The sequence below is a fragment of the Sinohyriopsis cumingii genome, chromosome 14 (genome assembly GCF_028554795.1).
Source record: "Sinohyriopsis cumingii isolate HCF-2022 chromosome 14, ASM2855479v2, whole genome shotgun sequence".
NCBI classification, from domain to species: domain Eukaryota; kingdom Metazoa; phylum Mollusca; class Bivalvia; order Unionida; family Unionidae; genus Sinohyriopsis; species Sinohyriopsis cumingii.
Window position 1 is genome coordinate 96,039,968 of NC_142974.1, and position 72,089 is coordinate 96,112,056.

Here is a 72,089-nt window from a genome sequence, read left to right on the forward strand (position 1 = left end):
TATATATATATATATATATATATATATATATATATATATATATATATATATAATGCGGAATAAAGAATCATGCAAACAAACCAAAGAAAACACAGTTTCTCTTATAATGTACGGTGGTAAAAGTATCGATTGTAGAATATCATGTGAAGTCTTTGACAGTACTATATATTAAATTTCAATACATGGTTCTTTAAGGACAAAAATATTCGTACATGCTCCCATTTATTTGCAAACCTCCCAACACACACACACACACACACACACCTTTTACTTAAATAATGCATTTTATTATTTCATATAAAGTCTATAATCTTCCACTCTATGACCTTCATCATTGCTTCAGTTAGGGCACTATTCATAACATAGTTGAGTTGACTAGACATGTAGGTTTTAGCAATCTAAATACGCTCCATTACACTGAGTGTTGTGTGTGACCAAATTTCAACCTGCTCTTATATCTTGGTTAGTAACTCACGGTAGTTGAGATGAGTTGAGTTCTTCCCGTATCATATTATTAAGCTCTTACATGCTTTTTAATTAAGTTACATAGTTACCTATCAGTAATATTTCTGTCTTATCATGATTAATTGCTGACCCATAGGCTTTTCCAACGTGTGTGAATTCATATTGTAGATGCTTAAAAGAGAATTCGTCTCTGGTGCAGTTTGTGTAGTCGTCCGCATGTAGCATAGTTTGAAATTACCCTTTCAAATTAGGTATTTTAATTCCAAGAATATTACCATTTTTATTAATGTTAATGTTTAAAGATTCTACTGCTATAAGGTAGAGTATCATTGACAGGGGCAACCCTGTCTTACTGCTCTCTGTATCATAAATTATTCTGTTATTGCACCATTTATTATTATTTTAGATGTTATATTTTTGTACATGGCTTTTATCCAATTAATGATATTTATGCCAAATCCACATGATTCCAGTGCTTTAATGATGAAGTCATGCTCTATTCGATCAAAAGCTGCCTCTTGACCGAATAGAAACAGACTCCCTTTTCTCCCCATCTATTTAAAAAGTCAATTATTGATCCAATCGATAGTGTGTTATTTAAATTATTTCTACCCATCCCCCCAGCTTTGGTTTACATTAATTATTGTATCTGGACAGGTTTTTATTCTGTTGGTGATAATTTTGCTTAGTATTTTCTAGTCAGTATTTTTAGTGTAATAGGTCTCCAGTTTTCAATTTCGTTCCTGGGGCCCTGTGTGGCCGAGTGGTCTAAAGCGCTCTCCGTTACGGATCAGTGCCATCTCACCCTTGTCTGCGTGGGTTCGAGTCTCAGATTCAGCCATTGTGGGTATGTGAGAAAGCTTGCCAGTAGCTTCTCGTGGGTCGGTGGTTCTTTCCGAGGGTTCCCCCTGGTTCTTCCTCCACCATTAATACTGGCTGCCATGTATAGCCTATCGTGTGATGAAAAATGGCGTTAAACCCCACAACAACAAAACATTTCGTTACTATCTCCCTTCCCTTTAAGCAGCAGGGAGGGCGAACAGACCAATGGTCGAAAAACGTCCAAACGTCGAAAATAAGCCTTCCTACAAATGATCGAGAAAAAAAAGCGTCGACAGATTTAAAAAAGCGTCGACACTTTACTGACAGAATCTCTATGGAATTTTTCTAATTGTCGTTGGTGATTTTTTCTAGTTTATTATGCACGAGCTTTACGCAATTACGTCTTAATTGAGGTCGCACCCTCCCTGCTGCTATTCATCCAAATATTTTATCGAGACCCACACGATATCTTGTTCTAGGATCATGTAAATATATCGTTATAAATCCGTGTGGAGTAGCTTGCGCTCGTGAAAAGAAATTTCTAAACTTATTTATATCCGTATCTCCGCTACACCAAGTCTGATGAATATTGCGCAACGTATGTGTGTCTACGCCATTAAACACAACTAAAATATTAAAGTTATCCCTGATCACTTTTGGTATTTGTGTATACCGTTGTGTCACATATATCACATCAGTGCTTTTATGTCTTCCTCGAGAAAATATTCTAGCTGGATTTGATTGTTTGTCCAGCATCACATCGTCGTATACAACTAAATTATTAACAAATCCATCTAGATCATCTACAGATAGTGCTTCATCAATATCGGTTATAAATTGAATGACATCGTCATCCAGTAATCGCGCGTTTTCATTAAAATCTTTAAGCACATCGTAGTATCTCTGATCATCAACTGATGGTGCTACCAAATACAACTTATCCCATTTTAGCCATCTCATTATAAGATTAAGTAACAATTGTGTCTTACCCGATCCAGATGGACCTATTATAATCATTCTGATGAAATTCGTAACGCCGGATGATGCTTGACCGGTTCTCATTTCTTTGTCGCTGAGAACTCAATTATATCCATATTATATAAATACATGAATCTATATTGTTTACGCTGTAGAACTAAAACCCCAACTAATGATCTATCCACGGTTACAACAAAAAATGCGAGAATAGCATATGGTGGAAGATGTGCAGTATGTAACAGAAAAAAGTTTTCTTTTTTACCTATAAAAGATGGTGGTGATATTGCTAAATTAATGTCAAAGTTCCCAGGAACTCCGTGGGCTAAATACCAAGGAGAAAAAATCTACCAGGATATAATTATTGTGGTCCTGGTACTCGACTTGATATCAGACTTGACAATCAGGATCAACCAAAACCAGGCGAGGATCCAATAAACGCTATTGATAAAGCATGTCATGTTCATCATGTAGCGTATAAAAGTGAAAATCTACAAGACAGACATATCGCAAATGTGAAATTAATTCATGCGTTAAATTCTATAAAAAAATAAAAATATCAGAGAATCGTTAGCTAATTGGTTAGTAAGATCCGCGATGAAAGGTAAATTAGCGCTAGGTGCTGGTAATTAATTATAAATGGAAACAATTTATTATTCCCCAACAGCATACTGGAAAGGTAACGCAGCAATTAGTAAACTCGCTGATGCAGCAAAAGTTACACGTGTTACTGCTAAGAAATGGTTATCCAAACAGGCAATATGGCAAATTTACCTACCACCACCGAAACAAATTCAGTACGCGTATTTCGATGTTAGTGTTCCTGATGAAGTTCATCAAGCAGATATCTTATTTTTACCACACGATACTGTACGTCGTAAAACGTACAAATACGCGTTAACTGTCGTTGATGTTGCAAGTAGATATAAAGAAGCAGAACCATTATTGACAAAGACAGCTGCTGAAGTAGCTTCTACGCTTAAACGAATTTATCAACGAGGATCCGGACCACAAGGTGGTCTACAATGGCCACAGCTGCTACAGGTTGATCCTGGCAAAGAATTCTTTGGTCCAGTATCATCGTTGATGAAGCAACATAATGTCACCATCAGACGAGGACACACTGCAATTCATCGTGATCAGGCAATTGTTGAACGGTTTAATCGAACACTTGCTGAGCGGTTATTTGGATATCAATACGCGAAGGAATTTATTCAAGACAAGAGATCTCGTGAATGGGTTGCAAGACTACCAAGTGTGATAACTGCGTTAAATAATGAAGTAACTCGAACGACCAATATGAAACCTATTAATGCAATTACAAAAAAAAAATATACCTACACAACAGCGTGATTTTTCAACGCAACCAGTATTAGGTAATGTTACTGTAAGGTATTTATATCAACCCGGTGAACTCGAAGGTGGTAAAAAAGAGCGACTGATCCTATTTGGAGTGTTACCACACATAAGATATCCACCGTGACAAGATCCTCAGGTAGACCCGCAATCTACAGATTAGATTCAACTGCTCCTCAACGTGGATTTACACGTGAACAATTACAGGTGATTCCTGAGGATACGCAATTACCACCGCGATCACTTAACTAGCACCCCTACGTCGATTACACTCAAGACAGGTCAACATTACATTTTCTCGTGTATGACCGCGACTGTTATCTTTTCTATCCACGGTAAATTGTCTTGGATTATTATTTGAATATCTCCATAACATCACACAATTACAACTTGTACAATGATTATTCTGTTGTTGTTTCAACATGCTGATAAAGTCAACATCGAGATCAAAATCGTGTTTATCTTTTTCATCAGATTGTTTATAACCAGCTAATTTTTTTCTTATTATATCATTGTCAATATCATCACTAGTCACTGACTCGTCCAAGACAATTCTCCGCAACTGAGATATTCTTCTGACTCGAGACACTGCGAGATAAACTAGGTTTTGACCACTCGATACGATCATCTATAATCCAAACAACTGTATCAAAAATAGTTACTCCCTGAGATGAGTGAATCGTCATTGCATATCCTAGTGTCCACGGAGATTTGTTCAACGATAATGCATCTTCAACAGCGTTGATATCAACTGTGATAATATCATTTAATACTAAATTCTGTTTCTCGGTCTGTCCCGGTATATCAACATCAATATTCTGCCGCCGTGTATCAGCTGGTCGATAACATAACGGAACTGGCAATGTTGGAAATTTTTCTTTATGTAACTGAAACAATTCCCGTTGAAGTGTATCACGAACTATTTTTCTACTTGCAACTATCAGATCATTCGGTTTCCACGCCTGCAGAAAGTCATTCATGGGTGTTTCTGAAATTATTCCACACATTACTTCACATTGAATTTTATTCGGCTGTAGTCTGATTACTTTTTTAAACTGTTTTAATTCTGCATCAAGCGCTCTATGGTCATCATTTATTTCTTAGTAATAATCAACGAAATTTTTTAACCAATTATGTGGAGATAGTCCAACAAACGGTGGTGGTTAACCGTGATCGCCACACATTATTACAGCAGTATTTCTTGTTAATAACCAATCAAGAAATGTTTTTAATGTTTCTGATGATACTGGACATATTTCATCCCATATTATAATCCTCGGAATATATTTTTCTCCCATTCGATCAGGAGTCCATGCATCACCCTTCCATCGGAAGAAGCTATGATAAGTACATGATTGTACTCCTCGTTGTTTCATCTCTCGCTAGAGTCAGTGTGTAGGTGTTAACACGATCATATCTGAGCTCTGAAACAGTTCGATCGCTCGAGTGGTTTTACCAGAACCACTAGGTCCGTTTAAATAAATCGTTTCATTTCTAGTTATTGGATCGTACACCGATGGTGCAGATGATAATTGTAGTTTTCGATGTTTTTTTACAATAAATATCTTTAACCGCAACATCAGCTGATTCGTAATAATCGAATATATTTTCCTTTTTTATTCTCCACGAACCCCATGATGCACAAGTACCGATATGTAGTTGTTCTAGTAATCCTGAATATTTTTTATTGATATAAAACGAATCTGTAGCGACTCTGACAGCGAGTGTAGAAACTTTATTTATCATCGATAATAGATTTATCGAAACGTACGCGAACATCGATGAGCTAAAATGAGTATACTGAAGTGATTCACCGTCCATATAACTTACAATTGTACCTAATTTAGTTCCATTTGACAAGAAAGCAATTTCTCGACTTATAAATGTATTTCTGTTCGTTGTATCAGCGATTATAAAATCTATTTCAGCATCATCCATAATCAATCTTGTACAATGTCTGTGATCATATACTCCTCTTTGAGTGAACTTGCCGATTATTTTTCTACCGAGATCTTTTGTAATTTTATTTTCGTAATCGGTTATATCAAGATTTTCATCATCAGAATATTTCCTTTGTTGTGGTAACCAAACTTTGGTTTGTTTCCGATATGATATAATTGCTTCACTTACAATCAACGATATTAACATCGCACAATCAAGCATATACCGTAATAGCACTATTGGTACCCACATTTTTTCTGAAAAATGTTTTCCAAACCAGGTATAACAAATCGCATGGAGATCTTTAGACATTTCAAATGACTCGATACAAGCAAATCCAGTTAAGTCAAAATCCGGTAATGGTCCATTTATCGATATTCGTGTCATCTCGTGTGTCGGATGACCGAATCGCTCAAAGTACACAGAACAATCTCCGTATCCAAGAAAACTTCCCGGATAACATGCAACCATATCAACCGAAATAATATCTTTATGATCGTATTTAGTATTCCACAATCCACCGTGTCCGTATTCGACACAACTCAGTATTATATCATTAAGAAAATGATACCGAGTTGGTTTCCATGAATTTTTCTTTCTAGCAAAATGAGCCGCAACTGACGGAACAGTAAAACAGTTCCTCAATAGTTCGTCATTATCATCAGGATATTGCAGCGCAAGATTTTTCATTTTTTCGTGGAGAAAATCTGTTCGATAAATAACACCATTTGGTCGTAGAAACTGATCGAACTTGATTTTTTCTTCCATATCTGATTCGTCGTTAGAACTCTGAAACAGCCATACTGACACAGGATAGCTTTTACTTATCTCGTTAATAAAATCAAACATATCTCTGCGATAGTATTTAACAGTTCGATTTCGTGGAAACACTGTTGCAGCGCTAGTCCACGCGTGCGCATTATGATCAATAATTTCGATCGAAGCTCCTTTTTATTTATATTTTGATTCATATAATATTTCTCCTGTTATTGTTCTTACGGTTATTGGGAATTTTAATTTTTTTCCTAACTCAGTGACATCTTTGATAGACGCCCCGGTATCTTTAACCATCTTGCCCAACTCGTTTATTATTTTACGTCTTTTATCTGTTAAACCGTTTCCACGGGCCGCGTTTGTAAAATGTTCTATTACTCGTTCAGCCACACAGTTTATTTTTGAAAATCTCATCGGCGCCAGTTTACTAATGCTGGGTTTTTCATTTATCACATAGATTCCATAAATAACTGCTGTTACAGGATACGCTCGCTCATAATACGGTTTGTCAATACCAGTCAGCGCTCCTGGTTTGGAATTTTTACTTAATATAATGATTTTTTAATTACCAATGACAGGATCATATTTGTCACGGATAAGCCAGTTATCTGTTTCTGTTAACACGACAAATTTTATTCTGAAAAAATAACTTCTATCATCGAGCTGTTCAATAATAGCTGCCGCTCGTTTGTCATTCATTGTAGCGTCGATGATATCTTTGTCGCGTATAATTTTGAACGTTGACCATACATGAGATGCACCATCTGCGTGAGATTCTTTCTTGGCGTCGTGAATTTTATTGATCAAACTTTTATTTTTCTTATCAACTAGATGTTTTATTGGTAAATCAGAAGATATCCTGTCGAGGTTGAATTTACTTGTTGTCCAAGGCTTGATTCTGGATAATCTCTCAAACTCATCCATATTACATTTCAGACAAGTATTTAAATAAAAAATAGTATATATACAATGTCTCAACAGAACAAGTGCAAATGGTTGACGATCGGATCATTAACTCCCCGCAATAAACCCTGCAGGAAGGAATTTTGTGGACAACACTTGCAGCTCGTTCGTAGAGGTTGTTTAGGACCGATACCGCGTCTGCGATGTGGTGTTGGAATACGAGGTAAAACAGAGTCATGTGCACGTTGTGGTGGAAAAAATATCGAGAACTTAAGAGATATTATGATAAAAAATAATGTCAGTGACGGAGCTATAAAATCCGTAGAGGATTATCTAAATAAGTTTTCAGATAAATTATGATTTAAACAAATAATATTATTATATAAATGAGCCAAGAATTTGTCCTACATCCTATAATAACAAACTACGAATCAAATCTTGATGGTGTGATCAGAAATTGTCAGAGGAAAGTACAAGTTAGTTATATTACTAATGCTGATTATCTGATGTTTACTGTTGGGAAGAAACCTTATCTCTGTCATCGATTTGTGTATGGGTGTCACAAGGGGTTGATCAAAGGCGGTTTTATGATTGATCATATTGACGGGAATCCTCAAAATAATTATTTATCCAACCTTCAAGCTATTACACAGAGTGACAACTTAACACGGGGAGGGGCGGGTAAATACTCAGAAATCCCTAGAGCAGTTAAGTCCTTTAATACAGAGACTAGCGAAGAAATTATATTTCAGTCAATGAATTCAGCTGCGAAATACTTTGATATTAACTCGCGTTCGGTACAAAAAGTCGCGAAAATATATATAAATCCGCGTTCTCAAAAAAATATAAACAGAAAATTATGTTCCAATATCAATAATGGAGACAAACTATCATCACTATCAAGTAATTACGTAGAATTATATTTATTAACCATTTATTTAATTTTTTTGGGTCCCAACATTCTCCACTCGTATACTACTTAATTTTTCGACTTGAGCGAAAGGGAGATAATTCTGTAAATATATTTCTCCGTAGATTTCTGATTTTTATGGTCGTAATTAGTCAATTAACCATCTACGTCGTAATTAATACCAGTAATTATACTCGTAGATTGATATTTATGGTTTTTAACCTTGCAAAATAGAAGAATGAACGTATTTTACATCGTACAATATAGCGAGTTATTTTTAAATCTGTTACGAGAAATCGAGGCAGAACACGCTGTTAGTGCAGATATTTACAATCTGTTCAGAAACCGCTGTTATAAAACAGAAATATTTAAACCGATCTGTAGGTAATAAAACATTCGATGGTGCAGTGGTAGGAGATGTACATATATTTTATCAAGGCAGAACACGCTGTTTGAGTGCAGATATTTACGATCTGTTACGAGAAATCGAGACTGAACACGCTGTTAGATTTATATACTTACAGTCTGTTCAGAAACTGATCTGTAGGTAACTATAAAATATTTGATGGTGCAGTGGGTGAAAAATATTCAATTTTAGGATACTTTCGCTATTACGATAAAAGACTAATTTTTCAAGGCCGAAATCGCTGTTTTGATGCAGAAATATTTACAATCTATTCAGAAACCGCCGTTTTAATGCAGAAATATACACAATCTATTAAGAAACCGCTGTTTTATTATATCCATACAGAAATATACACAATCTATTAAGAAACCGCTGTTTTATTATATCCATACAGAAATATACACAATCTATACAGAAACCGATATAATAATTTCTGAAACATATATTTGTCAGATGATTCCGTGGCCTATTGCATGCGTATAGAATTACTGAACTCGAGGCCCGGCGATCGAGTCCCATGACTGACAACTGTCGTTGGTTACGCTTATTAGCGAATTTTATAATTAATTGGGGCCCCGCCAGCCCTCAGAACTCAACAGAAAAAAGATACCCAATCACACCATGTCACCGGTGGTGGATACATGTTTTGTATCACCCACGGGCTGATTATGTGTGGGGGTGTCAAAATCTGTTCAGCGTAGAGAATGACCCCATATATGTTTGTGCCGTCCTTAATTAAGATTTATGTTTGTACTGTCATGCATTCATTGTATATATTTCATATATGTTTGTACTGTCATTCATTCATTGTATATATTTCATGTACCCACTGAACTTGCTAAAACACTCGAATAGAGGTTCATGTGGGATTGTCATTCATTGTATGCATTTGTGCCGTCCTTAATTAAGATTTATGTTTGTACTGTCATTCATTCATTGTATATATTCCATATACCCCCTGAACTTGCTAAAACACTCGAATATAGGTTCATGTGGGGATTGTCATTGTCATTCATTGTATATGTTGTGCTGTCCTTGAAACATCCTCCTGAACTCTCTAAAACACTCGATTTAAGGGTTCACGTGGATATATATATATATATATATATATATATATATATATATATATATATATATATATATATATATATATATATATATATATATACCGTATAATAGTGAACTGCGAAAATATTAATGATATTATTTCTGCTATTAAAAAATTGGAAAAAATGGAATTAATATATCTGATGAACTATATCCTGAAAAAATAATTTCTGATTTTGAAATTTTACAAGAACGTAAGAACCAAGGAATACACACACTATCATCCGAATACAGGTTCATAAAACGAATTCAGGCAGCGATGTTTCAGTCGCTAGCTACTATAGAAGATGATCAAGTGAAGGAATTCGTTCCCCTCTCTGCTGCAGTAGAAAAAATTCGATCGGAATTATCCCGCGAGTACGAAGCAAAAAAAAATAATTAGTACTCGCATAAGACAATTAAGAAAAATTATGTCAGATCATGAAACGACCGAGCACGTGTAATATTTTATCAGAATTATTTATTTTATCATAAATATTTTATTTTATTTTATCAGAAATATTTTATTTTATTTTTTCTGAAATATATTATTTCATTTTATATTATTCAGAAACATTTTATTTTTTCTGAAATATTTATTTTTTTCTGAAATATTTTTTTATCAGAAACTTTTTTATTTTATCAGAAATATTTTATTTTATTTTATCAGAAACATATTATTCAGAAACATTTTTATTTTATTTTATCAGAAACATTTTTGTTTTTTTCTGAAATATTTTATTTTATTAGAAATATTTTTATTTCTTCTGAAAATTTGATCATTTTACATAATTCTGAGTATCAACCACCCCATCAAAATTACGAAATTGATTGGGTTGGACGATTCTGAGTACCAACTACCCCATCAATTTCAGAAAAATAAAATATTTCAGAAAAAATAAAAATATTTCTGATAAAATAAAATATTTCTGATAAAATAAAATATTTCAGAAAAAATAAAATGTTTCTGAATAATATAAAAAAAATAAAATATTTCTGATAAAATAAAAATATTTCTGATCAAAGATCTATGATCAAAAATCATTGCGATAAAAGTCTTTAAGACGGAAATCATTACGATAAAAGTCTTTAAGACTTTTACATGTAGGTTCACAATCAATTCCTCTCCACGCAGGTCAATTAATGTCCTATGTGGTTGGTGAGTTTGAAATTGATTCGTAACAAATACTGATTATGTGTACGTAGATAAACAGGATTGGTTGGCTCTTGCACGATCAAACTTGTGGTGTGAACGTGTATAAAATATATCCTTGCTGAGCCTGATTTGACTTTCCAAGATCGATTTGATAGCTGCCATCGATTACGTCACAAACAAGATTGACTGTGATCGTTGATGTTATATTAACGATTCCTGGTGAGACGTGACGTCCGTCATTTTGTTGACTGTTGTTATATCTAAGGATAGGCTCGAGTGGAGCTATTTTTTTTCCACGCATCGGGTATTTTAGGAAAGAACTCATCAATGATTTCACTGAGTGATTTTTTTAGTTCATCCACGTTATATCCGGGGAATTTATAATTCGGTAGATCAGATTCTTTTACTCTATTTCTATCTAACCATTTTTTGTTGAAGATCCTTCAGAAATTTTTGAATTAACCATCGCCTGAACCATTCTGTTGTTAAAATATTCCATGTCTCATATAAGCTGATTTAATATTTCCACACGCGTGACGATTTTTTCACGCGATGACGCTGATATGTCAAAAATATGTTCGTTAAAATATTGATTTAGTTGATTTACTTGTTTTTCACATTCTTTATTGATTTCCTGAAAATATTCAATAATATCAAATCGATCAATAGGTGAATATTGTCCTTCTGATTCAAACCAAATTTCAGTATTATTATTGATTATAATATCAACAAATATTTATTTTTTTAACACGCTTAAACCTCTCAGATATGATGATGATGGTTTAAATTCATGATATGATTGCCTATCAGTGGCATAATCAGACTTTTTCGGTTCTGGTGGTCCACGATGCTCTGGAGGGATTTCAGGCCAACCTAGTACGGATCTTATCGATGATTGATAAATATCAACGGCGTAATCAGGTGAATGTATTTCAATCGTTGCTGATAAAGTTGGCTCATGAACGTTAATTGATATTTTTGCTTCTTTTCCTGTTATTGATTTTATTCTACGTTGAAATTCTTCATTAATTTCCTCGACCTCATAACTGCCAGTTGGTATTCCAACAACGACCCAATCAGGTGTTCCATCTGGTTTGTTCTTGTTAGCAAATACAAGCGAATTATTTGCTGGTATTCCATTAAATGATTTCGATCTGATGTTTGGCCAGCTGTAATATACTCGTAATTGTGCTAACGCGATTTCATTTGCGCGAATCGCAGTTGGAAAATTAACACTAAATTCAGGATTAGTCGAGCTTACCGAGATCATTGTTGTTTTTGGTGGAGCTGTGTTTGTCACGATCTGCTGGAGTAGCTCTACTGATGTCATTATTAATACTCGTACGTTTAACAGCACTGTTATATACTTTAATCATTTCTGAAAACTCGAAATCAGAAATTATTCCATCGCTGAGGCTTGCTGATAACAATGAAGATAACTTTGAGTATGCGACCGTCGCTGTGTGTAATTTTATTATGTAATCGGATAATTTTTCATTCATGCAGGTGCATATATTTTTTGCAACGATACTAAGAACACCTGCAATAGTTGTTGCTGCTGAAATACAGTTTGTTACGGCTACTGGTGCCATCATCGTCATTGTTGACAATATAACACCTGTTTCAGCAACAACAGCGAATACTGAATAAACAATCACGTCGACGATAATCAGTCGTCGTCGACATTTTTTTTACTTTTACTATATATTGTTCGATGATATCTTTTAATTTTACTTGCCATTCACGCGCTTGATTATACCTGTATTGAGATGCATCGTCGATTGAGGTACTCATTATATTTTATGCAGTAAATAATTGAGGTGTTTCAGCTACAAATTCCAAACACCACCAGTAAGATGTTGCGGTTAATTTCTTATCAGCTGCTTCCAGAATAAATATTTCTTTGTTTCCTTTATTTAATACAACAGACACAACCCCGGAAAACCTATCGGTGGAATGATGCCATGGATACGTTGTAAACATTTCAAATTTGCAGCACTGAACACAGATAGCCTGTACACACCAGTGACTATTGCGGTATATTTAATAGTTTTATTCTGCGTTGACCATGTTGCAAATCCCGATGATACCGTGTATACGATGTTGGTTATATGCCCGGGAGTTACTCCCGCTGAAATTTTAATCAAACTAATTTTGTTAACGATCTCAGGTATCCCCGTTACGATGTCTTCAAGTGTTCGTTTGATCGTGTCGATGTTAGTTTTGATATCAGATAGTTTTATATCAGCGGTGGGCGGAGTGCCAAAAAATTCCTCTGCGGTTTCGTTAATTTTTCTAAAATTTCTACGGAGATTTGTAAACGCGTTTACGTGAACGTCATACTCGGTCCGCAACGTGGATAATTTACCATCTACGGTGTTATAGTTGGTGTCGACGTATTTTTTCGTTGCTACATCTTTGTCGGATGTTGGATCGCTCAACACTACTATCTTATTCCCGTTCATGCTGAGTTCTCCCGTCACTGTGTCACCGGTATTTTTCACGCGATTAGCAACGCTTCTTGCAATTTCATCTCTGATGGTTGTAAACGATATACTTGAGTCTCTGATTTTTTCTGCTGTCAGTAAACACAGGAATGTTATCCGTGACCGCACCAAGTACTCGTCGAACTATGTCGTTCCATTTGATGTTACTCGTTTTTAAAACACCATATCGGTCCTGAAAAACAACAACTTCATCTCGGTCAACTCCAGCCAGGTTCATAATATCAGCGAGTTCATCTTTAGTTGCGTACTTTGACAAATCGATGTCATCGGATTTTTTCTTACTTTTTTTACTTGTAGAGGAGGATCTTCCGTAAATATCAACCATTATATAAGATCCTTGATCTGTTTAAAACACCTTGCGCGCAACGAAGCGGTTACTTGTATAATCATGCACAACTTCATGTGGCGGTTGGATGATTTTGATATGGCGTTAAGTACATTAATTGCTTCACGGCCGCATATTGGCGAATCTGTCATTGTTTGTGTTGGTAGTGTTGAATACCAAACTTTTTTATGAAGTGGCTGGACATACTTGATAAATTCAACAGGTGGAGCTAACCCGTACGAATCAAAATAAATGATTCCACGTGGATCAATTGCGTATGATACCCAATGAGTACCGGGTCCTGAATTTGAGTCAAGATTAATAATACCTGTTTCGAGTTCAGTCGGTTGTTTCGGTAATTGATCTCGCATAAAAACACCTCTAAAGGCAGATATTTTTAGTTGTTTAGCAGCATTAAGTAAATCAAAATTTGATGCTGGAACGTCTAACGAAGTGAGCCTGGAAGCCTCAGACCTCTTCCCCAACGAGATCCTGGTAATCTTAGGCCGCGTCCCTTTTTTTTTTGTATCCCTTTCCTGTTGCTTTCTTCAGCGCCATTCAAGCAGCGGTTCCAACAGCACCTAACGCGGCTGATTTTGCTACGGCTGGAGCATCAGCAGCTATTAATGCCGGAATGGCCGTAAGAAGTGGAATTATACCACCTGTTTTAAGCATGTCCTTGTAGGCGCTCGGAGAAAGATGAAATTGAACTCCGGTTTTTGATTCTAGGGCTTTATTGAGATGTTCAATCTGATTATTTGTCAACGATAATTTGTTTGGACCGCCACTAGAAATCTGATCTCGCTTTAGTGATATTTTTGTTCCGCATTTGTTGGCGTGTTTTGATTGTAATTTTTTTATCTGACCAGGAGTCAGAGCAAAATTAACATGACTGTACGACATTTTATGATAAATACTTATCACGCTCCAAATAATGATTAAAGATTTTCCACTGATGCATCAATGACTCTATTTCGACCGCTACCACCTTCAAGTAACATGGCTTTATCGCTGAATATGACCGCGATTGCTCTATAATCAACACCACCTGTATCTAATGTTGCTTTGAGATGTATATCAGCAACAGATTGTTTAGATAGATCAAGATGCTCCAGCGAAAAATAATAGATAGGATACAAAGTTCTGAAATCATGTTGTGATATTTGCAAACCGGTATCCACATTTTGATCACGTCCCATGAATGACATCAAACGATGATATACACGTTCTATATGATTTTGTTCATAATTAAGTTGTATATTCTCTGTTGGTTCTTATTGTCCATTTATCCGTAAAGAAATATCTGTTATACTTAGTTTGTCAAATATCATATGAATATGTTCTTGATTATTTAAACGATCATAGTTCTGAAACGCAATAAAAATATGCTGCGGTGAAGAAACACCTTGTTGTGATGCTATATGCCATGTAAACTGACCGTTAGTGTTACTTTGTGTACTATCTGTGCTTGTTGTTAACCATGACAACAGGGATTTACCACCTGTGTCCATGAAAGAAAGAAATCGCTGTTCTTCTGCGATTGTTGGAGTCATTACCAGCATCCACAAGGAAAATTTTGTTAATACTACTTTACCAGCATCACCAGCGGGTCTCCACAGAGCATCGTTATCATCACCCTTTCTTACAAAAACAACCGTGTGTCTAGCTCCAAAAATAACTTTTCTAACATTCCTACAAAATCCAAAAATATGCGATAGTGGAATTGTACATGAAAAACTTCTATTGGCTCCTAGCAATATATTTTTACGCGTTGCAAATCCCAAGTTGAAATCTGGGTTAGCACCATGAACTACTGGCGTCACGTCAGCATCAGCGTTTCCGGCAAAATTTCTTGGTCTTATATTATACGGATCGCTTTCAGGGTGACCAGTATTATCTTTTACAAACATCATCGTGGGACCTGTTGATCTTGTATAATCATCAGAATATCTTGCTAATCCTATTATTGTTGTAGCAACGTCGACATCTTTCTGAATCGATTCAATATTTTTTCCATCAATCATATATGTGGCGCTTCAAACAGTGCCATAATACCATTGTTGACAAAACCAACTTTTACTGCATCTCCGTAATCAGTATCATCCGTTTTTACAACTGTACCTTCTACCTCAATAAAAGCCTCTGGGGGTAAAAAGTATCTACTTGTATCATGAACTTGTAGTTCAATTCCTCCACGTTGATCTGGTAATCGTGCGTCATAAGAATAAAACTGATAATCACGTACAGACTCATCTTTAAGGACAGGTGCTTCAGTGTCAAATGCTGTGTCGGACATGCGCTTGAACATTTTATTGTAATTATTTTCGTCTAACACGTTGATTACCGCGTTCGGGAAATTCCACTTCGGGAAGTTCCACTTCCGGATATTAAACTTGAGATATTATTTCCCGATTCACCGAGTCCTTGATCTGCTAATGCTACCAATTTTTGATTTGCAGCTTGATTTATTATTTTACTTACGTCTGCGGGCATAATTTCAGTACTTGGTAATTTTACTGGTTGTCGTTTTCGTCGTATTAATCGTGCTAGTCTAACTTTGATCGCCGAGAACGCCTTACCAGCAACATTGATAATTGCACCAGGAGCTATTTCACGAACAACATCGAAATCTTTCATCGATAATTGTTTTGCAACAGGTGCTATTTTTGGGGCTAATCTTCTAAATAATCCCTGAATAACATCACCAAGTCCATCTCCGTAAATTGCTCCGTAGACTGGTAGTCGCGAGTTCACTACTCTGACCGGTACAAGTCAACGATAATTATTGTGTATGATCATCTTATCTTATTTATCATTTATCTAATCGCGGTGACTAATCATCAACGAGCTCATCGATAAGTTCCCGGTAAACACCGACATCCATGATGCCGCCGCGAAATAATCGCTGGCAAATATCAGCTGCTTCATTAATTATTTCTGGTGAATTATTTCCGGCTCGTTTTCCTCCTATAAGAACTTCTAACCGTGACATGTCATTGAGAATATTATCGGGACAAATAATATTACCTCCGAAACCACTACCAGTAGCACCTGGTGCATCGTGAAATTCTTCTTCTGGAGATTGTGGTCGAGGAGGTTGTTGTTTTTTCTGTCGTTGAGGAATTTGTGATTTTTTTCTGTTGCTGCGGTGGATATTGTTTTGTTTGTTGTAGAGGTGGAGGAAGTTGATATGGATCTTGCTCAGGTGGAAGAGGTTGTTTCTGTGGTTGTTTTGACTTTTCTGATAACATCAGATAATAATTATTTATTCATCCTGAAAATCAACATATCTAGGATCTTCGGTTCTAGCCTGATTAACATCAAAATATAAACGAAAGATCCATCCGGACCATTTATTAAAACTTATATCATCAATAAACTCGGGTTTTAAAATATTATTTTTTCGTTCACTATAACCCTGTACTGTATAAGCTGCTAAATCCCTTAGATTTTTAGATGACTTGATGAATCTGATAAATTGCTTGTTAAATCTATCTTTTAAATTGACTCTTTCCCTGGCTGATTCTTTTACAGCACCTGTTTCAGATACAGATTGAACTGCAGCTATTTCAGCTGGAAGATCTCGTAAAATCTTTTTTGTTTTTTTAGCTCTCGCTGCTATTTTTTCAGTTTGTTCTGCTGTTTGTTTTGATACCGGAAGATCTTCCTTGATGACGGTTGCAACTTTCTCAGTAGCTGCAGTGACGGGTTTAAATAATTTTTTAGTGTCTTCTTCATATTCAATTTGTGCTTCCTGCTGCGCTCGTAAGTTTTCTCTGAATGAATCTCTGACAGGAAGAAATTTCTTAATTGCTTCTTGTCGCTCTCGGGCTAATCTAGCTGTGTGAGATTCTGGATGAACCATTAATTTGATATAACAATTTTTTAATTAATAGCAGCAGGGAGGGCGCGACCTCAAGTTGAGTCGATTTTTTGTAATATGATCGCTATCAACACGGATAAAATGTTATTTAACCAATTCGAGGCTTCCTCGAGTTGGTTAATATTTTTTGTTTCAAATATATTTGCTTAAGAATATAATATAAAAGATAAAAGGGTTTATTTTCGGTTTTGGACGCTCCTACAAAGTGGTCTGTTCGCCTTTCCTGCTGCTCTTTATATATTAATATAATTATCCCTTCCCTCAAAGTTTATGGCGCTTCCCCCTTAAAAATATATTATATAGCAAAATTCTAGTACGTTGATTAATTCGTTTTAAAATTTAATATGAAAGTCAGATGCAATCCCATCTGACCCTGGCGATTTCCCTTTATCCAAACTGAATTAAAGAGCTTTACGAATTTCATTTTCAGTAATAAGTTTGTCAGTGTTCTCAGTGTTCTTTCTTTATCTTGTTCTGTTAATTTTTGGTAATTAGTTTTCCCTATGTAGTTGTTTATAATGTTTATATCTACATTTTGGGTCTTGTACACTTATCCATATTTTCGCGACCTTATTTGGATACCTTGACTGGTATTTTGTTCTAATTTGTTCCACTGTTTGAGAAGTTTTTCCTCTTCTGTTTTAGGACAAGTTTTCCACTGTATTTCATGATATTTATCATTTACCCATTTTTCTGTATTTTCATAGTTTTACTGTAATATTTTGACATTTGTTTTATTCTCTTTATAATTTCCCAATTATCCATTATATCCTCATAACATTTTGAAGTGAGTTCTTTCAAGCGTAGATGAAAAATGTCCACATACTCATCGTCGAGCATTGTACTTCTTCCACAGTCCTTGTCCCCATTTGATTGTATCAATGATTCATTAATTCTAGTATCACTGGTTTATGGTCTGATATTGTTAAAATCAAGCATTTTGTTACTACATCGACATGTCCTTCTGATATATAAAAAGTGTCTAAACGGCTCCCTTTATCGTGAGCATAATTGTATGTATATTCCTGTTTATTTCCATTATGGTATCTAAAAACATCTAGTAAAATTGTTTTTTAAAAGGATTTTTAATTTATGTAAACTTTTTTTAATCAGAATTCAATAATCCCTCACTTTTTCCTAGGTCAGACAATACCCAATTAAAATCCCCATCCTATGATGCATGCTTCTAGTGCATAGCGCTGTAATATTCACATTAGTTATGTAGTTAATTTTCCTGGGACTTGTTCCCCCAGTTGGAACATACTTCCTTGAAGTTCGTTTGGCGTTTTACAAAATTCTAGGTTCAATCCCTTAGCGGTGCATCGCACAATTATTGCCACCCAAGATTTATTCTTTTGGATGGTTACTGGTGAAAACTTTGACGTCTAAATCCTAAGTTTTTTTTCACTACTTGCGTTGTGTGTCTCATGTAATAACATTATATCAGTCAAGATAGGTTTAATCATGTCCATCTTGGATACGTCAATGGTTATTGTTTATGGTGGGTTTTCTTTTAGGTTAAAAATATATTTAAAAATGTAATAATCAATTTTAAAGAATACTATTCCATTTTAATTGGTATTAAGTTTCTTTGTTCTATGTTTCTCTAAACGTATGATGCGTTTCTTGTCATCCCTTGTTTAGGGATACAGTGCGTCTTATTTCTACTATTTCGTTTGTTCCATGAGATCTTGCTTCAGTTATTTCTGCCACTTATTTTATCCGGAGACCCGTGGTTTCCGATTAAGTCAATGACTCCTACCTCAATTGGTGCTCTAGGAGTGGAAGCTGTTTTCCTCTTTTGTGTTTTTGGTGTCGATGCATTAATTTTGTATGTTTTAGTGAGGAGTTCATTCTCAATTCTCCCCTCTTTAGTTTGGATAGGGGATTCTGAGGTATTCTCCAGTATTAATGTTTCTTCCATCATTTGTCTCCCTTGTGTTTTTATTTTAACTAGGGGATTGCAGAAGCGCTCTCACAAACCAGAATTTCATCTGCTTTTTGTGTAGGTGCCTCTATCAATGCAAAGTACAGAGCCGTCTTTCTCTCCACTAGTTTCATTTCCTTTTGCTTTTTTTTTTTTTTGATGTTCTTGTTGTAATTATTTTAGCTTTTTCATAGATTTCCTTTTGTCCTCAGAAAAAACACTTAGTGATTCCAACGACGAATCAGTTAACTGGGAATCTTTAGTCTTTTCTGCAGATTCCCAGTTAACTGATTCGTCGTTAGAATCATTTTCAGTGTTTTCTGTCTCCTTTGCTATATGTTGTTCTGCTTTGTCTACTTGTATATCAATGGTCTTTTCTACCCTAGTACATAACAAAAGGGTGGGATCTTTTTTGCGTCTTCCTCAGTGACGCTGAGGATTCGCACTCCCGTATACACGGAAGTAAATCCCGAGTAAGTAGCCATATGGCTTTTAAGCACTTTCACTCCATATTTTCTTTCGATTTTGATCTGTATTTCATTGGTCAAGACCTCCAAAGGTAGCCCAGAGAAATAAATTTCTGTCGTCTTTTCCTAGAGGTTTGGCGAATGAAGGTGGTGCATATACCATTATTTTTTCCCTCTTAGTTTCTATTTCCAAATCATCGGGGTATAGAGGAACATCTCCCTTTGTGAAAAGTAGGATCCTCTACCCCCCATTTTGTAGACCTAGCATGTCTTGTATTTGTCCCTCTCGCTATTAGTTGCTGTAATACTTCAGCTGGTCTAGGTCTTTCATTTTCTGCAAATGATGTTAAGTCTAGAACCTGACAGCCCTTAGTCCTGTACGCGTACAGGATTCTCTCTTGATTTGTTTCAGCTAGGGATGTAGGGAAGTAAGCTTTAACCTTACCCTATGCTCATCTTTCACCATATTTGAATTTGCCATACTATTGCAAAATGTCTAAACTAGCAAGAGCAAAATGGCTATGAAATGTGAAAATATGTAAATAGTACTTGTTAGTAGATAAATTGCAATTACATAATGGAAATAATGGAAATATAAAATGTGATACCTTTCCCATACACAAAGAATACTCTAAACACAGAGTGTGGACCGCTCACTGACAAGTGGTTCCGTAATGTGAAAATTTAATCTTACCGTGAGGCATTTATACACAGACGAAATCGTAATACATTGTCTGTGCGCTGGAAGCATTCGGTTTTTCCCATTGAATGCACTTCGCACGTGCGGCATAGGATGAACCGAACTCACTATTTCGAAATATTCTACAATATACATAAATCACCCTCGTATATCGTTGTACACAAAAAACGAAACCCGAGTATGTGTATTTAATAAATAAAAGGTTTTACACAACTCCGTGACAATGTAATCATAATTAATACAAACGGGCACTGATTCTTGGAGGGTAAATAGTATACACAGCAATAACGTGCTTTAATAATACCTTTGTTACCCATGCTAGCGAAAAGATTATCATTTGCACTCATAGTGAATGTATTTTCAAATAATGATTTTTATTTGCAAGATACCGTCGTATAGTCAACCTGGATACAATATAATCTTGGTCAGTTTGCACCTTATAACATATCATGCGTGAATGGCAGGTGCCTTCAAGCAATCGGGTGATATTCTCTTTTCTTTTGCTATTTTCTTATCTGACATAAGAGATACACACTACAGTAAAGATGCATACACCAGCCAGCATCCGCTATATATGAGTTCGTGGATATATACTTTTTTCAAAACTAAATTTTGCATGATGCAAAAAGGAATAAATGATAACAATGCAGGGTTAGTTTATTTCATTTTCTTTTAAAATAAGTTTTTTGCTGATCTATTTTATTGTACCGTGCAGTGTGTGGGGTGGGTGGGTGCACAAATTCAACACAAAATTATTTTGTTTCTTATTTGTATGGAATAATGGAGCAAATATGATTGACGACATTGACTAGTAATAAAAAAGCTTTCAGTTTACGCAAGCACACTCTAAGATATCAACTTGGAAAATAAAAACAAAAAATAAAATTAAAAATAAAATTTGCTGGCAAGAGCTTCATATTGCAGTAACTGAACACTGACTACTAAACATTGAGAATATCGTTGTGAGATGCATATATTTTTTAGCATAAAAAATTACGGTATATAAATATTTTACTTATAAGCAACTAGATATGTCATTTTCTCTCATATATATGTACATTACGAAGTATGATTGTTTTCTATTAAAGAATATCAAGATAGTTTAATTTGTTTAAATTTTTTCAATTTCTTCCTAAAACCTATTCTATTTTACAACCTTTAAAAATTGTCAAAAACGTTTTGTCCTACTTCAATTATATATATATATATATATATATATATATATATATATATATATATATATAAAGAACCATTTTGTCCCATCATTACTCTTTTGGTTACATCCATAAGCAACACGTTGCATTATAGTTTATGTACAAAAGCATGATCGTAAGATATATCACATAGACAGTTACGTGGGGAAATTAAACACTCGGACACAGGACACAATTAATTTTACTATATGTTATCTACATTGGTTTCTCAGTACTGACCTTTCCACTGTGTGACAATCAATACAAATCATATGCTAATCTAAAATACCTTCAAAGATGACTTCACGGTGAAGTTCTCGTCAAAGGTTGACCTGCTCTTTTTTTAGATGCTGAACTGTCAACACATCACCATGTAAACAGAACACAGATTTCACTTCCGGAGCATCACCAAGGCCTTATTACTCACTGTGCACTGTCGCCAAAATACACACATACAACAACACCCTGAGCTCATATTATCAAGAATAAACAGTTACCTTTAAATCCCTACCAAAAATGCATAAATAAAACTCTTCTATCACCACCAAAATGAGAGAGGAAAAAATGTTCTAAAAATAGACTAGAACTACATTCGTGGGTACTGAACTAGAAGTATTAATTGTGAACCGATTCCTGACAGGGTTAGACAATTTCACCTCCATCGATAAAACTTCCATCCGTGATCAAATCAATGTCTCTTAAATGCTGCTGCAAAGTTTTAAGGACTTTCATCCATGAATAGGACAGATACAGGCTTTTAGCTGACACCACTGTAACACAGACACAACTCAATTCCAAATGGCCGAATTTCAAAAATGCACAAAACTTAAAGTTTAATTGTGATTTTGCTAATCAAGATAAACACTTCAAATAAACTGTAATTAGTTTTTAGTTCTAACACCAATCTGGAAATTACTAGAAATTAAACTAGACTGTTTAACTTTCTTAGAAAATTCAATTTTAAAAAATCATACATATTTTAATATGAAAATTTAAATTTAACTTAAATTTTAATGACATTTTAAAACCTGAAGTTGACAAATTTTGTTCTGTGGCAAAGTCTCTCCATTCCTTTGTCATAAACATCAATGGTTTTCCTTATCAGGTGTGAAGCAATTAAACCAAAGCTTGTCAATGAAAGGTAACACCTGAAATCTGGTAGCATCTAAATACGCAAGCTAGGTCTAACCAAGTACATGACATCATTTCCACCCATGAAGGGGAGGAGTCTCCAGATGTCAGGCTTCCAGTTGTATTGAAGAGTTGGTGAAGTTCTCTGAAACCAAGCTAGCATGCCTTCTCCTAACTATATAAGTGAGAGAGAGAGGATGATTCTTGTATTTTACATGCAGTTATCGTAACTGAACCCATGAAAGGGTACAAGAAGAGGAAGACAACTTTTTTTAAACCTGGATATATTCCACATAACAAAGGAGTCACATATCTGACTGATGATACTCTACCAAGTTCCAGTGCTGCATCTGTTCCAGTGACCAGAAGAATGGATGCAGACAAGTTCTCTCTCATAGCAGTGACAAAGCCAACAAATGGGGGTCTCAAGTCAGTTGAGGCACCAGACTGTAATGGCACACCTGGGTCTGCAAACATTCTACAACCATCATCCAAAGCAAAACTGGACCTGAAAGAGACAAATTTGAATGAGCATGATGGGACACGTATGATCTGTATGAAACAAAATGTTGAAATGTGGAATGATATCATTCATCGCCATGGCAATCAAGTCAACATATGTGGTAGACCAGAGTTCCAAATTGCTAATGAAATAAAATGGGGACTTGCTTGGAAGCATACCATGATGTGTAAAAACTGCAGCTTTAAGTCACCAGAGTATAAGTTGTATGATGAGATAAAAACAAATAAACCTGGGCCAAATCCTGCTGCTGTAAATATGATGTTTCAAGCTGGACTACAAGATACACCAATGGGCAACACCAGGGCTAGATACTTGCTTGCAGCCACTGACATTCCGCCACCTAGCTGAACATCTATGCAAAGGGCCTCCAACCTTGTAGGCAAAGCAACTGTGGAGCTGAATGAAATGGACATGACAGAGAAGCTGAAACTAGTCAGACAAGTTAATGTCATGCGTGGTGTTCAGCATCCTGAGCAAATAAATGTTGCTTTTGATGCGAGATACAATGCCATTAGCTTTGGACATGAAAAGAAACCTGGTCAAAGTTCATCACAAGCTGTTGGAATTGCCTGCGAAACTGTTACAGAGAAGCAATACATTGTGGGAACTACAATAGAAAACAAGCTGTGTTGGACTGGAGCATGGCTGAAGGGAAAAGGTTTTGATGTGAAATGTCCAGGAGGCCATGTTGACTGCACAGCAAATCTGTCACCAGTTGCACCACATTCAGAGTATGAAATGGCAAGAGAAATGGGACAAAAGTTTGTTCTGCAAGAGATTCTCATTAGACATGCAACAACAGATGGAGATGCACAGGCTGCTGCTGGCTTCCAAAATGCTTATACCATTCTGCATCCAATGTGGAAAGTAGAAAGACTGTCGGATCCCATCCATTTGGGTTGTTTACAGTTCAAACGGTGTAATTCTGCAATATTTAGTGAAAACATGTTTCCAGGAATAAGAACAAGAGAAGGAAAAAGGCTCAAACAGAAAATTGTCAACCAACACATTAAAGCACGTTGCGGTTTAATCTTCAAGCAAATGATGGAGGACAATAGTGGTGATGTTACAAAAATTAAATGTCAACTTCCCCAAGTATTGGATGCCACTCTGCGCTGTTATTCAGGGGACTGCTCCAAATGCCGGCATTATTCAAAGGTCTGTGGGGGAGGAAGTACTAACAGCTGGTGGATGCGATCAGCATACCTGGGCCCTCATCAAATGACTCATCTCAACATGACAGAAAATGATAAGAACATCCTGCTAGAAGTTCTGAAAATGAAACTCTCCTGTGATGTTGTAGAAAGATTGCGACTGAACACAAACACACAGAAATGTGAGGCAGTGAACAGATCAATCAGTGTTTCATTACCTAAGAATGTGAACTATTCCAGAAACTTTGAGGCAAGAGTGCATTCAACAATACACAGACTCAATAACAGCCTGGCATCATCACTGAAAAAAAAAGTGACACACTTGGGAGGTAAACTTTCAACAAGGACTCTGAGATCACTGGAGACAATGGATAAAGACTGCACTTACCATCAGTTGTATCAAAAGCATCCCCAAACCAGGAAACGTATTCTAGCAAGACGAGGAAATATGATACAGGCCCATCTGAGGTACAGGACACAGCAAGGCAATAGGAAGTCTGACTACTGCAAAGGACTGCTAGATACCAAGGGCGATCACTCCTATGCAAAGGTTTAGCAGGAGCCAATGGACACTGCAGACAGAAAAAGTTATCTTAATTCCATGTGCAAAATGAAAGCGCTCAAATACACCATGAATAACACATTGTACAGAAGGGAAAACTGTAGTGGGGAAATCCGTAGGTAACACAACGCATGTTATGTGCAGTTGTGTTACTTACTACCACCTGATGAGACCTATGGAGAGGTCGAAACAGTTTTCTCTGAATATGAAGACACAAATAAAGAAATTAAAAAGCAAAATAAATAAAGATTAAAAAAAATCAAAATTAAAATAACATGACATGACAAGACATGACTTACTAGACTAGCTGAATGAATGAATGAATGAAAGAATGAATGATTGAAAGGAAGGAAAGAAGGAAGGAATGTATTTAAGAAAGCACCAGCATGGTCTACTAAAATAAAGACCACACTCTTTCCTTTCTCCTTGTTACTCAACACATACATCCATCCATCCATCCATCCTTCCTTCCATGCCAGACATACATTGATATGGATGTGGGTGGGTGTAAAGGATATATCATGATACCTGAATTTATTCCATATTACAATTTCAACTTTAACATGCAGTCTGGATAGTCACCATGGCCAATGCAATGACCATAACCTTTGCAATACTGTCTATTATTATTAATGGAATGACGCTCTAGAACCAGATGATCCACATTCACACACAAACTATTATGGCATAAATGGGATGCATCTAGCTCCTTTGGTATAGTCAGACTTCTCAACTTCACCATCAGTGCCAGTCTGTGAACATGTTTTTTCTGCCACGTGTTTGTTGTGGGATCCTTATATGACAATAGGCCATATAATCCATTGGCTGTTACATTTCCTGTCCATATTTTACAAACACTATTATGTGCTATTACAGAATTCAATGAAATTTTTGCTGACAGGCTTTCAAAAAAATCCTCCATTGCAACTTCAATATGGTGTAGGAATACATTGCTGCTAATAATAATGAGTGTCATCTCCAACAGATACCATTTCTGTGAATTTATAGGGAATTTTTTTTTTAAATTTTTAAATTTTTTAAAATTAATTTTTAAAAAAATCAATTAATTTTTTAAAATTTTAATTATATTTTCGGATTGCTACAGACAATATACACAAGGTGTGAAAATCTCATGTGTCTATCATTAATAATAAAAATATTATAGCAATTTAAAGTTGAATCAATGCTTCCCTGACAGGACATAGGACACAATTAATTTTACTATATGTTATCTACATTGGTTTCTCAGTACTGACCTTTCCACTGTGTGACAATCAATACAAATCATATGCTAATCTAAAATACCTTCAAAGATGACTTCACGGTGAAGTTCTCGTCAAAGGTTGACCTGCTCATTTTTTAGATGCTGAACTGTCAACACATCACCATGTAAACAGAACACAGATTTCACTTCCGGAGCATCACCAAGGCCTTATTACTCACTGTGCACTGTCGCCAAAATACACACATACAACAACACCCTGAGCTCATATTATCAAGAATAAACAGTTACCTTTAAATCCCTACCAAAAATGCATAAATAAAACTCTTCTATCACCACCAAAATGAGAGAGGAAAAAATGTTCTAAAAATAGACTAGAACTACATTCGTGGGTACTGAACTGGAAGTATTAATTGTGAACCGATTCCTGACAGGGTTAGACAATTTCACCTCCATCGATAAAACTTCCATCCGTGATCAAATCAATGTCTCTTAAATGCTGCTGCAAAGTTTTAAGGACTTTCATCCATGAATAGGACAGATACAGGCTTTTAGCTGACACCACTGTAACACAGACACAACTCAATTCCAAATGGCCGAATTTCAAAAATGCACAAAACTTAAAGTTTAATTGTGATTTTGCTAATCAAGATAAACACTTCAAATAAACTGTAATTAGTTTTTAGTTCTAACACCAATCTGGAAATTACTAGAAATTAAACTAGACTGTTTAACTTTCTTAGAAAATTCAATTTTAAAAAATCATACATATTTTAATATGAAAATTTAAATTTAACTTAAATTTTAATGAAATTTTAAAACCTGAAGTTGACAAATTTTGTTCTGTGGCAAAGTCTCTCCATTCCTTTGTCATAAACATCAATGGTTTTCCTTATCAGGTGTGAAGCAATTAAACCAAAGCTTGTCAATGAAAGGTAACACCTGAAATCTGGTAGCATCTAAATACGCAAGCTAGGTCTAACCAAGTACATGACATCATTTCCACCCATGAAGGGGAGGAGTCTTCAGATGTCAGGCTTCCAGTAGTATTGAAGAGTTGGTGAAGTTCTCTGAAACCAAGCTAGCATGCCTTCTCCTAACTATATAAGTGAGAGAGAGAGGATGATTCTTGTATTTTACATGCAGTTATCGTAACTGAACCCATGAAAGGGTACAAGAAGAGGAAGACAACTTTTTTTAAACCTGGATATATTCCACATAACAAAGGAGTCACATATCTGACTGATGATACTCTACCAAGTTCCAGTGCTGCATCTGTTCCAGTGACCAGAAGAATGGATGCAGACAAGTTCTCTCTCATAGCAGTGACAAAGCCAACAAATGGGGGTCTCAAGTCAGTTCAGGCACCAGACTGTAATGGCACACCTGGGTCTGCAAACATTCTACAACCATCATCCAAAGCAAAACTGGACCTGAAAGAGACAAATTTGAATGAGCATGATGGGACACGTATGATCTGTATGAAACAAAATGTTGAAATGTGGAATGATATCATTCATCGCCATGGCAATCAAGTCAACATATGTGGTAGACCAGAGTTCCAAATTGCTAATGAAATAAAATGGGGACTTGCTTGGAAGCATACCATGATGTGTAAAAACTGCAGCTTTAAGTCACCAGAGTATAAGTTGTATGATGAGATAAAAACAAATAAACCTGGGCCAAATCCTGCTGCTGTAAATATGATGTTTCAAGCTGGACTACAAGATACACCAATGGGCAACACCAGGGCTAGATACTTGCTTGCAGCCACTGACATTCCGCCACCTAGCAGAACATCTATGCAAAGGGCCTCCAACCTTGTAGGCAAAGCAACTGTGGAGCTGAATGAAATGGACATGACAGAGAAGCTGAAACTAGTCAGACAAGTTAATGTCATGCGTGGTGTTCAGCATCCTGAGCAAATAAATGTTGCTTTTGATGCGAGATACAATGCCATTAGCTTTGGACATGAAAAGAAACCTGGTCAAAGTTCATCACAAGCTGTTGGAATTGCCTGCGAAACTGTTACAGAGAAGCAATACATTGTGGGAACTACAATAGAAAACAAGCTGTGTTGGACTGGAGCATGGCTGAAGGGAAAAGGTTTTGATGTGAAATGTCCAGGAGGCCATGTTGACTGCACAGCAAATCTGTCACCAGTTGCACCACATTCAGAGTATGAAATGGCAAGAGAAATGGGACAAAAGTTTGTTCTGCAAGAGATTCTCATTAGACATGCAACAACAGATGGAGATGCACAGGCTGCTGCTGGCTTCCAAAATGCTTATACCATTCTGCATCCAATGTGGAAAGTAGAAAGACTGTCGGATCCCATCCATTTGGGTTGTTTACAGTTCAAACGGTGTAATTCTGCAATATTTAGTGAAAACATGTTTCCAGGAATAAGAACAAGAGAAGGAAAAAGGCTCAAACAGAAAATTGTCAGCCAAGACATTAAAGCACGTTGCGGTTTAATCTTCAAGCAAATGATGGAGGACAATAGTGGTGATGTTACAAAAATTAAATGTCAACTTCCCCAAGTATTGGATGCCACTCTGCGCTGTTATTCAGGGGACTGCTCCAAATGCCAGCATTATTCAAAGGTCTGTGGGGGAGGAAGTACTAACAGCTGGTGGATGCGATCAGCATACCTGGGCCCTCATCAAATGACTCATCTCAACATGACAGAAAATGATAAGAACATCCTGCTAGAAGTTCTGAGAATGAAACTCTCCTGTGATGTTGTAGAAAGATTGCGACTGAACACAAACACACAGAAATGTGAGGCAGTGAACAGATCAATCAGTGTTTCATTACCTAAGAATGTGAACTATTCCAGAAACTTTGAGGCAAGAGTGCATTCAACAATACACAGACTCAATAACAGCCTGGCATCATCACTGAAAAAAAAAGTGACACACTTGGGAGGTAAACTTTCAACAAGGACTCTGAGATCACTGGAGACAATGGATAAAGACTGCACTTACCATCAGTTGTATCAAAAGCATCCCCAAACCAGGAAACGTATTCTAGCAAGACGAGGAAATATGATACAGGCCCATCTGAGGTACAGGACACAGCAAGGCAATAGGAAGTCTGACTACTGCAAAGGACTGCTAGATACCAAGGGCGATCACTCCTATGCAAAGGTTTAGCAGGAGCCAATGGACACTGCAGACAGAAAAAGTTATCTTAATTCCATGTGCAAAATGAAAGCGCTCAAATACACCATGAATAACACATTGTACAGAAGGGAAAACTGTAGTGGGGAAATCCGTAGGTAACACAACGCATGTTATGTGCAGTTGTGTTACTTACTACCACCTGATGAGACCTATGGAGAGGTTGAAACAGTTTTCTCTGAATATAAAGACACAAATAAAGAAATTAAAAAGCAAAATAAATAAAGATTAAAAAAAAATCAAAATTAAAATAACATGACATGACAAGACATGACTTACTAGACTAGCTGAATGAATGAATGAATGAATGAATGAATGAATGAATGAATGATTGAAAGGAAGGAAAGAAGGAAGGAAGGAAGGAAGGAATGTATTTAAGAAAGCACCAGCATGGTCTACTAAAATAAAGACCACACTCTTTCCTTTCTCCTTGTTACTCAACACATACATCCATCCATCCATCCATCCTTCCTTCCATGCCAGACATACATTGATATGGATGTGGGTGGGTGTAAAGGATATATCATGATACCTGAATTTATTCCATATTACAATTTCAACTTTAACATGCAGTCTGGATAGTCACCATGGCCAATGCAATGACCATAACCTTTGCAATACTGTCTATTATTATTAATGGAATGACGCTCTAGAACCAGATGATCCACATTCACACACAAACTATTATGGCATAAATGGGATGCATCTAGCTCCTTTGGTATAGTCAGACTTCTCAACTTCACCATCAGTGCCAGTCTGTGAACATGTTTTTTCTGCCACGTGTTTGTTGTGGGATCCTTATATGACAATAGGCCATATAATCCATTGGCTGTTACATTTCCTGTCCATATTTTACAAACACTATTATGTGCTATTACAGAATTCAATGAAACTTTTGCTGACAGGCTTTCAAAAAAATCCTCCATTGCAACTTCAATATGGTGTAGGAATACATTGCTGCTAATAATAATGAGTGTCATCTCCAACAGATACCATTTCTGTGAATTTATAGGGAATTTTTTTTTTAAATTTTTAAATTTTTTAAAATTAATTTTAAAAAAAATCAATTAATTTTTTAAAATTTTAATTATATTTTCGGATTGCTACAGACAATATACACAAGGTGTGAAAATCTCATGTGTCTATCATTAATAATAAAAATATTATAGCAATTTAAAGTTGAATCAATGCTTCCCTGACAGGGTTAGACAATTTCACCTCCATCGATAAAACTTCCATCCGTGATCAAATCAATGTCTCTTAAATGCTGCTGCAAAGTTTTAAGGACTTTCATCCATGAATAGGACAGATACAGGCTTTTAGCTGACACCACTGTAACACAGACACAACTCAATTCCAAATGGCCGAATTTCAAAAATGCACAAAACTTAAAGTTTAATTGTGATTTTGCTAATCAAGATAAACACTTCAAATAAACTGTAATTAGTTTTTAGTTCTAACACCAATCTGGAAATTACTAGAAATTAAACTAGACTGTTTAACTTTCTTAGAAAATTCAATTTTAAAAAATCATACATATTTTAATATGAAAATTTAAATTTAACTTAAATTTTAATGACATTTTAAAACCTGAAGTTGACAAATTTTGTTCTGTGGCAAAGTCTCTCCATTCCTTTGTCATAAACATCAATGGTTTTCCTTATCAGGTGTGAAGCAATTAAACCAAAGCTTGTCAATGAAAGGTAACACCTGAAATCTGGTAGCATCTAAATACGCAAGCTAGGTCTAACCAAGTACATGACATCATTTCCACCCATGAAGGGGAGGAGTCTTCAGATGTCAGGCTTCCAGTAGTATTGAAGAGTTGGTGAAGTTCTCTGAAACCAAGCTAGCATGCCTTCTCCTAACTATATAAGTGAGAGAGAGAGGATGATTCTTGTATTTTACATGCAGTTATCGTAACTGAACCCATGAAAGGGTACAAGAAGAGGAAGACAACTTTTTTTAAACCTGGATATATTCCACATAACAAAGGAGTCACATATCTGACTGATGATACTCTACCAAGTTCCAGTGCTGCATCTGTTCCAGTGACCAGAAGAATGGATGCAGACAAGTTCTCTCTCATAGCAGTGACAAAGCCAACAAATGGGGGTCTCAAGTCAGTTCAGGCACCAGACTGTAATGGCACACCTGGGTCTGCAAACATTCTACAACCATCATCCAAAGCAAAACTGGACCTGAAAGAGACAAATTTGAATGAGCATGATGGGACACGTATGATCTGTATGAAACAAAATGTTGAAATGTGGAATGATATCATTCATCGCCATGGCAATCAAGTCAACATATGTGGTAGACCAGAGTTCCAAATTGCTAATGAAATAAAATGGGGACTTGCTTGGAAGCATACCATGATGTGTAAAAACTGCAGCTTTAAGTCACCAGAGTATAAGTTGTATGATGAGATAAAAACAAATAAACCTGGGCCAAATCCTGCTGCTGTAAATATGATGTTTCAAGCTGGACTACAAGATACACCAATGGGCAACACCAGGGCTAGATACTTGCTTGCAGCCACTGACATTCCGCCACCTAGCAGAACATCTATGCAAAGGGCCTCCAACCTTGTAGGCAAAGCAACTGTGGAGCTGAATGAAATGGACATGACAGAGAAGCTGAAACTAGTCAGACAAGTTAATGTCATGCGTGGTGTTCAGCATCCTGAGCAAATAAATGTTGCTTTTGATGCGAGATACAATGCCATTAGCTTTGGACATGAAAAGAAACCTGGTCAAAGTTCATCACAAGCTGTTGGAATTGCCTGCGAAACTGTTACAGAGAAGCAATACATTGTGGGAACTACAATAGAAAACAAGCTGTGTTGGACTGGAGCATGGCTGAAGGGAAAAGGTTTTGATGTGAAATGTCCAGGAGGCCATGTTGACTGCACAGCAAATCTGTCACCAGTTGCACCACATTCAGAGTATGAAATGGCAAGAGAAATGGGACAAAAGTTTGTTCTGCAAGAGATTCTCATTAGACATGCAACAACAGATGGAGATGCACAGGCTGCTGCTGGCTTCCAAAATGCTTATACCATTCTGCATCCAATGTGGAAAGTAGAAAGACTGTCGGATCCCATCCATTTGGGTTGTTTACAGTTCAAACGGTGTAATTCTGCAATATTTAGTGAAAACATGTTTCCAGGAATAAGAACAAGAGAAGGAAAAAGGCTCAAACAGAAAATTGTCAGCCAAGACATTAAAGCACGTTGCGGTTTAATCTTCAAGCAAATGATGGAGGACAATAGTGGTGATGTTACAAAAATTAAATGTCAACTTCCCCAAGTATTGGATGCCACTCTGCGCTGTTATTCAGGGGACTGCTCCAAATGCCAGCATTATTCAAAGGTCTGTGGGGGAGGAAGTACTAACAGCTGGTGGATGCGATCAGCATACCTGGGCCCTCATCAAATGACTCATCTCAACATGACAGAAAATGATAAGAACATCCTGCTAGAAGTTCTGAGAATGAAACTCTCCTGTGATGTTGTAGAAAGATTGCGACTGAACACAAACACACAGAAATGTGAGGCAGTGAACAGATCAATCAGTGTTTCATTACCTAAGAATGTGAACTATTCCAGAAACTTTGAGGCAAGAGTGCATTCAACAATACACAGACTCAATAACAGCCTGGCATCATCACTGAAAAAAAAAGTGACACACTTGGGAGGTAAACTTTCAACAAGGACTCTGAGATCACTGGAGACAATGGATAAAGACTGCACTTACCATCAGTTGTATCAAAAGCATCCCCAAACCAGGAAACGTATTCTAGCAAGACGAGGAAATATGATACAGGCCCATCTGAGGTACAGGACACAGCAAGGCAATAGGAAGTCTGACTACTGCAAAGGACTGCTAGATACCAAGGGCGATCACTCCTATGCAAAGGTTTAGCAGGAGCCAATGGACACTGCAGACAGAAAAAGTTATCTTAATTCCATGTGCAAAATGAAAGCGCTCAAATACACCATGAATAACACATTGTACAGAAGGGAAAACTGTAGTGGGGAAATCCGTAGGTAACACAACGCATGTTATGTGCAGTTGTGTTACTTACTACCACCTGATGAGACCTATGGAGAGGTTGAAACAGTTTTCTCTGAATATGAAGACACAAATAAAGAAATTAAAAAGCAAAATAAATAAAGATTAAAAAAAAATCAAAATTAAAATAACATGACATGACAAGACATGACTTACTAGACTAGATGAATGAATGAATGAATGAATGAATGAATGAATGATTGAAAGGAAGGAAAGAAGGAAGGAAGGAAGGAAGGAATGTATTTAAGAAAGCACCAGCATGGTCTACTAAAATAAAGACCACACTCTTTCCTTTCTCCTTGTTACTCAACACATACATCCATCCATCCATCCATCCTTCCTTCCATGCCAGACATACATTGATATGGATGTGGGTGGGTGTAAAGGATATATCATGATACCTGAATTTATTCCATATTACAATTTCAACTTTAACATGCAGTCTGGATAGTCACCATGGCCAATGCAATGACCATAACCTTTGCAATACTGTCTATTATTATTAATGGAATGACGCTCTAGAACCAGATGATCCACATTCACACACAAACTATTATGGCATAAATGGGATGCATCTAGCTCCTTTGGTATAGTCAGACTTCTCAACTTCACCATCAGTGCCAGTCTGTGAACATGTTTTTTCTGCCACATGTTTGTTGTGGGATCCTTATATGACAATAGGCCATATAATCCATTGGCTGTTACATTTCCTGTCCATATTTTACAAACACTATTATGTGCTATTACAGAATTCAATGAAATTTTTGCTGACAGGCTTTCAAAAAAATCCTCCATTGCAACTTCAATATGGTGTAGGAATACATTGCTGCTAATAATAATGAGTGTCATCTCCAACAGATACCATTTCTGTGAATTTATAGGGAATTTTTTTTTTAAATTTTTAAATTTTTTAAAATTAATTTTTAAAAAAATCAATTAATTTTTTAAAATTTTAATTATATTTTCGGATTGCTACAGACAATATACACAAGGTGTGAAAATCTCATGTGTCTATCATTAATAATAAAAATATTATAGCAATTTAAAGTTGAATCAATGCTTCCCTGACAGGACATAGGACACAATTAATTTTACTATATGTTATCTACATTGGTTTCTCAGTACTGACCTTTCCACTGTGTGACAATCAATACAAATCATATGCTAATCTAAAATACCTTCAAAGATGACTTCACGGTGAAGTTCTCGTCAAAGGTTGACCTGCTCATTTTTTAGATGCTGAACTGTCAACACATCACCATGTAAACAGAACACAGATTTCACTTCCGGAGCATCACCAAGGCCTTATTACTCACTGTGCACTGTCGCCAAAATACACACATACAACAACACCCTGAGCTCATATTATCAAGAATAAACAGTTACCTTTAAATCCCTACCAAAAATGCATAAATAAAACTCTTCTATCACCACCAAAATGAGAGAGGAAAAAATGTTCTAAAAATAGACTAGAACTACATTCGTGGGTACTGAACTGGAAGTATTAATTGTGAACCGATTCCTGACAGGGTTAGACAATTTCACCTCCATCGATAAAACTTCCATCCGTGATCAAATCAATGTCTCTTAAATGCTGCTGCAAAGTTTTAAGGACTTTCATCCATGAATAGGACAGATACAGGCTTTTAGCTGACACCACTGTAACACAGACACAACTCAATTCCAAATGGCCGAATTTCAAAAATGCACAAAACTTAAAGTTTAATTGTGATTTTGCTAATCAAGATAAACACTTCAAATAAACTGTAATTAGTTTTTAGTTCTAACACCAATCTGGAAATTACTAGAAATTAAACTAGACTGTTTAACTTTCTTAGAAAATTCAATTTTAAAAAATCATACATATTTTAATATGAAAATTTAAATTTAACTTAAATTTTAATGAAATTTTAAAACCTGAAGTTGACAAATTTTGTTCTGTGGCAAAGTCTCTCCATTCCTTTGTCATAAACATCAATGGTTTTCCTTATCAGGTGTGAAGCAATTAAACCAAAGCTTGTCAATGAAAGGTAACACCTGAAATCTGGTAGCATCTAAATACGCAAGCTAGGTCTAACCAAGTACATGACATCATTTCCACCCATGAAGGGGAGGAGTCTTCAGATGTCAGGCTTCCAGTAGTATTGAAGAGTTGGTGAAGTTCTCTGAAACCAAGCTAGCATGCCTTCTCCTAACTATATAAGTGAGAGAGAGAGGATGATTCTTGTATTTTACATGCAGTTATCGTAACTGAACCCATGAAAGGGTACAAGAAGAGGAAGACAACTTTTTTTAAACCTGGATATATTCCACATAACAAAGGAGTCACATATCTGACTGATGATACTCTACCAAGTTCCAGTGCTGCATCTGTTCCAGTGACCAGAAGAATGGATGCAGACAAGTTCTCTCTCATAGCAGTGACAAAGCCAACAAATGGGGGTCTCAAGTCAGTTCAGGCACCAGACTGTAATGGCACACCTGGGTCTGCAAACATTCTACAACCATCATCCAAAGCAAAACTGGACCTGAAAGAGACAAATTTGAATGAGCATGATGGGACACGTATGATCTGTATGAAACAAAATGTTGAAATGTGGAATGATATCATTCATCGCCATGGCAATCAAGTCAACATATGTGGTAGACCAGAGTTCCAAATTGCTAATGAAATAAAATGGGGACTTGCTTGGAAGCATACCATGATGTGTAAAAACTGCAGCTTTAAGTCACCAGAGTATAAGTTGTATGATGAGATAAAAACAAATAAACCTGGGCCAAATCCTGCTGCTGTAAATATGATGTTTCAAGCTGGACTACAAGATACACCAATGGGCAACACCAGGGCTAGATACTTGCTTGCAGCCACTGACATTCCGCCACCTAGCAGAACATCTATGCAAAGGGCCTCCAACCTTGTAGGCAAAGCAACTGTGGAGCTGAATGAAATGGACATGACAGAGAAGCTGAAACTAGTCAGACAAGTTAATGTCATGCGTGGTGTTCAGCATCCTGAGCAAATAAATGTTGCTTTTGATGCGAGATACAATGCCATTAGCTTTGGACATGAAAAGAAACCTGGTCAAAGTTCATCACAAGCTGTTGGAATTGCCTGCGAAACTGTTACAGAGAAGCAATACATTGTGGGAACTACAATAGAAAACAAGCTGTGTTGGACTGGAGCATGGCTGAAGGGAAAAGGTTTTGATGTGAAATGTCCAGGAGGCCATGTTGACTGCACAGCAAATCTGTCACCAGTTGCACCACATTCAGAGTATGAAATGGCAAGAGAAATGGGACAAAAGTTTGTTCTGCAAGAGATTCTCATTAGACATGCAACAACAGATGGAGATGCACAGGCTGCTGCTGGCTTCCAAAATGCTTATACCATTCTGCATCCAATGTGGAAAGTAGAAAGACTGTCGGATCCCATCCATTTGGGTTGTTTACAGTTCAAACGGTGTAATTCTGCAATATTTAGTGAAAACATGTTTCCAGGAATAAGAACAAGAGAAGGAAAAAGGCTCAAACAGAAAATTGTCAGCCAAGACATTAAAGCACGTTGCGGTTTAATCTTCAAGCAAATGATGGAGGACAATAGTGGTGATGTTACAAAAATTAAATGTCAACTTCCCCAAGTATTGGATGCCACTCTGCGCTGTTATTCAGGGGACTGCTCCAAATGCCAGCATTATTCAAAGGTCTGTGGGGGAGGAAGTACTAACAGCTGGTGGATGCGATCAGCATACCTGGGCCCTCATCAAATGACTCATCTCAACATGACAGAAAATGATAAGAACATCCTGCTAGAAGTTCTGAGAATGAAACTCTCCTGTGATGTTGTAGAAAGATTGCGACTGAACACAAACACACAGAAATGTGAGGCAGTGAACAGATCAATCAGTGTTTCATTACCTAAGAATGTGAACTATTCCAGAAACTTTGAGGCAAGAGTGCATTCAACAATACACAGACTCAATAACAGCCTGGCATCATCACTGAAAAAAAAAGTGACACACTTGGGAGGTAAACTTTCAACAAGGACTCTGAGATCACTGGAGACAATGGATAAAGACTGCACTTACCATCAGTTGTATCAAAAGCATCCCCAAACCAGGAAACGTATTCTAGCAAGACGAGGAAATATGATACAGGCCCATCTGAGGTACAGGACACAGCAAGGCAATAGGAAGTCTGACTACTGCAAAGGACTGCTAGATACCAAGGGCGATCACTCCTATGCAAAGGTTTAGCAGGAGCCAATGGACACTGCAGACAGAAAAAGTTATCTTAATTCCATGTGCAAAATGAAAGCGCTCAAATACACCATGAATAACACATTGTACAGAAGGGAAAACTGTAGTGGGGAAATCCGTAGGTAACACAACGCATGTTATGTGCAGTTGTGTTACTTACTACCACCTGATGAGACCTATGGAGAGGTTGAAACAGTTTTCTCTGAATATAAAGACACAAATAAAGAAATTAAAAAGCAAAATAAATAAAGATTAAAAAAAAATCAAAATTAAAATAACATGACATGACAAGACATGACTTACTAGACTAGCTGAATGAATGAATGAATGAATGAATGAATGAATGAATGAATGATTGAAAGGAAGGAAAGAAGGAAGGAAGGAAGGAAGGAATGTATTTAAGAAAGCACCAGCATGGTCTACTAAAATAAAGACCACACTCTTTCCTTTCTCCTTGTTACTCAACACATACATCCATCCATCCATCCATCCTTCCTTCCATGCCAGACATACATTGATATGGATGTGGGTGGGTGTAAAGGATATATCATGATACCTGAATTTATTCCATATTACAATTTCAACTTTAACATGCAGTCTGGATAGTCACCATGGCCAATGCAATGACCATAACCTTTGCAATACTGTCTATTATTATTAATGGAATGACGCTCTAGAACCAGATGATCCACATTCACACACAAACTATTATGGCATAAATGGGATGCATCTAGCTCCTTTGGTATAGTCAGACTTCTCAACTTCACCATCAGTGCCAGTCTGTGAACATGTTTTTTCTGCCACGTGTTTGTTGTGGGATCCTTATATGACAATAGGCCATATAATCCATTGGCTGTTACATTTCCTGTCCATATTTTACAAACACTATTATGTGCTATTACAGAATTCAATGAAACTTTTGCTGACAGGCTTTCAAAAAAATCCTCCATTGCAACTTCAATATGGTGTAGGAATACATTGCTGCTAATAATAATGAGTGTCATCTCCAACAGATACCATTTCTGTGAATTTATAGGGAATTTTTTTTTTAAATTTTTAAATTTTTTAAAATTAATTTTAAAAAAAATCAATTAATTTTTTAAAATTTTAATTATATTTTCGGATTGCTACAGACAATATACACAAGGTGTGAAAATCTCATGTGTCTATCATTAATAATAAAAATATTATAGCAATTTAAAGTTGAATCAATGCTTCCCTGACAGGGTTAGACAATTTCACCTCCATCGATAAAACTTCCATCCGTGATCAAATCAATGTCTCTTAAATGCTGCTGCAAAGTTTTAAGGACTTTCATCCATGAATAGGACAGATACAGGCTTTTAGCTGACACCACTGTAACACAGACACAACTCAATTCCAAATGGCCGAATTTCAAAAATGCACAAAACTTAAAGTTTAATTGTGATTTTGCTAATCAAGATAAACACTTCAAATAAACTGTAATTAGTTTTTAGTTCTAACACCAATCTGGAAATTACTAGAAATTAAACTAGACTGTTTAACTTTCTTAGAAAATTCAATTTTAAAAAATCATACATATTTTAATATGAAAATTTAAATTTAACTTAAATTTTAATGACATTTTAAAACCTGAAGTTGACAAATTTTGTTCTGTGGCAAAGTCTCTCCATTCCTTTGTCATAAACATCAATGGTTTTCCTTATCAGGTGTGAAGCAATTAAACCAAAGCTTGTCAATGAAAGGTAACACCTGAAATCTGGTAGCATCTAAATACGCAAGCTAGGTCTAACCAAGTACATGACATCATTTCCACCCATGAAGGGGAGGAGTCTTCAGATGTCAGGCTTCCAGTAGTATTGAAGAGTTGGTGAAGTTCTCTGAAACCAAGCTAGCATGCCTTCTCCTAACTATATAAGTGAGAGAGAGAGGATGATTCTTGTATTTTACATGCAGTTATCGTAACTGAACCCATGAAAGGGTACAAGAAGAGGAAGACAACTTTTTTTAAACCTGGATATATTCCACATAACAAAGGAGTCACATATCTGACTGATGATACTCTACCAAGTTCCAGTGCTGCATCTGTTCCAGTGACCAGAAGAATGGATGCAGACAAGTTCTCTCTCATAGCAGTGACAAAGCCAACAAATGGGGGTCTCAAGTCAGTTCAGGCACCAGACTGTAATGGCACACCTGGGTCTGCAAACATTCTACAACCATCATCCAAAGCAAAACTGGACCTGAAAGAGACAAATTTGAATGAGCATGATGGGACACGTATGATCTGTATGAAACAAAATGTTGAAATGTGGAATGATATCATTCATCGCCATGGCAATCAAGTCAACATATGTGGTAGACCAGAGTTCCAAATTGCTAATGAAATAAAATGGGGACTTGCTTGGAAGCATACCATGATGTGTAAAAACTGCAGCTTTAAGTCACCAGAGTATAAGTTGTATGATGAGATAAAAACAAATAAACCTGGGCCAAATCCTGCTGCTGTAAATATGATGTTTCAAGCTGGACTACAAGATACACCAATGGGCAACACCAGGGCTAGATACTTGCTTGCAGCCACTGACATTCCGCCACCTAGCAGAACATCTATGCAAAGGGCCTCCAACCTTGTAGGCAAAGCAACTGTGGAGCTGAATGAAATGGACATGACAGAGAAGCTGAAACTAGTCAGACAAGTTAATGTCATGCGTGGTGTTCAGCATCCTGAGCAAATAAATGTTGCTTTTGATGCGAGATACAATGCCATTAGCTTTGGACATGAAAAGAAACCTGGTCAAAGTTCATCACAAGCTGTTGGAATTGCCTGCGAAACTGTTACAGAGAAGCAATACATTGTGGGAACTACAATAGAAAACAAGCTGTGTTGGACTGGAGCATGGCTGAAGGGAAAAGGTTTTGATGTGAAATGTCCAGGAGGCCATGTTGACTGCACAGCAAATCTGTCACCAGTTGCACCACATTCAGAGTATGAAATGGCAAGAGAAATGGGACAAAAGTTTGTTCTGCAAGAGATTCTCATTAGACATGCAACAACAGATGGAGATGCACAGGCTGCTGCTGGCTTCCAAAATGCTTATACCATTCTGCATCCAATGTGGAAAGTAGAAAGACTGTCGGATCCCATCCATTTGGGTTGTTTACAGTTCAAACGGTGTAATTCTGCAATATTTAGTGAAAACATGTTTCCAGGAATAAGAACAAGAGAAGGAAAAAGGCTCAAACAGAAAATTGTCAGCCAAGACATTAAAGCACGTTGCGGTTTAATCTTCAAGCAAATGATGGAGGACAATAGTGGTGATGTTACAAAAATTAAATGTCAACTTCCCCAAGTATTGGATGCCACTCTGCGCTGTTATTCAGGGGACTGCTCCAAATGCCAGCATTATTCAAAGGTCTGTGGGGGAGGAAGTACTAACAGCTGGTGGATGCGATCAGCATACCTGGGCCCTCATCAAATGACTCATCTCAACATGACAGAAAATGATAAGAACATCCTGCTAGAAGTTCTGAGAATGAAACTCTCCTGTGATGTTGTAGAAAGATTGCGACTGAACACAAACACACAGAAATGTGAGGCAGTGAACAGATCAATCAGTGTTTCATTACCTAAGAATGTGAACTATTCCAGAAACTTTGAGGCAAGAGTGCATTCAACAATACACAGACTCAATAACAGCCTGGCATCATCACTGAAAAAAAAAGTGACACACTTGGGAGGTAAACTTTCAACAAGGACTCTGAGATCACTGGAGACAATGGATAAAGACTGCACTTACCATCAGTTGTATCAAAAGCATCCCCAAACCAGGAAACGTATTCTAGCAAGACGAGGAAATATGATACAGGCCCATCTGAGGTACAGGACACAGCAAGGCAATAGGAAGTCTGACTACTGCAAAGGACTGCTAGATACCAAGGGCGATCACTCCTATGCAAAGGTTTAGCAGGAGCCAATGGACACTGCAGACAGAAAAAGTTATCTTAATTCCATGTGCAAAATGAAAGCGCTCAAATACACCATGAATAACACATTGTACAGAAGGGAAAACTGTAGTGGGGAAATCCGTAGGTAACACAACGCATGTTATGTGCAGTTGTGTTACTTACTACCACCTGATGAGACCTATGGAGAGGTTGAAACAGTTTTCTCTGAATATGAAGACACAAATAAAGAAATTAAAAAGCAAAATAAATAAAGATTAAAAAAAAATCAAAATTAAAATAACATGACATGACAAGACATGACTTACTAGACTAGATGAATGAATGAATGAATGAATGAATGAATGAATGATTGAAAGGAAGGAAAGAAGGAAGGAAGGAAGGAAGGAATGTATTTAAGAAAGCACCAGCATGGTCTACTAAAATAAAGACCACACTCTTTCCTTTCTCCTTGTTACTCAACACATACATCCATCCATCCATCCATCCTTCCTTCCATGCCAGACATACATTGATATGGATGTGGGTGGGTGTAAAGGATATATCATGATACCTGAATTTATTCCATATTACAATTTCAACTTTAACATGCAGTCTGGATAGTCACCATGGCCAATGCAATGACCATAACCTTTGCAATACTGTCTATTATTATTAATGGAATGACGCTCTAGAACCAGATGATCCACATTCACACACAAACTATTATGGCATAAATGGGATGCATCTAGCTCCTTTGGTATAGTCAGACTTCTCAACTTCACCATCAGTGCCAGTCTGTGAACATGTTTTTTCTGCCACATGTTTGTTGTGGGATCCTTATATGACAATAGGCCATATAATCCATTGGCTGTTACATTTCCTGTCCATATTTTACAAACACTATTATGTGCTATTACAGAATTCAATGAAACTTTTGCTGACAGGCTTTCAAAAAAATCCTCCATTGCAACTTCAATATGGTGTAGGAATACATTGCTGCTAATAATAATGAGTGTCATCTCCAACAGATACCATTTCTGTGAATTTATAGGGAATTTTTTTTTTAAATTTTTAAATTTTTTAAAATTAATTTTAAAAAAAATCAATTAATTTTTTAAAATTTTAATTATATTTTCGGATTGCTACAGACAATATACACAAGGTGTGAAAATCTCATGTGTCTATCATTAATAATAAAAATATTATAGCAATTTAAAGTTGAATCAATGCTTCCCTGACAGGACATAGGACACAATTAATTTTACTATATGTTATCTACATTGGTTTCTCAGTACTGACCTTTCCACTGTGTGACAATCAATACAAATCATATGCTAATCTAAAATACCTTCAAAGATGACTTCACGGTGAAGTTCTCGTCAAAGGTTGACCTGCTCTTTTTTTAGATGCTGAACTGTCAACACATCACCATGTAAACAGAACACAGATTTCACTTCCGGAGCATCACCAAGGCCTTATTACTCACTGTGCACTGTCGCCAAAATACACACATACAACAACACCCTGAGCTCATATTATCAAGAATAAACAGTTACCTTTAAATCCCTACCAAAAATGCATAAATAAAACTCTTCTATCACCACCAAAATGAGAGAGGAAAAAATGTTCTAAAAATAGACTAGAACTACATTCGTGGGTACTGAACTGGAAGTATTAATTGTGAACCGATTCCTGACAGGGTTAGACAATTTCACCTCCATCGATAAAACTTCCATCCGTGATCAAATCAATGTCTCTTAAATGCTGCTGCAAAGTTTTAAGGACTTTCATCCATGAATAGGACAGATACAGGCTTTTAGCTGACACCACTGTAACACAGACACAACTCAATTCCAAATGGCCGAATTTCAAAAATGCACAAAACTTAAAGTTTAATTGTGATTTTGCTAATCAAGATAAACACTTCAAATAAACTGTAATTAGTTTTTAGTTCTAACACCAATCTGGAAATTACTAGAAATTAAACTAGACTGTTTAACTTTCTTAGAAAATTCAATTTTAAAAAATCATACATATTTTAATATGAAAATTTAAATTTAACTTAAATTTTAATGACATTTTAAAACCTGAAGTTGACAAATTTTGTTCTGTGGCAAAGTCTCTCCATTCCTTTGTCATAAACATCAATGGTTTTCCTTATCAGGTGTGAAGCAATTAAACCAAAGCTTGTCAATGAAAGGTAACACCTGAAATCTGGTAGCATCTAAATACGCAAGCTAGGTCTAACCAAGTACATGACATCATTTCCACCCATGAAGGGGAGGAGTCTCCAGATGTCAGGCTTCCAGTAGTATTGAAGAGTTGGTGAAGTTCTCTGAAACCAAGCTAGCATGCCTTCTCCTAACTATATAAGTGAGAGAGAGAGGATGATTCTTGTATTTTACATGCAGTTATCGTAACTGAACCCATGAAAGGGTACAAGAAGAGGAAGACAACTTTTTTTAAACCTGGATATATTCCACATAACAAAGGAGTCACATATCTGACTGATGATACTCTACCAAGTTCCAGTGCTGCATCTGTTCCAGTGACCAGAAGAATGGATGCAGACAAGTTCTCTCTCATAGCAGTGACAAAGCCAACAAATGGGGGTCTCAAGTCAGTTCAGGCACCAGACTGTAATGGCACACCTGGGTCTGCAAACATTCTACAACCATCATCCAAAGCAAAACTGGACCTGAAAGAGACAAATTTGAATGAGCATGATGGGACACGTATGATCTGTATGAAACAAAATGTTGAAATGTGGAATGATATCATTCATCGCCATGGCAATCAAGTCAACATATGTGGTAGACCAGAGTTCCAAATTGCTAATGAAATAAAATGGGGACTTGCTTGGAAGCATACCATGATGTGTAAAAACTGCAGCTTTAAGTCACCAGAGTATAAGTTGTATGATGAGATAAAAACAAATAAACCTGGGCCAAATCCTGCTGCTGTAAATATGATGTTTCAAGCTGGACTACAAGATACACCAATGGGCAACACCAGGGCTAGATACTTGCTTGCAGCCACTGACATTCCGCCACCTAGCAGAACATCTATGCAAAGGGCCTCCAACCTTGTAGGCAAAGCAACTGTGGAGCTGAATGAAATGGACATGACAGAGAAGCTGAAACTAGTCAGACAAGTTAATGTCATGCGTGGTGTTCAGCATCCTGAGCAAATAAATGTTGCTTTTGATGCGAGATACAATGCCATTAGCTTTGGACATGAAAAGAAACCTGGTCAAAGTTCATCACAAGCTGTTGGAATTGCCTGCGAAACTGTTACAGAGAAGCAATACATTGTGGGAACTACAATAGAAAACAAGCTGTGTTGGACTGGAGCATGGCTGAAGGGAAAAGGTTTTGATGTGAAATGTCCAGGAGGCCATGTTGACTGCACAGCAAATCTGTCACCAGTTGCACCACATTCAGAGTATGAAATGGCAAGAGAAATGGGACAAAAGTTTGTTCTGCAAGAGATTCTCATTAGACATGCAACAACAGATGGAGATGCACAGACTGCTGCTGGCTTCCAAAATGCTTATACCATTCTGCATCCAATGTGGAAAGTAGAAAGACTGTCGGATCCCATCCATTTGGGTTGTTTACAGTTCAAACGGTGTAATTCTGCAATATTTAGTGAAAACATGTTTCCAGGAATAAGAACAAGAGAAGGAAAAAGGCTCAAACAGAAAATTGTCAGCCAAGACATTAAAGCACGTTGCGGTTTAATCTTCAAGCAAATGATGGAGGACAATAGTGGTGATGTTACAAAAATTAAATGTCAACTTCCCCAAGTATTGGATGCCACTCTGCGCTGTTATTCAGGGGACTGCTCCAAATGCCAGCATTATTCAAAGGTCTGTGGGGGAGGAAGTACTAACAGCTGGTGGATGCAATCAGCATACCTGGGCCCTCATCAAATGACTCATCTCAACATGACAGAAAATGATAAGAACATCCTGCTAGAAGTTCTGAAAATGAAACTCTCCTGTGATGTTGTAGAAAGATTGCGACTGAACACAAACACACAGAAATGTGAGGCAGTGAACAGATCAATCAGTGTTTCATTACCTAAGAATGTGAACTATTCCAGAAACTTTGAGGCAAGAGTGCATTCAACAATACACAGACTCAATAACAGCCTGGCATCATCACTGAAAAAAAAAGTGACACACTTGGGAGGTAAACTTTCAACAAGGACTCTGAGATCACTGGAGACAATGGATAAAGACTGCACTTACCATCAGTTGTATCAAAAGCATCCCCAAACCAGGAAACGTATTCTAGCAAGATGAGGAAATATGATACAGGCCCATCTGAGGTACAGGACACAGCAAGGCAATAGGAAGTCTGACTACTGCAAAGGACTGCTAGATACCAAGGGCGATCACTCCTATGCAAAGGTTTAGCAGGAGCCAATGGACACTGCAGACAGAAAAAGTTATCTTAATTCCATGTGCAAAATGAAAGCGCTCAAATACACCATGAATAACACATTGTACAGAAGGGAAAACTGTAGTGGGGAAATCCGTAGGTAACACAACGCATGTTATGTGCAGTTGTGTTACTTACTACCACCTGATGAGACCTATGGAGAGGTCGAAACAGTTTTCTCTGAATATGAAGACACAAATAAAGAAATTAAAAAGCAAAATAAATAAAGATTAAAAAAATCAAAATTAAAATAACATGACATGACAAGACATGACTTACTAGACTAGCTGAATGAATGAATGAATGAATGATTGAAAGGAAGGAAAGAAGGAAGGAAGGAAGGAAGGAATGTATTTAAGAAAGCACCAGCATGGTCTACTAAAATAAAGACCACACTCTTTCCTTTCTCCTTGTTACTCAACACATACATCCATCCATCCATCCATCCTTCCTTCCATGCCAGACATACATTGATATGGATGTGGGTGGGTGTAAAGGATATATCATGATACCTGAATTTATTCCATATTACAATTTCAACTTTAACATGCAGTCTGGATAGTCACCATGGCCAATGCAATGACCATAACCTTTGCAATACTGTCTATTATTATTAATGGAATGACGCTCTAGAACCAGATGATCCACATTCACACACAAACTATTATGGCATAAATGGGATGCATCTAGCTCCTTTGGTATAGTCAGACTTCTCAACTTCACCATCAGTGCCAGTCTGTGAACATGTTTTTTCTGCCACGTGTTTGTTGTGGGATCCTTATATGACAATAGGCCATATAATCCATTGGCTGTTACATTTCCTGTCCATATTTTACAAACACTATTATGTGCTATTACAGAATTCAATGAAATTTTTGCTGACAGGCTTTCAAAAAAATCCTCTATTGCAACTTCAATATGGTGTAGGAATACATTGCTGCTAATAATAATGAGTGTCATCTCCAACAGATACCATTTCTGTGAATTTATAGGGAATTTTTTTTTTTAATTTTTTAATTTTTTTAAATTAATTTTTAAAAAAATCAATTAATTTTTTAAAATTTTAATTATATTTTCGGATTGCTACAGACAATATACACAAGGTGTGAAAATCTCATGTGTCTATCATTAATAATAAAAATATTATAGCAATTTAAAGTTGAATCAATGCTTCCCTGACAGGACATAGGACACAATTAATTTTACTATATGTTATCTACATTGGTTTCTCAGTACTGACCTTTCCACTGTGTGACAATCAATACAAATCATATGCTAATCTAAAATACCTTCAAAGATGACTTCACGGTGAAGTTCTCGTCAAAGGTTGACCTGCTCTTTTTTTAGATGCTGAACTGTCAACACATCACCATGTAAACAGAACACAGATTTCACTTCCGGAGCATCACCAAGGCCTTATTACTCACTGTGCACTGTCGCCGAAATACACACATACAACAACACCCTGAGCTCATATTATCAAGAATAGACAGTTACCTTTAAATCCCTACCAAAAATGCATAAATAAAACTCTTCTATCACCACCAAAATGAGAGAGGAAAAATGTTCTAAAAATAGACTAGAACTACATTCTTTGGGTACTGAACTGGAAGTATTAATTGTGAACCGATTCCATATCGATAGTAACCGATATCACAGGTGGCGCTGACAAACTATGTTCTTTACGACCGCATTCACCAATACGCGTTTGCGGCAAAAAGTGTCTCAATACAGTCTGTGAACCACACTCGGCGGCCTTCCAAGATAAACAATTAGCCTAGTTGTGATTGTGATCAATGTAGCACCCACTTTTTTTAATTTATTTCAGCCAAATGTGCTTGACATATTTCAGTTATAACGACTGTAGACTCTTTGATGTTAATCACAGATAATGTAAGGGTCATCTGCTTCTCTATGGTAATTACAAGTCTGTGGCTCAAATGTACGTGCACCAGCCTCTACTATATTACATATTACCAGTTCCAGGTGTGAACAGGGCCTCTATGGAGGAAGTACTATCAATGAACTACAGGGCTATACCACAAGACGCCACGCGAAGTGGGCAGGCCATGGGAAGAGATAGGAAAGAATCCATAGAGGAATACACAGGATCACTAGCCAAATATACTAAACTGATTTCTCTTCTTTCTTTCTTTTTTCCTTCTTTTTCCTTTATAAAAAAAAAATAAAAATAAAAAAAAATATTTCGACTCTTTGGAAATAAATAATTTAAAAGTTAACCTGCCCGAGATGGGAGAAATACATTAAAATAAAAGAAGTATGGACCCCACCTCGAGCACAGTTATCTCATTTAGAAACAAACGAGAGCGTTATTATATAGCATACACTCTAAACCATTAGGGTTTTAATTTCATAGGCACAAAACGCTAACTCGTCAAAATTCAAAAATAAAGTTCCCAATAAAGGAGCAGATAGAACAACTGGGATTTTAAATTTGATTAGAGCTGGAGTCCCAACATGAAAACAAAGTATAGCAAGCACAACAAATAGCACCAACATATAGCATACGTGGGACATAGGAGACCACTACCAAGGTCACTAAAGAGAGTTAATGGAAGGAACTCCGAAAAAGGTGACACAAATCATTTTCGGACGAACAACCCTTTAGATACACTAGAGCTTCTATAGAAATACCCCAATGAAAATTTCTAAAAATAAAATTTTGATTTAAAATTCTTATGTTAAAAACAACAAATGCAACACACCTTTGGGGGAAACAAAGACATATAAACAATTTCTTCTTTGGTTAAATGGGGGGGGGGGGGGGCACCTGTCTTTTTGAAGATAATTTAAGAAGTATTAAGGGACGAAAGCATTACCTTTCATATTGTGTTACGCCCTGAATAAAACAAATGCATTTCTTTCCATAAAGACTATGCTGTTAGTGAAGTTGCAATCTTCTACAAGTGGAATGTCTTCTAGAATATAAAACTTAACCAGACTTTAGATTAGCTAACAACAAATATACAGCTTTTAAAACAAACGTGTTTGATGAGAAATCCTTTTGCTACAGAATGATTTGTGGAATCAAAATTATTTGTTATTTTCATCTGTTTGCTGTTTTCTTCCCTTTACTTTAGTTGGATTACTGGGCAGTGTATTAAATAGTGTGGTATATGATTGGTACGCTCCGTATCAATAGGATTACTAGGCATCTGTTTTATCTCTGCTGTCACAAAGTTAGTGAATATATTTTAATATCCTTAACCGTTCTTAACAACAAACAAATTATAATGTTACCGAATAAAACACATGTCACAAACTGTGTGTCCAGAATTTAGTTATACACAGTTTACATTAAAGGATTTTGTGAAAATTGAATTACTACTTCTGGTTCCTGAGTTTCTTCCGTAGCATCTGCGTCGCACTTCAAACGATTCTGTCCAAAGCTGCAATTGTCGAAAATTTGCTTCCACAAAATTAAGAAAGAAGCCATCACCAAAACAGTAACTGTATAAATAGTTCAATTCGCCATTATTATTAGCCCTCTACTAACATATTCGTCACCAAGCCATGAATATGACTATTGTTGTATAATATCGTTCCGGTGGCTTAGTGGTTAGAGCGTCCGCCCGGATGCTTGAGGTATCGTGTTGGAACCCCAGCCGAGTCATACCAAAGACATAAAAATGATACTAACAGCTCCCTAGCTAGGCGCTCAGCGTTAAGAGGTTAGTGTTAGGACTGGTTGGCCTGATGTCAGAATAATGTAACATTATGTTACGTCTGAGGCATGATGCCCAAGTGCTAGACATTACTATAAACTGACACACTGTAGATATCCTAACGATGTGACTACGTTAAAAATCCAAAACACAAACACACTAATACATTTATCATCAAGCTTCTTGTTCAAGATATTATTTTATTAACGATATGAATCATCGACTTTGTTGCTTCCAATCAACCTCTAATAAAATGAATACATAAATAATTTACCTGAGTTAGGATTAAATCAATTCATCACACCCTAATCACAATTTACACGGCAAGAAATAAAATTTAATTTGTCTAAAAGTTATGTTTAAGCTGAATGAAAATCCGTTGGCGAACTGATTTGAAAACCATTTAGAAAATATAATCAGTCTAAAAGTTATGTTTAAGATGATAAAGATTATTTGGCGATTGTTATTGAAAACCCTTTCAGGAGTTAAAATCTTTCTCGTTTGCATAATCTCATTTCCGCACCAAAAAAGAACAATAACCATGGCATAACAAATAGAAAATGACTAACTGAGGCTAACGTTGCATAATTGCGCATACTTTTATCCAATTATATTGAAACATTTGCTGTGATGTAGTAATTGATCAAGACATGCACATTTGAAAGGTATATACTTTAATGGAATCTTAGAAAGCATGATACATGCAACGAATGATAGATAATCCATAAGCCTGCTTTTATTTTAATTCTACTGATAATCACGTATCCTGACATACAATAATAGATCATTGGATACGAATTTAGGTATATATGTCTAGACACTGTTTCTTGGAGAGCGATCTTTATATTAGTTACTACTATATAGGAAAATATGAACTTGTCTTTTTTCCCCTTAGTAATACTGTACTCCTAACGGCTTGCAGTATAGCTTAGAAATACTCGCCGATGCGCTCATGTGTACTAATGATACGTATAAAATCTAATTACATTTTTTAAAAACGGCTAATGATGAATTGACACACATATTCCATATTTAGAATTTCTTTTTTTTTCTCTCACTGATATATAATACCCAAATAAAATGTAACTTTTGAATATAGTGTATCCTAGTGTTTATGGTATAGTTTGTATATTGCGCATAGGTATATTTGGGGTATATCTGGATGTAATTTGGTGGATCACACTTTTCTTCTTTATCACATACTTTTGAAAAGTATCGGACTAGATGAAGGGGGGGGGGGGAGCGAGCGAGAGTTTTTTATATTCACCGAGCAATAAGGCTGAAAACTGTTCGTCGAACATGACAATCTGCGACTAATATGATCACCAGAATGATTCTACCATACACAAGAAATTGTTTAGGGTGTATATTTCTGGAGTAATATGAAAAGAGTTACATTTAAGCCTAGCAGCAGAGAGGGTGAACAGACCATAGAATTCCGACAAAACAAATAAAACAAACAAATAAATCATCTCGTAGAAAGGTCAAGATTTTACAAATGAACTTTTCCTTGAGATGTTTTATTTCTGCAATGACCGATTGTACTAATAAAACCTCAGTTTGAAATAGTAGCTAAAAAATAAAGTACTCTACGTGTTTATTTATTTCTTGTTTATTTTTTTGACGACCAACGTTGGTAGGTACCCTCTCTGCTGCTCCTCCTCTGCTGATATTAATTAAATTATTATGTTATAATAAAATGATACATCCAGAATCTCATACTGCAAGAACAGCTCGAGAACGATTAGAAGCAATTAAAAAATTTCTTCCTGTCAGAGACTCATTCAGAAAAAATCTGCAAGCGCAGCAAGAAGCAAAAGTTGAGTATGAAGAAGACACTAAAAAGCTGTTTAAACCCGTCACTGCAGCTACTGAGAAAGTTGCAACTGTCATCAAAGAAGATCTTCTTCCGGTATCAGAAAAAATAGCAAGAAGAACTAAACAGGCAAAGAAGATTTTACGAGACCTTCCAACTGACATAGCTGCGGCTCAACCTCCACCTGTTGGTGAGGAAATACTTGAAGGTATTGGAGAACTTCGTACTGAAGTCGCCGATGTGAGAAAAAAACTTGCATCTAAATCCAAATCAGGAGGAGAGAGCTTAAAATTAATTGCAAGATTTAACGAAGGAGTTGTTGAGGAAATTAGAAATATTGAAAGAGAGAAATTACCTGAGATGATATCAAAAAATATATCTAATAAATCTAATTATTTAAAACCCTCTCATGAAAATACAAGTGATGATAATTTCATTAAATGGATATATCGCGTATATTACAATAAAAAACAAGCTAGAGGTCAAGAATTTAAAATATTTAATGAAGAAGTAAATAGACTTAGAGGGAGACGGGAACAACTAGGACAAGGAGAGTCCTCCCAGTATCAGCTTCCTCCACCTCTGCAACAAATAGAACAACAGCAATCTTCTTCGCCGCAGCAAAGGTTGAAGTCGGAAATTAAAAAGGCTAAAGAGTCACTTAAATCACCCTCCTCGAAGAAAATTTCTTCACCTTTACGTAAAATTTCTGCACCGGATGTAACATTTACACCGACAGATTCACCACATGGATTTCGAGAAGGTGACTCACCCCCGGTCACCACTGAAGTACTTACTCCGGTAATGCAACCACCAGTATTTAAAACACCTCAAGATGAATCTAAAACAGGACATGGTTTATGTCCTGATAATATCATCAATGACGTGTCACGGTTAGAAGTTCTCATAGGAGGAAAACGAGCTGGAAATAATTCACCAGAAATAACCAATGAAGCAGCTGATATTTGTCGGCGACTATTTCAAGGTGGTATCATGGATATCGGCGTTTACCGAGAACTTATTGATGAGCTCGTTGATGACTAGTTGTTAGATAAATGGTAAATAAAATAAGATGATTGTGCATGATAATCATCGTAAACCCACACAGGTCAGAGCGGTAAACTCACGATTACCAATCTATAGTGTTATTTACGGAAATGGACTTGGTGATGTCATTCGGGGATTATTTACGAGGATAGCTCCAAAAGTAGCACCTGTAGCAAAACAATTATCGATGAAGGCTATTGATATTGTTCGTGATAAAGCTCCTGGTGCAATTGTCAATGTTGCTGGTAAGGCGTTCTCGGCGATCAAAGAAAGACTAGCACGATTATTGCGACGAAAACAACAACCACCGGTGAAACTGGCAAGTACTGAGGTGATGCCCGCAGACGTAAGTAAAATAATAAATCAGGCTGCAAATCAAAAACAAGCGGCGATATCTGAAGAAGCAGAAAAAAATATAACAGCAAATTTAATAGAAGGAAGTGGTCTTCGTCGACAATGATCATCATTTGAAAAATGGTAACTATAATAAAAATGTTCAGGCGCGAATCAGACCCAGTATTTGATATGGAGGCACCTGTCCTTAAGTACGAGTCGGTACGTGATTATCAATTTTATTCTTATGACGCAAGACTACCAAATCAGCGAGGGAGAATCGAATTACAGGTTCATGATACAAGTAGATATTTCTTGCCCGCTGAAGCGTTTATTGAAGTAGAAGGTATACTTGTAACGAATGTTGTAGCTGATACGGCATATGCTGCTAATTTGCGTGTTGGTTTTGTCAACAACGGGATCATGGCATTATTTAGTGGCGCCACATACATGATTGATGGAAAAAATATTGAATCAATTCAGAATGATGTCGACGTTGCTACAACAATAATTGGTCTGGCGAGATATTCTGACGACTTTACAAGATCAGCTGGTCCAACAATGATGTTTGCCAAGGATATCACCGACAACGCTGATCATGTTCAGTATACTAAATTACTGACACCACAAGATACTGCATCTGATCCACAAACAGTTGACTTTGAACACGCAGCCAGACCAGCTGCTGCTTTTGATATTATAAAAAGTGTCAATGCGACTTACAACCTGGGATTTGCAACACGCCGGGCGGCGTTGTCAGGAAATAATAGAAATTTTTCATGTGCAATTCCACTGTCTCACATCTTTGGATTCTGCAGAAATGTTAGAAAGGTCATCTTTGGAGCTAAACACACAATTGTGCTCGTAAGAAAAGGTGATGATAATGATGCAATCTGGCGAGGTGCTGGTGTTGCTGATGCTGGTAAAGTAAATATATCAAAACTTTCACTATGGATGCCAGTAATGACTCCATCTATTACTGAGGAACAAAAATTACTATCTTTTATGGATCAAGGCGGTAAATCATTGCTATCATGGTTAACAGTAACCACAGATGCTGCTCAAAGCAATATTAATGGTTTATTTACATGGCATATAGCATCACAACAGGGTGTTTCTGCACCACGACATATTTTTATTGCACTACAAAATAATGCTAGGATAAATGATCAACAACGTTCACATATGATATTTGATAACCTTGGAGTTAGTGAAGTTTCCTTACGGATAAATGGACATCAAGAACCGGCTGAGAATATATTGTTAAATTATGCACAAAATCATGTAGCGCGCGCATATCATCGTTTAATGTCATTCATGGGACGTGATCAAAATATAGATACCGGTTTGCAAATATCACAACTAGATTTTACAGGTCTATATCCGATTTATTATTTTTCACTAGAACGTCTTGATTTATCCAAACAATCTGTTGTTGATATACACTTTCGAGCTCATGTTACTAACCCACCAGGTGCTGGTGCCTTTTACAGAGCGATCGCGGTCATACTTAGCGACAAAGCCATGTTACTTGAAGGTGGTAGTGGTCGAATGAGGGTCGTTGATGCACCGGTGGAAAATATTTAATCGTGTTATTTAGAAAAATATTATTTATATAAAAATGTCGTATAGTCATGTTAATGTTACTCTGACTCCTGGTCAGGTAAAAAAGCTTCAATCAAAAACCGCCAACAAATGCGGAACTAAAATATCACTAAAACGAGATCATATTAGTGGTGGTCCAAACAAATTATCGTTGACAAATAATCAGATTAAACATTTCAATAAAGCCCTAGAATCAAAAACTGGAGTTCAATTCCATCTCTCCCCGAGCGCCATCAAAGACATGGTTAAAACAGGTGGTATATTTCCACTACTTGCGGCCATTCCGGCATTAATAGCTGCGGCTGCTCCAGCCGTAGCAAAAGCGGCCGCGTTAGGTGCTGTTGGAACAGCCGCTGGAATGGCACTAAAGAAAGCAACAGGGCAAGGATACAAAAAAAAGGGGCGCGGCTTAAGATTGCCAGGATCTCGTTGGGGGAGAGGCCTAAGGCTTCCAGGATCATTTCGTTAGACGTTCCAGCATCAAATTTTGATTTACTTAATGCCGCTAAAAAATTAAAAATATCTGCATTTAGAGGTGTTTTTATGCGAGATCAATTACCGAAACAACCAAACAAACTAGAAACAGGTATTATTAATCTTGACAAACGTTCCGGACCCGGTACTCATTGGGTATCATACGCGGTTGACCCGCGTGGAATTGTTTATTTTGATTCGTACGGGTTAGCTCCACCTGTTGAATTAATCAAGTATGTCGCACCACTCCACGCAAAAACCTCTGGTTACAAAGTTTGGTATTCAACGCTACCCACACAAACAATGACAGATCCGCCAATATGCGGCCGTGAAGTAATTAATGTACTCGACGCTATATCAAAATCATCCAGGCCGCCACATAAAGTCGTGCACGATTATACAAGCAACCGATATGTTGCGCGTAAGGCGTTTTAAACAGATCTTAGATCCGAAGGATCTTATATAATGGTTGACATTTACGGAAGATCTTCTTCACGCGTTAAGAAAAAGTCCGGCGACGTTGATCTGTCGAAGTATGTGACTAAGGATGACCTCGCTGATATCATGAACCTGGCTGGAGTTGACCCAGATGAAGTTGTTATTTTTCAAGATCGATATGGTAAACTAAAAACCAGCAATATCAAATTTAATGATATAGTCCGGCGAGTACTTGGTGCAGTTACGGATAATATTCCCGTGTTTACTGACGGTGGTAGAATCAGAGATTCAAGTATGTCACTTAAAACCATCAGAGATGAAATTGCAAAAAGTGTTGCTAATCGCGTGAGAAACACCGGTGACACAATGATGGGTGAACTTAGCATGAACGGGAACAAAATAGTAGTTTTAAGAGATCCAACATCTGACGAAGACGCAGCAACAAAAAATACGTCGACGTCAACTATGGCACCGTAGACGGTAAATTATCCACGTTACGGGCTGAGTATGACGTTCACGCAGGCGCTTTTGGAAGATTTCGAAGAAATTTTCAAAAAACCGATGATGCCATAGATAAATTCTTCGGTACTCCACGCGCCATTGACATGAAACTTTCTGATATCAAAACTGACCTAGGCACGATCAAACAAACACAGCAAGACGTCGTAGCGGGAATTCCTGAGATTATCAATAAAACCAATTTGATTAAAATTCCAGCTGGAATAACTCCCGGGCATATCACAAACATCGTATGCACGGTATCATCGGGATTTGCAACATGGTCGCAGCAAAATAATACTATCAAATATACCGCAACAGTCACTGGCGTGTACAGGTTGTCTGTGTTTAGTGCTGCAAAATTTGAAATATTTACAACGTTTCCATGGCGTCATTCCACCGACAGGTTTTCCGGGGTTGTATCTGTTGTATTAAATAACGGAACCGAAGAAATATTTATTCTGGAAGCAGATGATAAGAAATTAACCGCAACATCCTTCTGGTGGTGTTTGGAATTTGTAGCTGAAACACCTCAATTGGTTACTGCATAAAAATATATATGGACGGTGGACAATACAGATACAATCAAGCACGTGAATGGCAGGCGGCGCTAAAAGATCAAGTCGATCAATATACAGTAAAAGTTAAAAAATATCGACGACGATTGGTTATCGTTGATGTGATTGTTTATTCAGTATCCGCTGTTGTTGCTGGAACCGGTGTAATATTATCAGCGTTGACAACGATGGCACCAGTAGCTGTAACTATTTGTATTTCAGCAGCAACAACTATTGCAGGTGTGCTTAATATCATCACAAAAAAAATATGTACTTGTACGAACGAAAAATTATCCGATTACAAAATAAAATTACATACAGCGACGGTAGCATACTCGAAATTATCCTCGTTGTTATCAGCGAGTCTCAGTGATGGAATTATATCTGATTTCGAATTTTCAATGATAACCAAAATATACGACGAAGGTATTAAAGATACAAGTATCAATAATGACAGAATTACTCCAGCAGATCGTGACCAACACAACTCCGCCAAAGATAACGATGATCTCGGTAAGTTCAATTAATCCTGAATTTAGTGTTAATTTTTCCACTGCAATTCCAGTAAAAGAAATAGCACTAGCACAATTACGAGTATATTACAGCTGGCCAAATATCAGATCAAAATCATTTAACGGTACACCAGCAAATAATTCGCTCGTATTTGCTAACAACAACAAACCCGATGGAACACCTGACTGGGTTGTTGTTGGAATACCAACTGGCAGTTACGAGATTGAAGAGATCAGTGAGGAATTTGCGCGTAGAATAAAATCAATAACGGGAAAAGAATCATAAATATCAATTAATGTTCATGAACCCACCCTGTCCTCGACGATTGAAATAAACTCGCCTGACTATGCCGTTGATATTTATCAATCCACGATAAGATCCGTACTAGGTTGGCCTGAAATATCACCACCGATAACACCGATACCACCAGAACCGAAAAAGTCTGATTATGTCACGGATAGACAATCATATCATGAAATTAATCCATCAGACGGGGAAGAACTATGTATTTTAAAAAATAAATCGATGCTCAGCAGGTTTTTCGTTTTCAGTTATGATGAGTTATGGGCTTTTAACAATTCCGGGGAAAAAGCAAATAGTTTTAGTCTTCATCGGAGTGATATTATTAAATATTTTCAGGAAATCAATCAAGAATGTAAAAAACAACTAGATCAACTAAATCAATATTTTAACGAACATATTTTTGACATATCAGCGTCATCGCGTGAAAAAATCATCACGCGTGTGGAAATATTAAATCAGCTTATATCAGATATGGAATATTTTAATAACCGAATAGTTCAAGCGATGGTTAGTTTAGAATCATTTGAAGGATATGATGCAAAAAGATGGTTAGAAAAATATAAATTAACAGAAGCCGATGTACCAAATTATAAATTTCCCGGGTATAGTGTAACCGAGTTAAGAAAATCTATCAATGATGTCATTGATGAGTTTTTTCCTAAAATACTCCATGCATGGAGAAAATTAATTCCACCAGCAGCTGTTCTTAGACATGATAATGATCCACACGGCGGTGGAAGACACGTATCTCCGGGGATCGTTAATATAACACCGACGGTCGCGGTCAATCTGGTTTGTGACGTAATCGATGGCAGCTATCAAATAGATCTCGGAAGATCAAATCAGGCTCAACAAGGATACATCCTGTACACGTTCACACCACAAGTTCCCCCTGGAAGTTTAATCGTGCAAGAACCAACTAATCCTGTGTATTTACGGTGTCACAATAATATGTTAACACGAATCAATTTTAAACTCACAGACCACCTTAATCGCTTAATTGACATACGTGAAGAAGAACTTGTAATAAATCTGTATGTAAAGTCGTAAGACTTTTGTCGTAAGACTTTTGTCGTAAGACTTTTATCGTAGATCTTTATGTAATAGAGGGTTTACCAACTCACCCATCAGAGTTATAAATAAATAAATAATAATTCAGAAATAAAATAATAATTCAGAAATAAATAATTTGTAAAATTAAGAAATTTGTACAATTTTATGTTTTTGATGGGGTAAATGGTAGTCAAAATTAAGAAATTTGTACAATTTTGTAAATTTGATGGGGTAAATGGTACTCAGATTAAGAAATTTGTACAATTTTATGCTTTTGATGGGGTAAATGGTAGTCAAAATTAAGAAATTTGTACAATTTTGTTAAATTTCAGTAAAAATAAATAAATTAATTCAGAAATAAATAAATAATAATTCAGAAATAAATAAATAATAATTCAGAAATAAATAATGTGTAAAATTAAGAAATTTGTACAATTTTATGCTTTTGATGGGGTAAATGGTAGTCAAAATTAAGAAATTTGTACAATTTTATGTTTTTGATGGGGTAAATGGTACTCAAATTAAGAAATTTGTACAATTTTATGTTTTTGATGGGGTAAATGGTAGTCAAAATTAAGAAATTTGTACAATTTTGTTAAATTTCAGTAAAGAAAAACAAATTAATTCAGTAAATAAATAAAATTAATTTATAATAAATAAAATTTATTAGGAACAATTTGACAAAGTTAGAACTTTCTTGATTTTGACTACCAATACACGTGGTCAGCGTTGACATGGACCCCAGTTACCAAAACTTTCATTTTCATTATCACCAGTAACGAAGTTACTTTGGATCGTTTCACCAGTAACGAAGTTACTTTGGATCGTTTCACCAGTAACGAAGTTACTTTGGATCGTTTCACGATCTAACATAATTTTTCTTAATAGTCTTATACGGGTACTAATCGTTTTCTTTGCCTCATACTCGTGGGATAATAACGATTTAATTCTTTCTACGGCGGCAGAGAGGGGAACGAACTCCTTCACATGATCATCTTCTACGGTAGCTAGCGACTGAAACATTGCCGCCTGAATCCGTTTCATGAGCCTGTATTCAGATGATAGTGTGTGTGTTCCCTGGGTTTTACGTTCTTGTAAAATCTCAAAGTCAGAAACTATTTTTTCAGGATTAAGTTCATCAGATATATTAATTCCATCTTTTTTCAATTTTTTAATAGCAACAATTACATCATTGATATTTTCATGGTTCATTTTATAATATATGAATCTTTAAAATAAAAAAAAAATATCCCTAGAACACCTATCGAGTGTTTAGCGAGTTCGTCGGGATGTTTCAAGGACAGCACAAACATATAACTTAACTAAGGACAGTACAAACATGTACGCTCAGCAAAATCCCACCCACAATAATTAATCCAGTGGGTGATACGAAAAATATGTATCAACCACAAGTCAATATTGTGGTTGGGAATTTTGCTGAGCGGGGGGTTTTTTGCGGTTCCCCCCACTATTATAAAAATCGCAATTATGCGTACACCACCGACAAATTGTCAGCCATGGGGGTTTAATCCTGGACCGCGAGCGTCACAGTCCAATACCATACTGATTGAGCTATCAAACCTTGTTACGAACATATGTTTTGGAAGTTAATATATAGTTAGCTATATAGCTAAGGAACCAATATTTACACTAAACAGCGGTTTCTGAATAATAACAGTTTCTGTATTTATAACAGTTTCTGAATAATAACAGTTTCTGAATAATAACAGTTTCTGTATTTATAACAGTTTCTGTATTTATAACAGCGGTTTCTGAATAATAACAGTTTCTGTATTTATAACAGTTTCTGAATAATAACAGTTTCTGAATAATAACAGTTTCTGTATTTATAACAGCGTTTTTCCTAAGCAGACTGAGAATCAATAACAACAGTTTCTGTATTTATAACAGTGTTTTTCCTAAGCAGACTGAGAATCAATAATAACAGTGGCATGAACACACCCGCAGGTCGATTACCATGACAACGGTTTCTGTTCTACACACAGCTTCCTGCGGATCAATAACATTGTCATGATCTCTCGTAAGGTTGTATGATGGGGAAATATTTAAAAAACATAAATAATACTTCTACGAGTAATTAATTACGATGTAATTAATTACGATGTAATTAGTTAAACTGACTAATTACGATCATAAAAAATCAAAAATCTACGAAGAAAACTATATATTACAAAGTAATCTCCCTTTTATATAATCAAAATTCAGTAGTGTATGGAGGACCTACTGTGACATAAATTAAAAAAATTAATTCAATGTGGTGATGATAGTTAATAATGTGGTGATGATAGTTATTGATACTGAAATGTAATTTTCTGCTTATATTTTTTCGAGAAAGTAGATCTGGTTATATTTTCTGCGACGTATTTTACCACACGCGAGTTAATATCAAAATATGTCGCAGCCGCGTTCATAGACTGAAACATAATTTCTTTGCCGGTTTCTATGTTTGTGGAAATTACCGCCCTCTTTCCGATTGTCTTATATCTTCCTGTATTTCCACGTGTATTATTCTCGCTGTGAGAGATAGCTTGTAAATTGGATAAATTATTGTTTTGAGTATCCCCGTCAATATGATCAATAACAAGACCGTCTTTGATCAAACCCTTGTGACACTCGTATGTAAATCTATGACATAGATAATGTTTCTTTCCCCCCTCGCATGTGAACCTTAGATAACCATGATTATTAATACAACCAACTTGTCTCTTCAACTTGCAGTGTCTGATGATACCATTAATATTTGATTCATAGTTTGTTATGACAGGATGTGGGACAAATATATTTTGCTCCATTATAATAATATTATACGTTTAAATCATTGTTTGTCTGAAATCTTGATATATAATCCCTCACGGATTTTATAGCGTTTTCACCGCTATTATTTTTTTTGTCATAATATCTTTTAAGTTCTCTGAACCGTTTCCCGCCGCACTTTCCACATAATTCTGTTTTTCCTCGCACTCCAATACCACACCGTAGACATGGTATTGGTCCTAGACTTCCTCGTCGTATGTTTTGTGAGTGCATCTCCAACAAAATTCCTTTCTACAGGATTTGTTGCATCGATTTACTGAGCCGATCATCAACCATCTACATTGAGACATTGTATATATATATATATATATATATATATATATATATATATATATATATATATATATATATATATATATATATATATATATATATATATATATATATATATATATATCTTTATTTAAATATTTGTTTTAATTATATGAACGAGTTTGAGAGATTATCCCAAACTAGGCCTGTTAAATATAAATTCAACCTTGACAGATTATCTTCTGACTTGCCAGTACGAGATCTGGTTGATCCGAAAAATAAAAGTTTGATCTCGAAAATTCACGACGCCAAGAAAGAATTTTACACGGATGGTGCATCTCATACATGGTCAACGTTCAAGATCATACGCACTGACGGAGTCAAGAAAGCTGTCACGGACGCCACAATGAACGACAAGCGAGCGGCAACTATCATTAACTACATCGCTGAATACGAGGGCAATCAAAAATATTTCTTCAGAGTAAAATTTATTCTATTAACAGAAACAGGTAGTTGGATTATCCGTGACAAATATGATCCTGTCCTTGGCAATAATAAAACTATCATATTAAGTAAAAATTCCAGACCGGGTCTACTGACAGGTATTGACAAACCGTATTATGAGCGAGCATATCCTGTAACGGCGGTTATTTATGGAATCTATGAGATAAATAAAAAACCCAACGTTGATAAACTAGCGCCGATGAAATTTTCAAGGTTAAATTGTGTGGCTGAACGAGTAATAGAACACTTTACAAACGCGATGCGTGGAAATGGATTAACTGATTTAAGGCGTGAAAAAATAAACTCGTGGGCTGATTCGGTTAAGGATACCGGTGCTACAATAAAAGATGTTGCTGAGTTAGGAAAAATATTAAAATTTCCAATAACTGTGGCGACAATAACGGGAGAAATACTGTACCAGTCGAAATATAAATCGAAGGGAGCTCCAATAAATATTATCGATCATAACGCGCACGCATGGACTAACGCAGTAACAATATTTCCACGTGATCGAACTGTTAGATTTTACCCCACAGATAGTATGTTTGATTTTATTAAAGAAATAAGTAAAACCGATCCTGTATCGGTATGGTTATTTAAAAGTAATGAGGAGGGTGAATTTGATCAGTTTGTCAAACCGAACGGTGAAATATATCGAACAGAATCCCTCCATGACGAGATGAAAAATCTTGCGACGTTTTTACAGTGCAAGCACGCGGAAAATACTGACAAATTACTAACTAATTGTTTTACCGTTCCATCTGTTGCGGCTCATTTCGCCAGAGAACGAAATTCATGGAAACCAACACGATTTGATTTACTCGAGGACGTACGCGCAAGTTGCGTCGAATATGGACATGGCGGATTATGGAATACCAAATACAATTACAATGATGTTATTTCGGTTGATATGGTTGCATGTTATCCAGGAAGTTTTCTGGGATACGGAGATTGTTCTGTGTACTTTGAAAGATTTGGTCACCCTACAAACGAGATGACGCGAGTGGCAATTAATGGACCATTACCTGATTTTGATCTGACTGGATTCGCCTGTATTGAATCGTTCGAGTTTAACGAAAATCTTCACAAGATTTGTTATGTTTGGTTTGGTAGACATTTTTGTGAAAAACGTTGGGCACCTATAGTTTTGTTGCGATATATGCTAGATTGTATGATACTGACATCGTTGGTGGTCAGTGAGGCAATTATATCATATCATGCACAGACCAAAGTTTGGTTGCCCATGTCAGATTCTGAAGTTATCAGCGAGTTTAAGGATGTTTCCGACGATGATATTCCTAATAAACTCAAAACCGCAAAAGATCTCGGTAGAAAAATTATAGGTAAATTTACTCAAGGTGGTGCATATGATTATAAAAGACATCACGCACGATTAATTCTAGATGATGCCGAGTACGATTTTATAATCGCTGATACAACGGCGAAAAATACATTTGTAAATCGAGAGAGTGTTTATTTATCCGACGGAACAAAATTAGGTACGATCGTTAGTTACATAAATGACGTATCCCCGCAATATACTCATCTAAGATCTTCCATGTTGGCTTATGTTTCTGTAAATTTATTATCGATGATTAATAGATTTCCTGAGACCGCAGTCAGAGTCGCAACAGATTCGTTTTATATTTCAAGTAAATATTTAGAATCTGTCATGAAATTTACAAGTAATGATGAACGATGGGGTTCGTGGAGAATAAAAAAGGAACTATTACACAATTACACGGAATCAGCAGATGTTCCAGTGAGAGATTTTTATCGTGAGGGTAATAAAATATCAGAAATGTCGAAAGCACCATCGTTGAGTGATCCAATAACCAGATATAAGACAGTATATCTCAATGGACCTGGTGGATGCGGCAAAACAACTCGAACGATTAATGTTTTTAGAAATTCAGATATAATCGTGCTGACACTCACACATAGACTCGCACGTGAGATGAAACAGCGGCAAGTACAATCGTGCACGTATCATAGTTTCTTTCGGTGGCGCGGAGATACATGGACTCCTGAACGGATGGGAGAAAAATATATACCTAAAATAATTATTTGGGATGAGATATGCACGGTGTCATTGGATACATTAAAAATGTTTCTTGATTGGTTGTTGACAAAAAATACCGCCATAATAATGTGTGGCGATCATGGTCAACCGCCGCCCTTTCTTGGACCATCTCCACATGATTGGTTAAAAAATTTCGTTGATTATTACGAAGAAATAGATGATGATCATAGAGCTCTTGATGCAAATTTGAGGGAGTTTAAAAAATTAATCAGATTACAATCAAACAAAATTCAGTGTGAAATAATACGTGGAGTGATCTCAGAGACATCAATGAGTGATTTTTTGAAATTATGGAGACCCACCGATTTGATCGTAGCAAGTAGAAAAATAATCAGAGACGCTTTACAACAGCAGTTATTTCAACTACATAAAGAAAAATATTCAGAACTACCCGTACCGTTGTGTTATAGACCATCAGATACACGAAAACAGAATATTAATGTTGATATTCCAGGACAGACTGAGAATCAAAATCTCGTATTAAATGATATTGTAGCCGTTGATATCAGTGTGGTCGAAGATGCAATACACGCTGACAAATCTCCATGGGTGTTGGGATACGCCATGACAATCCACTCGTCTCAGGGATTAACTATGTCTGACACACGAGTCTGGATTGTAGACGATCGCATCGAGTGGTCAAATTTAGTTTATTTGGCGGTATCGAGGGTCAGAAATATATCTCAATTACGTAGAATCATAATTCCTGAAATCGTTGATAAATTTAACATCATCGATGATGATATAATAAGAAAAAAATTAATCGGATACAAACAATCTGATAAAAAAAATAAACGTGACTTTGATCTTGATGTTGAATTTATTATTGAGTTAAAACAGCAGCAGAATAATCATTGCACCAGTTGTAATTGTATAATGTTATGGCGGTATTCGAGTAATGATTCAAGACAATTTACCGTAGATAGAAAAGATAATAGTCGCGGTCATACACGAGAAAATACCATGTTAACCTGTCTTGAGTGTAATCGACGTAGAGGCGCTAGTTAAGTGATCGAAATCACCGGAGTGATTTTGGTGGTAGTTGTGTATCCGCGGGAATTATTTGTAGTTGTTCACGTGTAAATCCACGTTGAGGAGCGGCCGAATCTAATCTGTAGATTGCAGGTCTGGAAACGCCTACATTTCTTCCAGTGGATCTTGTCACGGTAGATATTTTGTGTGTGGTAACACTCCAAATAGGATCGGTCGCTCTCGCTTTACCACCTTCAAGTTCACCAGGCTCATATAAATATCTGACTGTAACATCACCTAATATTTTTTGTTTTCCAGCATCTTTTCGTTGTGTTGGTATATTTATTTTTGTGACCGCGCTAATGGGTTTCATGTTGGTTGTTCGTGTGATCTCATTATTTAATGCAGCTATCACGCCTGGTAATCTTGCAACCCATTCGCGAGATCTTTTATCCTGAATAAATTCCCTCGCGTATTGATATCCAAATAACCGCTCAGCAAGTGTTCGATTAAATCGCTCAACAATTGCTTGATCACGGTGAATTGCAGTATGACCTCGTCGTATTTTGGTATTATGTTGTTTCATCAACGATGATACTGGACCAAGAAATTCCTTGCCAGGATCAACCTGTAGTAGCTGTGGCCATCGCAGACCACCTCGTGGTCCACCACCTCGTTGATAAATTCGTTCAAACGCATCGGCTACTTCAGATGATGTTTTCGCTGATAGCGGCTCTGCTTCTTTATATCTACTTGCAACATCAACTACGGTTAACGCGTACTTGTACGTTTTTCCACGCACAGTATCATGCGGTAAAAACAGAATATCAGCTTGATGAACTTCATTAGGAACACTGACATCGAAATACGCGTACTGAATTTGTTTAGGACGTAGTAGATAAATTTGCCATATTGCCTGCCTGGACAACCACGTTTTAGCAGTAGAATGTTTAACCGCTGCTGCATCAGCGAGTTTACCAATTGCTGCTTTGCCTCTCCAGTATCCTCTCGGTGAATAATAAATTGATTCCATTATTAATTACCAGCCCCAATCGCTAATTTACCTTTCATCGAGGATCTTACTAACCAATTAGCTAATGATTCTCTAATATTTTTATTTTTTATAGAATTTAATGAATGAATTAATTTTACATCTGCAATATGCCTATCTTGTAGATTTTGACTTTTATAAGCTACATCATGAGCATGACAAGCTCGATCAATAGCATTTATTGGTTCCTCGCCTGGTTTTGGTTGATCTTGATTATCGAGCCTGATATCGAGTCCAGTACCAGGACCGCAATAATTATATCCTGGTAGATGTTTTCTCCCACTGTATTTAGCCCATGGAGCGACTGGAAACTTTGACATCAAATTAGCAATATCACCACCGCGCTTATTAGGTAAAAACGAAAATTTCTTTCTACCGCATATAGAACATTTTCCACCGTACGCTATTTTTTTATTTTTTGTTATAACTGTAGCTAAATCAGTAGTTGGAGTTTTAACTCTACAGCGTAAACAATATAAATTCATGTTATAATATATATGGATATAATTGATTTCTCAGCAACTCGGCAGCGAGAACCTGTTAAGCATCATCCTGCGCTACCGAACTCCATCAGAATGATTATCATAGGACCATCTGGATCGGGTAAGACGCAATTATTACTTAATCTGATAATGAGATGGTTGAAATGGGATAAATTATATTTAGTAGCACCATCCGTTGATGATCAACGATGTTATGATGTACTTAAAGATTTCAATGAAAACGCGCGATTACTGGATGAAGATAATGATGTTATAGAGTTTATAACCGATATTGATGAAGCACCATCCGTAGATTCCATAGACGGATTTATTAATAATTTAGTTGTATACGACGATGTGATGCTAGATAAACAATCAAATCCAGCCAGAATATTTTCCCGAGGTAGACACAAAAATACAGACGTGATCTATGTTACTCAACGATATACACAAATTCCGAAGGTGATCAGAGACAACTGCAACATTTTAGTTGTGTTTAATGGCGTAGACACACACACGTTGCGAAATATTCATCAAACCTGGTGTGGTGGTGACATGGATATAATTAAATTCAAAAATTTCTTCTCACGAGCGCAAGCTACCCCACATGGATTTATAACAATAAATTTACATGATCCAAGAACAAGATATCGTGTGGGTATTGATAAAATATTTGGGTAACAGGGGTGATGATAAAATTAAATTTAATTAAACAGATATTAATATAATGAACAAGTGTGCGTGGCTACGTCAAGGAACAACAGATAAATGCAACAAAAGGTGCCGTGGAGAATATTGCAAGAAACATAATTATCTTATAAAGAAAAACCTTCATGCTGGTCCACGAAGTTGTGTTGGTTGTAACAACGGTGTTAGAGGATTATATCAGATTTGCAAAAATTGCGGTGGAGATCGATATCGAAGTTTGATGAACTATTACAGAAAAAGAAAGAACATAAATCCCAAAATAGAAAAACCACCATCAGAACTTGAATATTACTTGAAACATAGAACAAATTCCGAAGATTCAGATGAAGATGAAACAGATGAGGAAAAACGACAGCGAGAACGCATTGAAAAATATTCATCAAACTTGGTATGGTGGTAAATTAATAGCAGCAGAGAGGGTACCTACCAACGTTGGTCGTCAAAAAATAAACAAGAAATAAATAAACACGTAGAGTACTTTATTTTTTCAGATACTATTTCGAACTGAGGTTTTATTAGTACAATCGTCCATTACAGAAATAAAACATCTCAAGGAAAAGTTCATTTGTAAAATCTTGACCCTTCTACGAGATGATTTTATTTGTTTGTTTTATTTGTTTTGTCGGAATTCTATGGTCTGTTCACCCTCTCTGCTGCTAGCCTAATAAGGATTTTCGTACACAACATGTAGCGTATATGAATGAACGTGTAGCTCAGTTGTTAGCACACCGGACTCATGACCATCTGACCATCTGGGATCAACTATCGTGGTATGTCCTTGGGCAAGGCACTTTGCTTCAATTGCCTCAGCATTAAATACTCTACTTGTGTTGCTGTGCCGCAAAGCACCAAACCAAAACCAAACATATACACGTGACCTTCTGACTATTTCGAAGAACGTATTGCAAGTTTAATATCATAAAGAGAAGTTTTATAGACTGGTTATATAATTATTTTGAATTCTGATGATTTAAATATCTACAATGATATTTTTCCTATTTTGGAGTTTAAAATTTAAGAAAGCAGTTGGAGGTAATTTATTTATAGAAAAACAAAGAATGAGAGGATATAAATGTTATACGGGGATTTTGTTACCGTACTCCAAGGGGATTTGTTACCGTACAACAAGGGGATTTGTTACCGTAGACTGAGAAGATTTGTTACCGTACATCAAGGGGATTTTTAACCGTAGACCAAGGAGATTTGTTACCATACACCAAGGGGATTTGTTACCGTACACCAAGGGGATTTGTTACCGTACACCGAAGGGAGTAATAAGACGGATGCCTCCATTTTTAAACTTTAGTTTACCTACTATTTTGCTATGTTAAAAAAATGTCTGATCAAGATTTATGCATTACCTTACAGAATTACAGTGGAAGCGATCAATAGATCAAGAAATAAGACAATCATATTGCTATCCTCTCTCGTATATATTTTACTATTTTTGTATTTGCTTGAAAATCATTTCGGGGTATCGTTGTCTTCATTTTTTATGATGCTGCACAAGTTAGAAAGTTACCTAAAGATACATTTTACGTATTGCTTGGTTTGCACACATCATCATCTCAATTACAATTTTGGCATGTTATGGATGAAACGACACAAACATCTGGACAATGGTATCTGCATTTGAGTTTGAAATGAAAATGTACAACTCAGTTATTCTTGCCAGTATCAGAAATGGGTGGAGCTAAAGTTGTATCAGCACGATTCCGTTTGAAACGTTTCATTACATGTTGACTGTACATAAGCATATTGCTTTTCTTTATGTTATGTTGACTGTACACAACCATATTGTTTTTCTTTGTTATGTTGACTGTACATAAGCATATTGCTTTTTTATGTTATGTTGACTGTACACAACCATATTGTTTTTCTTTGTTATGTTGACTTTACATAAGCATATTGCTTTTCTTTATGTTATGTTGACTGTACACAACCACCATGCTTTTCTTTGTTATGTTGACTGTACACAACCATATTGTTTTTCTTTGTTATGTTGACTGTACGTAAGCATATTGCTTTTCTTTATGACATGTTGACTCTACATAAGCATACTGCTTTTCTTTGTTATATTGACTGTACACAACCATATTGTTTTTCTTTATGTTATGTTAACTGTACATAAGCATATTGCTTTTCTTCATGTCATGTTGACTGTATATGATCATATTGTTTTTCTTTATGTTATGTTGACTGTACATAAGCATATTTGTTTTTTTTATGTTATGTTGATTGTACATAAGCATATTTCTTTTCTTTATGTTATGTTGACTGTACATAAGCATATTTCTTTTCTTTATGTTATGTTGACTGTACATAAGCATATTGCTTTTCTTTATGTCATGCTGCATTTGAATGAACTTATTTTAATTGTTCCCGTATTTCCTAATTCATGTAAAGTCTTATTTTCTATTTTTCTTGTTACATCTTTGCAGAGTTTTCGATCATTTCAACTGCTTCTAAAAACAATGTGAGCATCGACTAATATTAAACCTCGTGGAAACCGTGACCCGTTTTGCAAACAAGCTTCCTGAAACCACTAAATATTTTCTTCTATACTACCTTCATGCATTTCTACTAGGTGAATGTTTCGGAATTTCTTTACCCCTGGTTAAGATTTTAATTTCGGTACAACAAAGTGCTAATTATGAGGTAATTAAGGAATGTATCTTGAAGGGTTATGTCTTGATACTTAAGGAGTATAACAAATGTTTAGAAATTGTAGAAAGGAAACTGGTAAAACGAATGTTGAAATTATAGGATAAAATACAAACGTTTTGATAGGTGGTGTTTATCCAAGAAGCCTGATCAAGATTAGGACAGTTCATATACAATGAAGAGTTAAAGAACTGCATTCATGACGATGTCAAAATCAATCTTGATGAGCAGAAGGTAGATACTTTCGAAGATGCTGCTGTAACAGCTGACGGTTATTCCTTGGCTCATAAAGTTTTATTTGTCAACAAGTCTTCCTCTCTACATGTTTGTTTTTATCAGTCTCGTACAAGTACTTCCAAATCGAGTCCTGGCACAACTTTTAGGAATCAAATTCCTGCTAAGACTAATCAGAAATCCCGATCTCAACCTACGTGTACCTATTGTTAAAAGAAGGAGCACGTTATTTTTGATTGCTACAGGTTGAGAAATAAGCAACATAATAGACATCAAGCTTTCCAAATGATATTATTTCTAAGAGGTTAAAGTCAATGTTTGGTATTGGAATCAATCTCTTGAATGGGCATAGCAAACCCCAGTCTGATACTAATAATGGAGAAAGATGAACCATATTTTGAAAGGTTCTCTATCACTTATTTGTGATGCTGCCAAGCCTATCCCTATTAAAATATTAAGGGACACAGGTGCTTCTCAGAGTCGTTCGTTAGCATGTACTTTGATTTTGTTTGAAAAGTCTTCTTCCAGCGAAAGTGTACTTATTCAAGAAGTAAGCTGTAGCTTTGTTGATAATCCATTGTCTAATTTCGTTTGTCATTAGACTTAGTCTCGTGGCCCGTGACAGTTATGGCGGTGACTTCAATACTTATCGAAGGTATCAGTTTATCACTAGGTAATAACCTAGGTGCAGAGAAGGTTGTGGTCGATCCACTTGTGACTGATAAACCTTGTTTGGGTTAGAAAGTAGATCATGTTGAGTTTGAAACCCAATCTTTATATTGTGCTTTTGCAGTTACCGGACATAAGGCAAAAAGAGTTCTTGAGAATGTCGTTGAATGGGAAATTATTCCTTTATCTGACATATGCATTGGTCAGGCTTTTTGATTATGTCACCTTTGCACATAGTGTTAATCAATCAATATATATTGATCACGGTGATACTCTTTTTACAAATTATTCTCTCTAATCTAACCACGGTGTCAAAAGACAATCACTCGTTGTTGGACAGGACCAAAAAATATCTCCTATTTGTTTCAGAAAGTTATCAGCGAACTTGAAGACACGAAAGTCCCTGTTTATTATTTTGTTAAAAATGGATTCCTTATGAGAAATGGAGACAACCTGAGGTACCCGCGGATAACGAATTGTCAGTGATGAGCAATTACATGGTCGTTCCGGAGTCATTTAGACAGGAAATTCTTAGTGTATCCCATGAAACTTCACTGCCTAGTCATTTAGGTGTCAATAAAACCGATAACAAGTTAAAAGTAATGTTTCTAAAGAGCGTAGATCTTGCCACACTTTTCAAATTGTAGTAAAACCCAATCAAGAGATAACTAAGGCTCATCTGCAACCTATTCCTGCATTTGGCGAACCATTTAGCAGCATAATGGCAGTCTGTGTTTGTCCTTTATCTAAAAACTTGTTGACCATAATATGTGCGCCCACAACATTTCCAGAGGCAAATCATTGAGCAAAATTAAAATTTTAAACTATAGTAAGGGCTTTAAAAAAGTTTTCTTCTATCAACTTTTGGCCTCCAGAAATCTATCCAGTTTGATCAAGGGTCAAATTTTATCTCTGGCATATTCCAACAAGTAAGCTTGAATTAGGCATCCAACATTTGATATATTCTACCTCTCTTACTGAAAGTGAAGAGGCAGAAAGATTTCATCAAGCATTAAAGAATATGATTCG

General features: G+C 36.3%; 1 long non-coding RNA gene across 9 annotated transcripts; it reads right to left on the reverse strand.

The window, feature by feature from the left end:
• Nucleotides 1-22,855: 22,855 nt before the first annotated feature.
• On the reverse strand, nt 22,856-47,096 carry LOC149784434 (uncharacterized). 9 transcript variants are annotated; one of them, XR_016413867.1, is made up of 10 exons: nt 46,091-47,093; nt 44,358-44,533; nt 39,955-40,130; nt 36,002-36,177; nt 33,332-33,515; nt 31,599-31,774; nt 29,379-29,562; nt 27,646-27,821; nt 24,993-25,176; nt 22,856-23,435 (listed from the first exon to the last, which is right to left on the reverse strand). It is a non-coding gene; the product is annotated as an uncharacterized LOC149784434 (long non-coding RNA). The 9 variants fall into 9 exon arrangements; XR_016413866.1 differs by lacking the exon at nt 29,379-29,562 and adding an exon at nt 37,735-37,918; XR_016413865.1 differs by lacking the exons at nt 29,379-29,562; nt 33,332-33,515 and adding exons at nt 37,735-37,918; nt 41,688-41,871 and having other exon boundaries at nt 23,046-23,435; nt 46,091-47,096.
• Nucleotides 47,097-72,089: the final 24,993 nt, after the last annotated feature.